General features: G+C 41.0%; 1 protein-coding gene across 2 annotated transcripts; it reads left to right on the top strand.

Annotated features, from left to right (window-relative positions):
- The first annotated feature begins 41,973 nt into the window (after positions 1 to 41,973).
- Positions 41,974 to 50,624, top strand: LOC122803466 (olfactory receptor 2AT4-like). 2 transcript variants are annotated; one of them, XM_044073084.1, is made up of 2 exons: positions 41,974 to 41,987; positions 49,703 to 50,624. In XM_044073084.1, exons 1-2 carry the CDS (start codon positions 41,974 to 41,976, stop codon positions 50,622 to 50,624), a joined length of 936 nt encoding a protein of 311 aa, XP_043929019.1. The 2 variants fall into 2 exon arrangements, with proteins under 2 accessions (XP_043929019.1, XP_043929018.1); XM_044073083.1 differs by lacking the exon at positions 41,974 to 41,987 and having other exon boundaries at positions 49,683 to 50,624.
- The last annotated feature ends 21,465 nt before the right edge of the window (positions 50,625 to 72,089 follow it).

Here is a 72,089-nt window from a genome sequence, read left to right as displayed (position 1 = left end):
CTATGAAAGTGGGGGGGGTTTCACCCCATCAACTAAATATACCAACTCTGACATCGCTCTACAGTGGAGAAAAGGGCAAATTCCCTAGGATGGACAACCGATTTTTTCTCTTGGGAAAAACTCACTTTTGTTATTCAATCTTTATGTGTCGATGTTGTGGTATTCAGGTATTTGGAGTTTCAATTTGTTAATATTGACCCTTTTTAATATACTTAAAATTAAAAGCTGGTCTTCTTGTGATAGAGGAGAATTAAATACAGAGTACATATATATATATATACATATATAAACGTGTGTGCATTTTGGGCTTAAGCAGGAATGCAATTGGTAGGTCTGGACTTGTTATGCACCATGTATTCTTTACTACGTGATATTTTCCTGCCCCGGCAGGCAGCAATTGAGGTATCAGCAGGATGTTGAATACACCAGTTTGTGCTTTTGAAGGAGTTGTTATTTTTTTCAAGGTAGTTTGTTAACCAAATTCAGAATAAAGTCTATCACCCTTTGAGATGACCAAAGTGGGACAGAATCCATGGGCAAAATGGCATGCATGTCTAGTGACATCACAGTGGAGGCATCATGACAAATTATGCAAGAAAACATCATGAACTTTCAAAAACATGCCCACTGGTTGGACTGACCAGTCAACACGCCCATTTTAAACTGAGTATTTCTTGCAGGAAGAAATCAGCCTACTAACCACAGCCTAGACTGTAAATGTATTCACAGACTCTGTGTTTACTGTTATTTACTGTAGTGTGAATTTGTAAGTGATGGTACTGTTTCTGTAGCACACATAAAAAATATTCACATTACCAGATTTTTTTTTTCACTTTCACATGATAAACATGAAAAATGAGACAATGACAGTATGAAAGACACAATTCACTGATTCAGTAAAGAAAGGGCTCATTAGCAAAAGAGGAAAAAGCAGTCAGCAAGTTTAAGTGATGTGCTGTAAAAGTTTATGAGAACTGTCTTCTTCAAATGGCTGCATTTGTGTGTCTTTCCAACTTTAATTTCTGGTTAATGTTAATTTAACCGTGTTCCTATCTGACCAGCCTGTATTACATAGTGCTGTTCATTACTCAATCTACACATTCAGGGCCTTGTGCCTTATGGATTTAGCAGAAAAAAATGTCTTCAATTATTTATAACTCAGTATCCTTCTTTTGTTAAGTACTGTCATCATATAAAGTTCAAATACAGATGTAATCATTTAAGGGTTTTTTTTTTCTTAAGCACAATGGAGGAACACACATCTAAATAAATAAATGCAACTATACAATTGCACATAAAAGCAATGCAATTGTATAACACCAATAATCCATGGCTGGGTGTGGATAATGATTGTCTTATCCATGGTTACCTTTGTTTTCATCAGATGGCTTTTGCCTCATGACCTAAACCTTGTCACCACAATAAACAGAACATGCTGGAGGGATAAATTCCTGTCCCAGAGACTTCCCATACTCTGGAACAAACTACCTATCTATATCAAACAAAGCTCCTCATTAGCACTCTTCAAGAAAAATCTTGATGATTGGATGGGAGATTGGAAATTCACCCCGGGGATCACTTCTGTGGCTCTGTTTGACAGGGGCACAGGAAAATAATTTTCTTGGGTGCCAAAAGCCAGGGTACCATTTGGATAGGCTTATATAGGCCATAGGGCCAATAGCCTAGTACCTACCTATGAACCTATGAACCAAACCATTCCATGTTTGGGTAAACCAAAGCATTACCCACACCAATCTATGTTAGGAGTGTGGCCATTGAACATTGATTGGAATCACAGTGCATAAAATTAAAATGTACATGTGTTCTCTCTACTTCAGCTCTTTCACATTTATTCAATTTGAGTTTTATGAGGTGTTCTTTAAATGTTATTTCTTAGAAAACTGAGCTACACATCAAGTCAGACAGACTGAACAACTGATATAACAGAATTTTTTGAAGACGGTGGTAATGGTAATACTTAAAGTGGGTAAAGATTGATTGGATCCAGCTTCCTACAGGCCCATTTCAATAATAACCATGATTATAAAGTATTTATCTCTAAAATGGCTAAAAGAATAATAAAAGTGATACCAAAATTGATAGGTATGGATCAGTGTGGTTTTGTGGGGGGAAGGCAAACATTTGACAATATTAACAGAACACTGATGATCCAGAGGGAAGCAGAATCCAAGAAAGTACCACTTTTATTGGTGAGTCTTGATGCAGAGAAAGTATTTGACAGAATAGACAGGGACTTCATGAGCAGGGCAATGGAAGCATTTGCTTTCCATGATACAATTATAAGGTTGGTTAGAAGAATATATGAGGGATCTGAGGTGGGAATTAAAGTGGGTGGGGTCCTCTCCAATAATTTCTGCTTGAGCAGAGGAACCAGGCAGGGTTGTCTGCTTCCCCCTTTGTTGTTTGCATTATATTTAGAAGCACTGGCAAAAAAAATAAGGAACTCAGAAATTCAAGGATATAATTGGTATGGTAGTAGGGGAAAAGCTGGCTGTATTTGCAGATGATATTATTTTATACATGACATAAAATTAAAAAAACAGAAAGGGACATTACAGTATTGTGGACATTTTAAGACAGTTTCAAATCTTCTCGGGATACAAAATTAATGAAGCTAAAACAAAGGCAGTAGTGGTAAATTGTGTACCCACACAGGAATTGGTCCAACAATATCCATATTTATGGGGACATGATAAAATTAAGTATTTAGGAGTATGGATGAGAAATGACTCTGTGGTGGCAGCTAAGGATATGCGGGAAGAGACTAAACAGAAGATAATACAAAAATTGAGAAACTGGAAGGTTTGTTAAATGGATATGGATAATAAGATGCAAGCCATTAAATGTTTTTAGCCCTTTAGTCTTATACACAGTTCAGGCATACTTTTATCAACTGGAGGAGAAATTGTGGACAGCAATTAAAAAAGAGTTGAAAGATTTTATCTGGGAAGGCAAGACAGCAAGGGTCAATTGGGATAAGCTGATTCTACCAATAGAACAAGGTGTACTAGGATTACCTAATTTGAGAGGTATTTTAGAGCAACACTGTTAAGGCACTTATACATAGCACAGGCAGAAAACTATAATTCAAAATTGAAAGGGATGATGCTGACGCAGGAAAGAAGCTCAAGAAATAAGGAGAGATTGGGATTTTGGATGCAGTCTCTTAAGGAAAACAACAGAATTTTTTTCATCAGAAGAAAAAAGTCCCATCCAGGCAACAAAGTAACCTTTTTATATCAGGTTTTGCACAATTGTATAGTATGTTTAAATTACTACTTTTGTTCTGGTCACTGTCAAGTCCCCGCAGACCACTGAGTGCAGAAATACACATGCTGCTTAGTTCTTTCAGGCCAACTGCCCAGTGCTCTTTAATCTATTCAGATCCTACCATTATGTCTTCTGAACAACATACTATCACAGACAAGTTGCTGTATGGCATTCCTCGGAGTTAATGGCAGTCGGTGCCCTTTTTCATGGCATAAACAGTTTGCACTTGATTCAAAATGATATCTCACACCTTCTACAGTACTGCAGGGACTAACTTGAACTGAAATTAGATCACATACTCCACTGGGCATAAAATAGTGTAGAAGACTACAGAGTACTACAGAAATGTGGAGATACTCATATCCTTGGATACTTATTCATACAAAGATGAAATTGTTTTAACTTAGGAGTCAGACAGTTCACAGCAACAAAATATGATCTCTATAAATTATGTTTTGTAAATGTGTTGTTCTTCTGGTGAACATTGAAGTCACTGCCTTCTACATACTAAAGCCAGGATCAGCAATCTCCACCAGAATGAGGCATCATATAATCTCTCAAATGTAATTATGCTATCAGCACATACATATGCCGCTTTTACTTCTTTAATGGACTTTTATTAAATGTGGAAAGGTATGGTTCTGATAGAACTAAACAGTTAACAACTGCAAGATATGCCTTACCATGACAGATAGCCATTCACCACTGCCTCCATACAGTAAGATCTTTAAACCACTCTGCTGAATTGCACTTCATTTCCCTCTCTAGCAGATCATTACAGGGCCATACAACCCTTTCCTGAAAACAACAGTTCCCATCAGTAACCTTAAATCCCCATTTCTTCCTGTTATCCTTGCATTCAAAGTCCTCCTCCTTCAGTTCTGCAAAGACAACTGTCAATTGGTGGTGCTCTGTATCTATATCATATTCCTCTTCCAAATACACATACGGCTTGAAGTCTTTTCTCTTACAGAATGCTCACTGCCTATTTTCCATACCTTGTTAGTAACCTTCAGTAGATTTGTACAGGTCAGCTGATCAGTGGATCATTTGCTGCCCAGCCTAATAATCCCACATTGAATTTACCAAGACATGAAATTAATACCCAGCCCCAGACAGGATGAATTACTTTGGCTAGAGGTGCATCCTCAGTCCATGATGCTTCAGCAGCCTGACTGGGAGTGTACTTATAATTGCCCATCCAGTCATCATGGTTGTGCTTATAAAGGGCTAGGGAGGTACTGAGATTTACATCCATGGCAAGTCGATTTCATAAGAGGTATACTCTGTGGCGGATATCTATAATAATAGCAGGTCCGATTCATATTGCAGTGGAAGTTCAGCTATTTTAAGCTGGTTCTGAACTAGTTCATAATGATGTTATTAGTTTTGTAGATGTGAATGAGGTTACATAGGACAAGGTCAGTCGAGTCTCTATAGGCATGGCAGTGTCCCCGCTCAGAAGTAAATAGAAAACAGCAAAAAGTGAGAGTGAATTACGGCAATCAGGTTAGATCCAGGTTGACACACCACTGCTTATGTAAATAAGGAAACACTGTGGTCTCCAAAGCTGGATTATGTGTTTGGATAGGTATGTACCAAAGGTGGAATTATAATTTCTAACTGGTCTGATAAGGAAGAATAGAGGGAAGTTATACCATTCCTGAAGCTAGTATAGAAACTTGATGGTCAGTCTGACCATATAAAAGGACGTGTAAACATGATGGTCAAAGAAAGTGTCCAAGTCTCTAACAACAGTATTAGTTTTTAGGGGGAGGAGGTGTTACCTATGTGATAGGAATATGGGTGCCCATGTTTCCCAAAGGATGCACTTCTTAATATTTAGTTTCAGGCCACGCTTTAGTCACCACTTGTGAGTGACTGTTAATCCATTCTGGAGAATCTGGTGAGCAGCTGGGGTGCTTATGTCAGCTCCCAGTTTGCAATCATCAGCAAACGTCACTGTGCATGGGTCGTTGGTGTCGAACTTACCATGAGAGAGATAGATGCCAAAGATAAGTGGTCCCAGTACAGATCCCTGGGGTACATCACTGGTTACTATTCTTTTTGTTGAGAGTTTGCTTTCAACACTAATAGAGTGTGTTCTATCTTTGAGTCCACTTGCAATCCAATAAACAGCATAAGGGTTACATTTAATTTGATAAGCTTATCAGTGATACCAGAATATGGAATGGTGGAATGGTATCAAGGGCTTTGGCAATGTCCATATATGCAGGGTAAACTGATTTGCTTGAGTTCAGTGCCTTGCTCAAAAAAGACCAATAAGTTTAGGAGGCTGAATCTGCCTTTACCTAACCCAAACTGGTTTGAGTCCAGGGTTTAAAGACTGCCTATATCTTTGTTAATGAGTTAAATAATGATCTGCTCCTTTATCTTACAGATAAAGCTAGTGAGGCTTATGGGCCTTTTATTTTCATGCATCAGTAATGGATCTACCCTTGTGAAGTGTGAGGACTACAGCAATTCTCAATGTCCAGGTATTAATCCACTGGGGGGGGGCTGAGAATGAATAGACTTGATAATGAAAAAGACAATACTTGGTATTTATAATCGGATAGCATGACACATTATCCATGCCCATGGAGCTAGTGTTCTTACCCTTGGAGAGTGCATTTCTTCTTAAAACTTCTTTCTACAGGGGGGCAAGCCCCCATGCACTGCCCCCAATGTTGGGGTAAACCTCCCACACATGCAAAACTTATACATACCAACTCAAAGATTGACATACCTCAGAGGAACGATAATATTCCAAGAAATGGCATTTTGGACTTGATATTTGCAGGCCGGATCTTTCTGCCATTCAGTCTCTGCATTTCAGGACTTGCTCTAGTGGGTCCCAGCATTTCAAATGGATACCCAGAAGGCTATACTAAGGGTGGTGTAGATATATAAAACTCTTAAAATAGACCAACATCAACAAATAAAATAATTGTTACTTAACTAAGTTAATTATATGACTAGAACATTGTAAACTTTGAAAAGATGAGGCTAAACCACAATGGAAGAAAAAAAGAGCTTTAAAATGATTTCCTAATAAAGAAGTCTCAGTTGCCATTCCAGAAAGTGCATGATATTGAAAGCAGATTCTAGAACAACAGGTAAAGGAAAGTGATGGTGCCACATAGTAGCAAAGGCAACATCACAGTGCACTTCTTGTAAATCTTGCTCACAGTGCTGTTACAAAGTGACTTGGCCATATCCATAGTGAGAGTGAACACAGATCTTTGTTCTCAAAGTATGAATCTAATGAGTGACCATGACCCATAATAATTACATTCTTGTCTTATTTACAGTAGTAAAATAAAAAAAAATTATGGTGGTCATAGCAAATACAACCCTCCATCACATCGATTCCAAACCTCAGTGGGCAATCATTATTCAGTGTTGGATGGAAGCAATGATAAGAGTTCCTACTGCAGTAAGGAACAGACAGGTAAATTCTGTGCAGACACTACACGCCTTTGCAGATCTTGATTTGGTCTTGGAAACTTTCCAAGGCAGAAAGTATAATAACCACTATCTGCTTATATAGAAATGTTCTGTTGTGATACCAGCAGTGACCGGAAGAGACCAGTTACTACCTTCTTCTTTAAAAAAAAAAACAGACAAAGTAGACTAGAAACACAATTGGTAGAAGATCAACTTATTGCAGAACAAACAAAAAGATGGGAAACACAGTAGAATAGATGAGTTTATTAACACTCTGCAGGTAAAGCTAAATCCAGTAGCCATTAGGACTCAAGCTTTAGTTTAAACACTTGAAAGCTCAAGTATTGTTACATGCATGACACGTTTAGTGGGAGAGAATCCTTTTAATGTATGGAACATACATATTTTTACAAACAATCACACCACTTGGGAGATAGGCTGGTCTCTACTGAAGAAGGTAATAGGATAGTCCTTGCATATGGTAAAACTATAAAAAAAGAAAGTATGAACATAGGTACAGTGTATGTTCGGGGTTTGAGAAAACATTGTTTTATGTATCTACTGTGGGCAGATTACATTGTGGACCTTTTGGGTTAACAGATATTACATGAACTCTACATTAAACTAACTGTTGCAGTCTAAAACATCACTACTAAGCTTATCATATGATAGTGCTTTAGGATATGTTGCTAATATGCTTCAGGAACTTCAGCATGCTGGCATTCGAGCTACAATTCTGTATGGGGGAATCTGAAGTGAATGGATTACTTCAGTATAAAAGGGGGTTATTGTTTATGAGGAGGCTTGGAATGAAACACGAGGAGTGTCACAATGTGAAGGAGTAAACTATTGCATATCTTCTCATCATTCAACAAAAGTAGATAAAGAACATATTTAACATATTTTCATGGAAATAGATAACTGTAACAAAATTTGAGGCAGTGCTCTTGTTCAGAGATATATTTTGAAAAGGAGTGACTGTTATTAGGGGATGTCACTGATGGTGCCCAGCTGAGTCAGTAGGCTTAGAATCTGATAATCTTTCTCATCTCAGAGGTGAGTGGTTGTATATGGAGCTGGCTATATCCCCTTTGGCATCTTGGGAGGAAGCAGGTGGTTGGAGTATTATGTATGCTTTGACTGTTTAGTGTTTAGCTGGAGAAGGACATTATATGGCAGTTTCCCTGATGCATCTAATGATCTGCTCAGCTGCTGGTGTTTCTCAAGGCAGATATCATTATGTTGCTTTAGCTTGTTCATCAAGTTGCCAGCCTGGCACCCAACATTGAGAGAAGGCACACACACAAGTGCACACGCACCAACCTGCACGTCTTTAAAGATCATTCAGCTGCAGGGAGAACATGCAGACTCTGCACAGAAGGAACACCAGCTGAAAATCAAACCAAAGAACCTCTTGCTGTGAGATGACATCTCTAACCACTGCTAGATATTCCTGTAAAGTCTGATGAACTAGTGGACACCATCACTTATGTACAGTAACAATGATCTCTTGATGAAGTCATACCTACAGTGTCATTCGACAGCTTGTTGCCACCGTACTTGTCAATGGAAAAGGATGTAATAAATAATGTATTACTTATATGCTCTGTAATGAAATTTGGCTTTCAAAAACTGTGCAGAGAAGCAAGTCTTTGCATTACTTAACTCATGCATATCTGCATAGTCTTTTTGTATGATTCCAGTTAACATTTATACGTCTTTACGGCATCTTATATTTTGGTAGTTGATTTCCTTAAGTGAGTGAATTAGTATTTGTCAACATTAAAAAGGAAAGCTTTGAGTAGCAAAACTTCACTAAGACTGTTAATCAAGAATGTCCTGCAGTGAAGATACTAATCACTGTTTGTCATGTATTATTCATATGTTTATGCTTATTATATTTTCATAACTGAGACACCATGGCTGCCTATTGAAATGTCGGCATTCAAATGTCAGACAGCCGACAAGCTGAAACAAAAGACTGAAAACCCAGGACAAGAGTGATTTTTGAAAATCACTCTTCTCCTTTGAACGTCTTTTGCAGGAGGTGCAAACACCCTGCACCCCTCCATGTGGGGGGGGGGGCAAGCTCTCACCCCTTGAACTTATATATACCAAACCTGACACCACCATGCCTCAGAGAAAAGGGAATATTCTAAGATATGGCATATTCTCTTAGTAAATGTAAGTCCAATCTTTTGGCTATTCAGTATTCATATCTTGAGACCCGCTCTAATGGGTCCCAACATATCAAATGGTTACCACACAATACGTATTACCGATATGCATGGTAACAAATATCATGACGGGAGACAGAAAAATGCTTTGTTTCTGTTTACTGTACTGGAGATACTGATAGCTGTTTGCTAACTAATTTTGAAGCTATGCATTATTTTCTTATGTACATTAACAGTTTCAAAGCAAAGTGATTTAAAACATTGCATGGTAACAACTGAAACCACTGAGGATTTTGAAGAAAATTGTCACTGATATTTGGAATGTAAATTGTACATCTTGAAAGATATTCAGCATTATTTATGTTATTAATTATGTAAATAAAAATATTTCTTTAAATGTCTAACAAAAGATTGTGATAGTAACACACACACACATGCACACAATACTCATGCACACACACAGATATCTAGACAGCTGCAAACATGCCCCTACAGTCATGCGCACATATAGAAAGGCAGGCACACACACACACACACACACACACACACACACACACACACACACACACACACACACACACACACACACACACACACACATGCTCACACGCACACAGGCATACACACACACACACACCATTCTCAGTATTTACCTATAATGATGCTGTTAGCACAATCCTCCTGTTAAAGTGAATGCTACACTGTCAAAAGATATCATATTTTTTTCTGCTTAACACCACAAATAGTGCAGTGGGGCTATTTTCTGAATCACCACATTGTGCTTTTCAGATGCTGGCAGTTTTACCTGGAGAGAACCAATGGATAAATAGCATTAGCCATGGTCCCAGGATGCTATACTTGCATGTAGTTTTGCAAGCAAGATCACTATCTATACTGCAGACCAATAATTTCTTACCTCTTTAGTGGTACATTGGTCTCTGGATTGCTCAGAAATATCCTCTTCAAAAACCTGCAGAGGGTGGGTTTATGCACACTTTAATATAGTGTAATATTCATGCAAAAACTGTGAGCGCACTGATTGGTATAGGTTCATAGGTGGTTACTGGGCTATTGACCTGAAGGTCTTTATAATCCTAGACTTGTATATGCAATATAATACTAGAGAATCCCAGTAGAAGGATCGTGGCTAAAATCAAGATCTTAGTTAGCAACAACTGCCCATATCTAGGAGGTTCATAGCTGCAATCCCTGGCAGGAGTTTACAGTTTTCCATCCAGTCATCCAGGCTATGCCTAAACAGGGTCATAGAGGGGTTTTGTTTGATGTGAATTGGTAGCCTATTCCAGAGGAGTGTCAATCTCTGAGTGACATATCTGTGTCGTCACAGGTCATATTTATCTGATAGGCCAGGTTAAGGTCCCTGGAGTGGAGGACTCTTGTCCCATTTGACTTGTGGATGTACAGAATTTCCATTTGGTTTGAATCTAAGATTGCTCTGTAGGCCAGGCACAAGTCTCCTCTGAGTAGTTTATATGATTCGGAGTACAATAACAGTGACATCAGTCTGTCAATGTATGACGTGCTGGAGACCCAAAATTTTCTTGGTTATAAATCTCTAAGGTCTCTCAATTTGCTGAAGGTGACTGGTAAGGTACATATCAAAGGGAGCATTGTAATCAGTTATTGGCCTTATGAGGGTCGAGTACAGGGGTGTCCTGACCTTTTTTGCTCTTGACGCAATGACTTTGCTAATTAGATGTATGACGTACAATACCTTCATTACCACAGTAGACATGTAGTGGTCAAAGTTTAGGCTACAGTCAACTTGCATTCCCAAGTCACTCACTACTGAGTTGTTACTTAGGTTATTATTATTTATATGATAGTCTGTAGGGATATCATTTCTACTAAAGGGGATGATAATGCATTTCTTAGCACTGAGTTTGAGTCCACGGCTTTTGCACCAATCATTGGTTTGTGTAAGCCCCTCTTGAAGGATATTGACATTGTTTGGGGATTCGATGATTGCACCGAATTTGCAGTCATCAACAAACTTAGTCAGCAACAGACCCTCTGTTTTGGCCTGAACTTCTGAGAAGTATATTCCAAACAATAGGGGAGCCAGCACTGACACCTGTGGAATCTCATTGGTGATAAGTCTACTGGTTGAGGTAAAGTCTCCAATTTTGACTGAGTGTGATCTGTCAGTGATCCAGTTAGCAACCCAACTGATAACATAAGGGTTGATATTCAACTGAGTTTATCAATGATTCCCGAATGTGGGATTGTGTCAAAGGCATCAGCTAAGTGAAGGTCGGCTGTATGCACAGATTTGCCTTCGTCTATGGATCTCATGACATTTTCAAAGAAGTCCACTGGGTTTATAATGTTAGATGTCCAACACAGAGGCTTGTTTTCTCTTGAGGCTTTTGTTGTGATCCTGTCAGGTACAGCTGTGTCAGTACATTTCTATAAGAGTTTGTACAGGGCATTTGTCTATACCTTAGTATAGTTGTCAATGCTGTCTGTGGGAAAAGGAGCTTGGAAATTATTTATGCCATCCCTTAGGAGGGTATACTTAGCTTTAGTGAAATATTTTAGCCTAATTTCACCAAAGGGGATGTTATAGCTACTTCAAATTCAAATTTAATCAGTGAGGATCCTATACTTGTGGTAGTGCAATGATCTGTCACGTTGGTGAAGACCAGGTCAAGAATATTTGAGCTCCTTTTGGTGTTGCATACTATTTGTTCCAGGGCATTAGTGTAACAAACTCCAGTAACCTTTGTGCAAGCTTGTTGGCACTAGTATCATTTTTCCACTCAATGGAGGGATAGTTAAAAATGCCCATGACTAGAGTGGTAACTTGTAATTTGATTGACTCAAGTAGGTCTAAATAAGTAGTGTGGGTATCTTGGTTCATTGAAGGGGGTCTATAGCTAACAATGAATTGAAGGGAATGTCTTACCCACAATTAGTTGAACTTGGAGTAACTCCATGGCGTTTTTCTGTCTAACCAGTCTAGATTGGTATTTACCTGTGATGAAGATAGATACTCCTTCTTTGGTTCTTACACGTTCATTTTGCAGTCTGAAAGTGTGGAAGACATTTTAGTCTTGCAAGGCTGGGGTACTTTGTGCAACCCTGAACCAAGTTTCTGTGACTGCACAGATGTGAACATTCTCCAGTAGCTGAGTGCTTCCAGAGAGTGCATTTTCTGATTAAAACTCCTAGCGTTTAGCAGTATAACCTTTAATTTATTTGTGAGTTTTATTTTCACATCATAAATTTTGTTCTAGAGATCTTGCCTAAAAAGGCTTGTATGTTAAGCAGAGATTGCCTCTGAGTAGACGATATGCAACAGAGCATAGGTGGAGTTTTTTTAGATGGTCAGCATAGGGCATCTGCTTTAGGCCTGTGATTCTTTTAGTGAGGTATTTCTGTGGTCTTTCCAGTTGTTGCAGATGTCTTGAGAGGTACATACCATGTTAGGGCTTCTTGGCTGGATCACAGGAATCTACTAAGTGAAAATTTATCTGCTGAAGTTTTTGCATCTCTAACCACCACTGAGCAGTAGTGCGTGATGAACATAAACAGATGAATACAGCAGAGTAGTGGCTGGTCACCTAACTCTGTGGAGCTGTGTTAAAACAGTAGTTACCATAAAGAAGACTTTTTACTAACATTAACATACCTTTATACAAGCACTCATTATTCACTCAGTATTTTTGTTTGGCTTAGGCTTTTTATCTTGATTTTTCAGAATACGCATTGTAATGTGAAGATGTGAGTAGGCTGTTAATGGTATAACATTCTGCAGCTCATTTCACACACTCACCAGCATACGGCATTTCTTGCATCAAGGAAGACACAAGACAAGCACAGGACAACTTATTGATGCCTGTCCATTTTTCAAGGTTCCCCTTAAAGGTGAGGAGAAATATCCAATGTTTAAAAAGAAGAGTCAGTTTATTCCAGAGGTGAGCTATGCACTGGAAGCTGAAACGACCATACCATCATATCCTGTTTTCTTTGTGGTGAAGAGTTAAATCCTTAGTATGGGTATCTGTGGCACTGTAAGTTTTATGAATGTGTGGTTGATAATGTAGGGCAGGGTCTTTTGGCAATAAATGCTAAAAGCAAAACCCCAGGAAAGGTATCTACAAAATATGTGTTATATGGATTCTAGGAATGAGGATTCAAATCTGTATTTATAACTAAGAGTTTCCTTCAGGCTTGTCTTCTTATTAGTAAGTGACCTTTGGAGTCTTTTATTTCTGCATTATGTTTTGCCCAAATATATAACCATGTAGCTGAAAATGTATAAGGTAGTAATATACCACTAAAGCAGTATCAGATTTTGCAAGCATCATAGTGAGGGATATCAATAAAAAATGAAGATGAAAAAGAAAAGAAATTGCATTTTATTGTAAGAGAGTTGAAAGCAAAAAGAACCTGTCATGTCTACAGAACTGAAATTAGTATAATGTAAGTGCTGCAAAAGGTCAGTGGTTAAGGTGTATTTTAATTAAGTTGCCTATTATCTTAATGGTTAAGGTATGCTTTCTTAACTTTGCGGATACCTTAATGAACTAGTAACAAACAATGTATAAAGTGTGCTGATACCTCAATGCCTTAGCAGTAAAAAACAATGTATAAGATGTGTGATTGCAAGTATCAATAATAAGAAAAAAATAAATGTATAAGGCATGCTGATACCTTAATGTACTAGTAGTAAAAAATGCATAAGGTTAGAAGAAAAGAGAGATCTCAGTTCATTTAGGTCCCAGAAATGAAAAAAGCCCATGATATCATATTATAATGTGTGCACATTTAAGCAGGAATACAGTAATAATACTGCCAAAAGTGAAAATTGTTGTGTTTTAAACCATTAACTTCAAGAATAATACATCACTATATTAAGAATCAGTTAAACATAAGGCATAAATGGCACTCTGTAGATTTCCAAGAGGAAATTGGTTTAAATGCCACTCAATATTGACATCAAGAAGGTATAAAACCGTGGTGGTGCAGTGGTAGTGTTGTCACCTCACAGCAAGAGTTCTCCAGTTCGATTCTCAACTAGAGTGCCTTCTGTGTTGAGTCTACATGTCCTCCCCACAGTCAAGTGGCATTCAAAAGACATGTGTGAATGGGCGTGCCTTTGTTGAAGGTTGGATATCAGGCTGGCACCTCAGCACCATAAAAACCTACTGCCAATCCTGAGTGGACTGGAGTTCTCCTGTGGCGACCCCTAATCGGGAAAAGCTGAAAGAAGATTTACATCAAGGAGGTGATAGGCACAAATGTCAAACAATATTACATCTATACAATAGCATACACTGATGTCCCCATCAGTGCAATAATAATTAGTAAGGCAATATGGAAAATAAGTCTACAGTGGCAAGAAAATTATTATATATACATTGCAGGAGGGGGTGCACAGCTTGGGGCAGCACTGGTTCAGATAGATCCTCCTATAGTAAAAGTAATAGTGCAAGATTACTCGAATGATGGTCTTTTCAAAGGGATAGCTGTCTTGTGAAGCAGTAGCTTTGACTAGAACCATATGGACTAATGGACATCTCTACTACTATAACTAATCCAAACCACCTCCACTACTGTGCAATATGCTTCGAAATTTGGGAACACAAGACCACTTCCAGCTTTACGTGTAAAACATTTCTTATGACTGAATCTAGTTTTTTTTTTCCAGCCAAGAAATACCTCAACACCACTTTTATCTTTTTTTACTCACGAGGAAAAAGGGTCTATATTAGAAACTCGAAGTTACTGAACTTCGAATACCATATGGTCGACACCATATGATCGAAGTTCAGTAACATTGAATACGTAATAAAAAAATAAAAGGAAGAAGAAGTAATTGCTGTAATCAGGGGGAAAGCCCCCTTGCACTCCCCCATACCCCCGCTACTTAAATATATCAACTCTGAGATCGCACTTCAGTGCACTACATTGCGGAAACGGAAAATGTCCATTTCCTACACTGTAGCACGATGTCGGAGTTGGTATATTTAAGTAGCGGGGGTGTGGGGGGTGCAGGGGAGCTTGCCTTCCTACTTACAGCAAATAGTTTTCATTTCTTTAATTTTTTTTTATTACTTATTCGATGTTACTGAATTTTGATGATATGGTGTCGACCATATTGTATTCGAAGTTCAGTAACTTCAAGTTTGTAATATAGACCCGTGGAAAAACTATTCTGAGTAAGATGTCTAATAATATGCAATAAATTAGGGATTACAAACATTTTAATAGCCTGTAATTTGTTTAAGAAATACAGATAGACTACTTTCTGCTTAGTCAGCAGATTACAGCTTTTCTCATAGCAGTGATACATATTAATATCAACCCATATTTCCATATCTATGCATACTTTGATACCCAAATAGGAGATACCATTCGCTCATGCTACAGAAGAAGAAATTCTCTTTGTTGCTGAAACAAATTCCATCTTTGCATTGTGAAGATTACTGAGTGGGATTCCAAAAGAAAACTGCAAACAGTGCATCTTGCTGAAGAAAGATATTAATGTATTAGCAGTCGATGCAATTCCATAATGTGCACAATGATAAGAGCAAATAATAATTCATCCAGCATAATTGAGGACTCTACACATCCCCAGATTCAAAACCACATTGGAGGCAAATAAAGAAGATATAATGTTGACAGACTAGTGTGTCAACAATTTAATGAAAGCACTTGGCAGAGGCCATACATGCTTATTTTTATTTGCCAAAAAAACTGATAAAAATTATTTATTTATTTATTGATATTTGCTGACTGAGAAAGTCCACTGGGTCAGGATAACCCATTTTCAGTGTAAGCCCAGGGAGAAAAGCACCAGTAGCAAATCAAAGTTACTACAAACAAAATAAATAAATAAACAAAATTACTACCAATCATTAGCGGACCGGAGTTCCACTGTGGCGACCCCTAACCGGGAAAAGCCGAAAGACACAAACAAACATTATACAACAGGAAAAGATTTACAATAGTAAGAGCACAGTACAAGGATAAATAACATTTCTTAGAGATTAGAAATATACAGAATTCAATGTCATTATGCAGTCTGAATAAATGGCAATAGAACTGGTGCAATATAGAAATGGATAACTTGTTGTCACAAACCAATCTTGTGGAATCTGCAGTATATATTTTTTTAAAAAATGGAAGCTGTATTCAGTGCATTACAGCAGACTGGTGTACTATAACTCATACTAGATGTCAATCTGCAAATTTGTGTCACAAGGCAGCCAGCAAGGTGTTAAGCTACAGTTAAGCCAGCTCTCTGACAAGGAAATAATAGATATATGCATATTAAACAGAGAGCTGGTGTAGGCTGTCTGCAGGATGTGTAGATCCCATGTCTTCATGCAGTCTGTGGGTTATGCCTTTCCGAATTCTAGGGTGGGTTTGTGCACACTCTAATATAGTGTAATATTTATGCAAAAACTGTGAGCGCACTGATTGGTATAGATTCATAGGTGGTTACTGGGCTATTGACCTGAAGGTCTTTATAATCCTAGACTTGTGTATGCAATATAATACTAGAGAAACCCAATAGAAGGATCTTGGCTAAAATCAAGATCTTAGTTAGCAATGACTGCCTATATCTAGGAGGTTCATAGCTGCAATCCCTGGCAGGAGTTTACAGTTTTCCATCCAGTCATCCAGGCTATGCCTAAACAGGGTCATAGAGGATGTCAAAGAAAATACTTCAAAGACCAAAAGCATAAGGTTCAGTTCAGGTATCTTTATTCTTGCGCACGGAGACAAAAAATGCAGTTACAGAGTTTGTCTGACTAAAATCAGGAAGTGTCACAATTATTATACCTTTCTTTCAAGACATTGCCCACTACGCCTGACATAGTAGATCACCAGTTCACAATTCTGTTACTTTACAGATGTTTCTCACATTTCTAGCTGACTCTTCAAAATTTAAAAAAGATTTTTCAGTAAACAGGATGGCCTTAACGACCACCGGTCAATTATAACTTTCTTGCTATGTGATGCTACAAGTCTAGGTACTATGGCTAATTCAAGCACAATGCAAGTACAGATTTCTGAAGCAGTTCATTGTTTATAGTATCTAACTGTCTTGCAGCTTGTGCACTTTTTCATTTGCACGAACAGAGCTTATTGTCCATAATGAATGGATCTACAGAAATTATTATTATTCTCCTTTTAATTTCCTGACCTAGCAGAAAATCACCTGCTTTCCAGTACATTTCCAAAGCATAAACATGTATTTTGCTGTGCTAGCAAACTAGGTCAGAGTGCATCTTGCAGTGTCAGGAAAGCACAATTTCAGAAAAGCATGTTTTCAAATTCAAATACAACTAATGCTGCATATAGAATAAAAACGTGTTAATCTTCCCTTATTTAAAATAAGCATTACACACATATGTTAATACATATTTTTCTAACATTTAGGCTTTGTTTGATGTGAATTGGTAGCCTATTCCAGAGGAGTGTCAATCTCTGAGTGACATATATGTTTCGTCACAGGTCGTATTTATCTGATAGGCCAGGTTAAGGTCCCTGGAGTGGGGGACTATTGTCCCATTTGACTTGCGGATGCACAGAATTTCCATTAGGTTTGGATCTGAGATTGCTCTGTAGGCCAGGCACAAGTCTCCTCTGAGTAGTTTATATGCTTCTGAATACAATAACAGTGACATCAGTCTGTCAATGTATGATGTGCTGGAGACCCAGAATTTTCTTGGTTATAAATCTCTGAGGTCTCTCAATTTGCTGAAGGTGACTGGTAAGGTACATATCAAAGGGAGCATTGTAATCAGTTATTGGCCTTATGAGAGTCAAGTACAGGAGTGTCCTGACCTTTTTTGCTCTTGAGGCAATGACTTTGCTAATTAAATGTATGACGTACAATACCTTCATTACTACAGTAGACACGTGGTGGTCAAAGTGTAGGCTACAGTTAACTTGCATTCCAAAGTCTCTCACTACTGAGTTGTTACTTAGGTTATTATTATTTATATGATAGTCTGTAGGGATATCATTTCTACTAAAGGGGATGATAATGCATTTTTAGCATTAAGTTTGAGTCCACGACTTTTGCACAAATAATTGGTTTGTGTAATTCCCTCTTGAAGGATATTGACATTGTTTGGGGATTCGATGATTGCACCGAATTTGCAGTCATCAACAAACTTAGTCAGCAATGGCCCCCCTGTATTGGCCTGAAAGTCTGAGAAGTATATTACAAACAATAGGAGAGCCAGCACTGACCCCTGTGGAATCTCATTGGTGATAAGTCTACTGGTTGAGGTAAAGTCCCCAACTTTGACTGAGTGTGATCTGTCAGTGATCCAGTTAGCAACACAACTGATAACATAAGGGTTGATATTCAACTGAGTTTATCAATGATTCCCAAATGTGGGATTGTGTCAAAGGCATCAGCTAAGTGAAGGTCGGCTGTATGCACAGATTTGTCTTCATCTATGGATCTCATGACATTTTCAAAGAAGTCCACTGGGTTTATAATGTTAGATATCCAACACAGAGGCTTGTTTACTTTTGAGGCTACTGTTGTGATCCTGTCAGGTACAGCAGTGTCAGTACATTTCTATAAGAGTTTTTACAGGGCATTTGTCTATACCTTAGTATAGTTGTTAATGCCGTCTGTGGGAAAAGGAGCTTGGGAATGATTTATGCCATCCCTTAGGAGGGTATACTTAGCTTTAGTGAAATATTTTAGCCTAATTTCACCAAAGGGGGTGTTATAGCTACTTCAAATTCAAATTTAATCAGTGAGGATCCTATGCTTGTGGTAGTGCAATGGTCTGTCATGTTGGTGAAGACTAGGTCAAGAATATTTGAGCTCCTTTTGGTGTTGCATACTATTTGTTCCAGTGCATTAGTGTTAACAAACTCCAGTAACCTTTGTGCAAGCATGTTGGCACTAGTATAATTTTCCCACTCAATGGAGGGATAGTTAAAATTGCCCATGACTAGAGTGGTAACTTGTAATTTGATTGACTCAAGTAGGTCTAAATAAGTAGTGTGGGTATCTTGGTTCATTGAAGGGGGTCTATAGCTAACAATGAATTGAAGGGAAGGTCTTACCCACAATTAGTTGAACTTGGAGTAACTCCATGGAGTTTTACTGTCTAACCAGTCTAGATTGGTATTTACCTGTTATGAAGATAGATACTCCTCCTTTGGCTCTTACACGTTCATTTTGCAGTCTGAAAGTGTAGAAGACATTTTAGTCTTGCAAGGCTGGGGTACTGTGTGCGACCCTGACCCAAGTTTCTATGACTGCACAGATGTGAACATTCTCAAGGAGCTGAGTGCTTCCAGAGAGTGCATTTTCTGATTAAAACTCCTAGCGTTTAGCAGTATAACCTTTAATTTATTTGTGAGTGTTATTTTCACATCAGAAATTTTGTTCTTGAGATCTTGCCTAAAAAGGCATTATGGGGGAGATAAGTGCCTTAGCCAGTAACCGAAAGCCTAGAGGGGACATGTGAATGCCATCTCTGACAAAGCAACGTGGTCTATCAACCATGTCATCCCAGGCTGACAGGAACTTGACCTCTTAGATTGACACCAGAAGATAATTCAGTTGTTGAAATCAATAATTTTTGTTTATATTGTGGTATCATCATACATGAGGTTAGGATGCTGCTCATGGCTAGGGACATACCTGCCTGGGGCACATATTCATAGAGCTCAATCATGTCTCTTTGTCAACTTATCTAAGAGTAATCTTCAGAAATCCCCCTTCTCCCTTTCCTTTCCCCACTCCCCCACCTTACCCCTACCCCTCCTACTTACCTTTACTTTCTTAACTTTTAACTTAATTAGATATTATTAATCCTATACAATTACCTCTATTAAACTTCTTCCACCACTTTTTTTCTTCCTTCCTTTTTTTCTCCCTTAAGTTTCTACCTCTCCTTCTCTTTACCTTCTTTCTTCTACCTTTTTCCCTTACTACTACCTTTTTTTTTTTTTACACTCCTCTCTCACTCTCTCCTCCTGATCAATGATTAATTTTTTACTACAGATATCTACTACTTACACTCAACTTCTGCTGTTTTCTTGTTTCTCTCTATCTCTCCTCAACCACATTGAACTTAATCTCTAATCTTACTGTAACTGTAACTTACTTAAGTTAGTTTATTCTGTATTTGGGTTGGACATTTTGTTTGTTTTGTTGTTTGTTCTCTAAAAAAAAGTGATTCTACTTAGTAGTAGTCTTCATGTATTATGTGTCGTCTATTGTGGAGCTTTTCTCCTCGGGCCTCTGCTGAAAATGGACATAAATATAGGCCAGTGAAGTACATCTCAATTCATTCATACCAACATGAACTATGACAGAGTCATAATGATACTTGTTTTTGTGAAACTTGAGTGCATGACAGATTCTGGACCCAATAGACAGCTGACTGTAACCTTCTCCTTGTGCAGCCTAATGAGTGGGACATCTGTGTATCTCACAGTGGAGTCACCTATGACTGAAAATGTGACTTGAATGTGCTTTACCTTGGGGGCTTAATGGGTGAGACACCGATGCTTGTGTTTTTATGTGTAATGAATGGTGTAGGTACTGTATTACATGTAGCATGTGTGTATTTGGAAGGTCTCTGGTGTTTAGTTAGGTTTCTGGTGAGTACCTCCACATAGGACGGTTTATGAGTTGAGTGCATGGTTTGCATAGGAGGTGTAGCTGACAACCTGTTCAGTATTACTGCTCTGTCCATGAGAGAGCAATGAGTCCAGATTCTTAGTGTAGATGCATCGCTCACAAGCTGTACTTGGGTGAGTTAGGAGTAAAGGATTGTCGGTGTATGTGACACAGTTGCTACACTGTCTCAGGATACACATGTCAATCAGGCAGGTAGGAGAAATGAAGGGAAACAGACCATCCATGAGTGTCTCAGACTGCTGCCAATTACATTCTAGGACATTTCCTAGCAGTAATGTGCAGGAAAGTGGATGAGTTCTTCAGCTTCCCAACAGCAGCCACGGAGAGCAGAACTGCAATGGAATACTTCTATGGCATTGCAAACTTCCCATTTCTGTGGTTTAATTGACTGTGCCCATGACCCAATCAAAACCACAGTTGTACCTGATGCTGCACATTGCATCAAATTAATGTGGCGGACATCACTCAGTTGTCAGGCTGTGTGCTCTGCAGATGTCCTCATTACAAATATCATGGCAACACACTCTGGTATTGTGAATGATGCCACAATATGGAAGGGAAGTGGTAGCAGCACCACTTTTCAACATGATGAAATTCCGGAGGGGCTCCTACTCAGTAAGTGTAGCATCACAGCTATGATGTAATCAGAATCCAGACCTGTTAACAGTGAGCATCAAAACTAAATATGTGTTTTCTCCATCCTGCAAACAGATGACTGTGGGTATCCACTAGAGCCTTGGCTAATGACCACATACAGAGATCCATCAATGCCTACTGATTTTAATGCAGCAGAGTGTAGAGTGTAACATGGAGCACCATTGAGCATGTGTCTGGCATGCTGAAAGAAAGATTCAGATGTCTAAACACATCCAGAGGTGGACTCCAAATATATATAGATCAAAAAAGGCATGACAAATGCTCATTGGCTACAACTTTATCCATCCCCTTACAGTGTTTTTAGGCAATGTCAAATATGACAAAACTACCAACATAGCAAAAAATTAAAAAAAATAGAAATCAATGGAGCCTTAAGATGTTAACTAGTCAATGCTAGGAGCCTAAACAAGAAACTCTACACTCTACAAGCTCTCCTCACTTTGGAGAATGAAGAAATATGTGCTGTTACTGAGACTTAATTTACAGCCACTGAAAGTACTCCAGCAGCGGAAGGCTACTGTATCTTCCACACATTTAGACCTACAGCAACACATACACTGGCTAAAGGCAGAGGTGTCTCAATCTATGTTAGCAGCATATATAGCTTTATGTTGATTAAACAGGCTGATGCCCTGTAGTTTATCCATGTCCAATTATCCATAGACAAGGTTCCCCACCATGTATTGGCCAGATACAGGTCATTCTCTATGACTCCTGAAGCTCACAACTCTTACCTAGACCTACTACAGGCACTCACCTTGCAACCAAATACCCTATTCATGGATAACTTTAACTACCCCCTCTACAGATTGGAAAACGTACACAGACTCTATCTCAAAGGCACAAAATATTTCCTGTACTTTACCAGCACAAACACCTTGGACCAGATAGTTCACTTTCCATCCAGGCAATCAAACATATTTGACATACTCACCTACATGGAAGAGCATTGCAACTCCCTACCATATTTAATTCTGTTTGGTGAAGTCAGGTCAGATCAGATAAGATTCCTTTATTGTAACTGCACAAGTACAATAAACTTTGTAGCAATCCTCGGTAGACAGAATATACCATATAGTGCAAATAGCCACTATCTGTACTCAATATGAGTATTTAGCATATGGCTCTGGGTAAAATTGTTCTTAAGTCTGTTTGTCCAAGACGGAATGGACCTGAACTGTCTGCCAGAAGGCAGCAGCTCAAACAGATGGTGTTCAGGGTGAGAAGGTTCCTTCAAGATGTTGATTGCCCTGCTAAGACAGTGAGAGCTAAAGAGTTCCTCCAAAGATAGCAGTGAGCAGCCAATGATTTTCTGGGCCGAATTAATAATCTATTGAAAGTCCTTCTTGTCTGCATACCACATGAAAATGCAATGTTTCAGCACACTGTCAATAAAGCAGTGGTAAAAAGACACCAGAAGCTTCTCCTGCAGATTGTTTTTCCTGAGGATCCTCAGGAAATGGGATCTTCAGGAAATGATATCTCTACTGTGCCTTCTTGACTGCCTCCATGGGGTTTAAGCACCAAGAGAAAGGGCTGTCTCCTTTGAAATAAAAATCAACCTGGAAAAACCTAACTAAATCCATAACAGTTAGGAATTATACTGAAGCAAACTACATCCAATTAAGAAATGGTTTGTCAAAATGTATGGCTCCACCAAACCCCAAGAACACAGCTACCTATGCAGAATTATTTACAGAAACCCTGTACAAACATGTAAATGGTTGCATTGAGGTTTCTGTACCTACCAGAAGCAAACCCAGATCTAACACCATAAAACAAACCATACTGGTGGAATCCTTACCTTAACTGGCTGTAGAAGAAAATTGAAAAAGTCATGGCCAAAATCAGAAAGAACAACTCTCATAGAGACAAGAGCTCTCTGATTCAACTAAGAGGTTTAATAAAGCCCATTAAGGCCAATTACAAGATCAAATAGTCTCCCAGTTAAAGAACTATCACAAGGCCTTCTTCAGCTATTTCAGGACTCTGTGAAATCCCTCCTAGCATATTCCCCACCGATTATTAACAGGGAGCAGGTCTTGGAAGTGTTCATTAAGGCCAATAACACTGCTTCAGTGAGCTCAGACAATATCCTAAGTTGCCTGCTAAACAACCTAGAGCATGACCTTGAAGAACCACTTGAGGAAATCTTGAATTACAGCCCCAAAACAGGTTACTTGCCAGGTGAATGGAGGACCACAATGGCTATCCCTCTTCATAAAGTTGGACCATCAGTCTTACTAGTCTAATAGGCAAAGCCATGGACTGAATTACCATGGAAATAATCAACAAAGACATTGACAACCTACAGACACTGGACCCGTCCCAGTTTGGTTTTGTTAAGGGAATGTCTTGCCCTACTTAACCTGGTAGATTTCTTCAAGAGGGCTACTGTGATTATGGATGAAGGGAAAACAGTGCATTCTGCCAACTTGACCTGACCATAGTGCTCATTACAATATCTCACTCAGATATTGTTGACAAACTCTCAGACATAGGCATAAATCCCTACATAACTCACTGGATTGCCAGCTGGCTCATAGATAGCACCCAAGAAGTCTGGAATGATGAGAACACCTCAACCAAGAGACCAGTCACCAGTGGAGTACCCCAGGGCTCTGTGTTGGTCCTGGTCCTGTTTGGCATCTATTTCTCAAAGTTCAAGGCTAAGTGAAAGGCCTCTGGCTTATCACATTTTGTAGATGACTGTAAATTGGGAACTATCATAGATTTTCCCTATGACAACAGTATCCTACAAGTGGGTCAGATACAAACGATTGACTGATGCGGAAGCTATGAATTAAAACTCAGTTTAGAACCATACGTCTAGCCTTCCAACTTTTCATATTAGATATACTAATCAACTTAGTGTTTTAGAAGCTGCCAAAGATTTCAGACATTGAAATCTAACTGCTTTTATGCCATTCAAGCCATCTTGCAACTGTGCAAACTATTCACCTGTATGTAAATGAAATGACAATGTTACCTACACCTGTCAAATGTTTTACTTTGTAATTCTCAACTGAAAATGCTGAAGAAATGTTTTACTTTCTATTTTTAAGTCAAAAATATTTACTTTGCATTTCTCTAATGCAAATGTAAATCAAATGACCATTGTGCCGATGATTTCTCAAATGTTTTATATGTTGTTAACTGTACTAGTTTGTGGAGCTTTTCTCCCTGGGCCTTTGCTGAAAATGGGTTCCTGACCCAGTCGGACTTTCTCAGTCAACAATTGCCAAACAAACAAATAAATAAATTCCAAGAAATGCATTATAGTGCCCTTTGTGAAAGCGTCCTCCAAGATAATTACTTCATCTATAAACACCACTAAGTGTTGACCCAATAGTTAGGGATCTGAGAACATATGTAGACATTAATCTGGCATACAACCAACATGTAGCCAAGACAGTAATGAAATCATTTTAAAACCACTAACTCATAAGCAGGGGCATGGCATACAGGTCAGAGGAATTAACAGTACCACAATACTCAGCCCTTTGCAGACCAGGCATTGCATGTAATGCCCCCTTTGTTCATGTACCTAGCCATGCAACTGCAACATTTGGAATGTCATCAAAGGTTTCTCAACATAAGAATCCAGGGTATGAAGACCCTGTCTTATACAGATCACCTTAAGGTCCTATCTCTTTACTCAGTTTTCTACAGGTTACTGACAAGCGATCTATGCCTAGCGTATAAGATGTCATTGGAGCCATTTCTGATGGATCTCTTGAACATCTGTAAGACAAACAACACCATAAACACTAGATTCAAGGACCATAATTTTGTTGGCAACATAAACAGAACCTGCTAGGAGGACTGATATATGTCTCAAAGGATCTCTGAGCTATGGAATAAGCTCTGCATCTATGTCAACCAGAGTTCAACCCTGATCCTTTTCAAAAGAAACCTTAATCATTGGATGGGAAATAACAAATTCATTCCCATCCTGGCCCTCATGTCTATAATGGACAATGATTAACAGTAAGTAATTTAATCTCTAACTAACACACCACCCACACATAACCTTTAGCTACCTCTTTACTAACATACCCTCACCATATAGGTATCGAGGGAATGCTAGTACAAAACTGAGTTGGATTATAAGACTAGGTTTGTAAACACTCCAGTGGTCATTAGCCTAGTATGAACCTATAACTGTATGTGTCATGCTGCATAATATGTTAATATCAGAGCCCCATGGTCTACCGACTTCAGATGAGGGTGACCTACCCCAAGGACCTCAGATGTCTGATGATGTGGAACTATCAGAACTGTCACAGGCATGATCAGAAGGACACAATGGTAAGAAGAAATAGGCATGGCTGATGCATGCTGTGACTGCATGTCCTAGTTCAGGCAACACAACAGTGTCTAGCACACAACTGTGGGTCATGACAAGCTACATGTACAGAAATACACAGACAAAGCAGTTATATTCACACAATACTGTCCCACTACATCAGAACAGAATGCAAGTACTGAAAAAAAGGTCATTAGAAGTTCAGATTGAAGATCATACCCACCATAATCATAATATTTCCCTGCAAAACCTTATACATCTATATGTGCTATAGAAATTAATACATCTGGATGGATACAGAAAAACATTCACCACAGGACCACATTATTCAAGGTACATGACCAAAGGATACCATACTGGCATATGTGTGGCATGCCTGAGGTGTACACAACAGAAGGTATTGGCCAGGAGGGATGTCATCATATATATAATTAGTGTGTGAAATTAACAGTATAACTGTCATTATCACAATAAATATAGAATATTGCACTGGGGGGAATGTACAATGATCAAATGCAACCTAGATGTAGGTGTTGTATGACGATAACACTGAGAAGCATTACACATGGCAAAGGAATGTGTAACACAGTAGTACACCCACTTATGAGCAGACAGCAGTTGCAATAGTGATAACATGGCAAGGATTGACAACACAACCACATACATGACATGACATATACAAGTATTGTGACAACAACATATATAAAACAACATAAGGCAACATTATAAGCCACAGGTGGTTGCAACATTACAAGTCAGCCAGATAAATGTGCAATTCAACAAAATATCAATGACTGGTATTACACATCAACCATTGAGCATGCGTCACTGTATGGGATAAGGTATCATAGCTAGAAATGTGTGTATGTAAGCAGTTAGTTATGAAAGAGACACATGGGAAGTACACTTCAGCAAAAGGATAGCAAAGGTGAATGTGTAAACAAAGGTGCACATTGTGCTGAGGGAGAGGCATGTGCAGTGCAACAATAAAATGACACAAGGATCACTGGTATGCACAATGAAGTATACCTATGCATGCAGTAATATAAGAATAAGGTAATATGCTTACCAATAAGAGAAATGATTGCTGTGTCAACTAGCAAGAGCTGCTGAATGGAAACATAGTGATTGTTACATATAGCAGTGCAGTTGTTATATCCACCCATCCATCCATCCATCCATCCATCCATCAACACCCCTTTTCCAACTGTTTGCACTTGCAGTCAGGGTTTCACTTCAGCAGTGATAATCATGTAGAGTCAAGATTTACAATGCACAACAGCACACTAAATGTCACACCTATGGCCAATTTAATGTGTCCAATCTACCTATTACATGCCTTGGGAATGTGGGAGGAAACTGTAACACCTGGAGGAAACTAATGCGAACACAGAGAGGACATGCAGGCTTCACACAGATGGCACACCAGCCAAGAATAACACCAGAGAGCCTCTTGCTTTGAGGTGACAAAACTATCCACTGTGTCACTGTGCTGCTTAGTCCTGTTGCTATATATCTAAAATATCATGGTTCAACATAACACTGCATAAATGTAGTGTATAATGGCTAATAAATGAGCAGAAAAGGACTGTGGCATCAGACATTTTGGGAACCACTTATATGCATAGCAGACAGTGGTCAGCACAGTAGTTATTATTGCCACACAGTAGCATGGGAAGTACATACAGGTTATTGCAGTGATGTCACTGTGAATGTTTATTTGCTGTAGCAGTAACTGTATAGCTTCATTATCCACATGCATCAGCTACATTCCCATTTGCCATTTGACGGATACTATCAGTCTGTTGTGAGAGCTGAGTCACCTTCATTCCCAGATTTAACTTGCAAAGGAGGGTTATAATCATTTTTATGTCCAATACCAAAAGCCCTATTATCAGACCAGCTGGCCATGCTACCCTCCTGATTGGTGACTAAACCATTAATCACATGGTATAGTCACCAATCAGGAGGATAGTGTGACTATACCATGAACCACATAACTATCCCCTTCCATGCCAAACAATGTTTAACCCAATGCAGTGTCCTGTGTGCCAGTGGCTGAACTATCATACTGAGGCACATCACATCCGACCTCAGGATTAGTGGATGGGTTTGTATCTGCATTTCAAGATGTCAGCTACATCTCATTGTGCAGTCCTTTTGATCTGAGTGATACTAATGACTTGACACTACATGTTGTGTATTTCTGTTACATACATAAAGCTTAACATGGTCATGTATTTTGAAAGCACAGTGTGTAAACATTTGATCCATACATTTCACTCCAATTGCAGTCTAAGGATTCTGTGATATTATTTGTTACTCATATTGCAATGTTAATTTTTTTTTTTTGCATAAACACCACAATAATTTATATGAATGTATATATGTGTATGATATACATATTTGAAGGGCAAAATAAAAAAAATGTAATTACTTAGATTATTTGTACTTAATTTAGGTTCTAATAGTGTTCAAATTAGTCAGTTTGTAGTCAGGACTCATGGGCTGCTTTAAGGTGATGCTTACCTGTCATGCCCAGTGTGGGGAAAAAAACACACTAAGATTTGAATTCTGAAATATAAATTACAAGATTTATCTGAGTAGCTGAAGGTCAATTAAAACTTTAAATATGAAAGGGTAGATGTGGACTCAGATAAATGGTTAGTCTTAAAAATCTTTTTTGGTAAATGGTGGTGTGTGGGTCTGGGAGACGGATGTGCTTACCAGGTATCAAAACCAAAAAGAGAAGTGGTCCTTTTATTTCTAAGGGGGAACCATCATGTTAAGCAAAAAACTAAATTTGGTGGGGTGAAATAACTAAATATATAATTATGCAGACTTTTATACATCTTAGGTTCAAAAAAGGGATCAGATTGTTATGTTAATGTATGTGGGTTAGTTGGTTTCTTGTTGGGGCACTTGGACTGCTTCGTTATGGATCCTGGGTGCAGTGGTATGGGAAAACAAAAAAATTAAATCTTAATTATGCATTGTAAATTTGTCTGAGGAGTTGAGGTTCGATTAAAATCTTTGAATACAAATTTGGAGTTGGATAAAGGGTAGACTTCACAAAATTGTTATTTTGGTGCATGTTTGGGGAACAAATGGGTACAATATAAATATAAAAAGTAACAAGTATGAACATCATGCAACACATGCCACTCAGGTCAGGTAAGGTTATAGCCACACTCTAAAAAAATCAATGAATTAGTGTAAACCAAAAACAATCATAATGAAAGCAGAAAAATAAAAAGTTAAAATAAAAAAGTAAGCACATTCAACAAAATCAGGAAAAATCTATGATGTATACATAAATATAACATAAGCAAAGTAAACAAATACAGGATAGACATACTGACAAGCTCATATATATATATATGTGTGTGTGTGTGTGTGTGTGTGTGTGTGTGTGTATATATATATATATATATATATATATATATATATATATATATATATATATATATATATATATATATATATATATATATATATATATATATATATATATATATATATATATATGTATATATATATATATATATATATATATATATATATATATATATATATATATATATATATATATATATATATATATATATATATATATATATATATATATATATATATATATATATATATTGGGCAGGATTCACGATGGCTTGCATGGAGTCTAAGAGTAGTGTAAGACTCCATGCAGCCATCATGTCCGACGAGCGATCCACGAACAGCCTGTAGGGGCGTGTAAGAGAGCTCCTAAAACGGCTCTTACATGGACAGGGCTTGGATGTGCAAATTACCTCACTTGCAGCCGAAAGGCATGCAAATGAGGTAATTTTGCGATCCAGGAAGCACAAACCTGTCCCTGTAAGAGCCGTGTTATCTGCAGAAATGTACTCAGCTGACAACTGAGTACCGTTCTGCAAATAGTACAATGGAGACTTGTTAGCTGCAAATAAAGGTTGCATATGTTCCAGGAAGCATGCCAATGGCCAAATATGTGGCCACTGGCAACGTGCCCCCATGGAAATTTTTTTTTTTCGGAGATCAAACATAGCGCAGCACCGCACAAACGGGCTGCGCTGTAAAAAAACAGAAAAATAAAAACCATGAATTTGCAATGTAAGGGAATAGCAGGCTGAAAACAACAAGGCCACCGACTAGGGGTTGCTAAGGGGGGAAGCTCAGTGTAAGACATGTAACTAAGCATTAGTAGGCAATTCGATGTAAATGAGTGTTAGGATAGTGAATCGCACTTTTACATAGCAAATGAGCGCAATCCCTGGAGTGTAGGAGTAGGATAAGGGGGAGTAACAGAGTAAGAGATAGGTGACATCACAGGGGGGTATGTATGAAAGAAATGCAGCTCAGTGGAGCAGAGTGGCATGTGAAAGCTGTCAGTCACACATCATCGAAAGAGGTGTGTCAAAAAGTAGACATAGGAAAACCAAGAAATGGAAGGTGTACACTGTGGATAACACCAAAGTTTCTTGCTGGCCGTGCATGCGCATGTGTGCGCACTCGAAGGCCCGAGTAAGATAGGGTGCATGCGTGTAAGTTTGAGTGCGTGCGTTTAAGCTGGAGTAAGCATGTAGAAGCTTGTTTAAAGACCTGTTAGCTCATTTGCACTGGTGTGCATGCGTTTAAACCCAAATAAGCAAGTTTTAGTCCGTCTAAGCATGTGTGCGTGCGTGTTACGCTGTGAGCGTGTTTGTGCTTGTTTGCGCGTTGCCCCCCCTGAGGAAATAGAAAGGAAAGAGGAAGCAGAAGAAATTGTAGGAAGCTACCAGGGAATACTAGCAGAGGTAACAGGTGAAAACAATCAGAAGCAGGCAATTACACAGGCAGAACAGTAGCCCAGCCCAGCACTTAAATCCCTGCAAACAACAGTGCAGTATGTTTCTCTCAAGAGACACTGCAACACTGGAGTAAGCTATTACAAGTGAAAACTGAAAAAGCCTCACTCAGACAAAAAATGCTAGGGACTGCCATAGCTGTTATAAGGCGACATATGCAACATGCTGAGGGTGGTGACAATGCAAATGCTGCCAGACAACCCACAGTGAGGAGACGGAAAAGAGTGTACAGGCCCAGGGTCACCTACCAGGGGTTACATGAGCTGGAGATAGTGGAGCGCTATAGAGTGGACCGAGAACTCCTACAGCAAATTGTTGAGCTGTGCAGGCCATGCCTCACACACAGATCCAACAGAGGGGAACCCATCCCAGTGGAAACCAAGATATGTGTTGGCCTAAGAATACTAGCAACAGGTACCTTCCAGAGACCAACTGGTGATATGATGGGAATATCACAGTCATCAGCATCCAGGGCACTGCACCAGTTCCTGGATGCCATGTCAGCACATGTCAGTGATCATGTATATTTCCCCAATTCCTGTGAGGTATTGGCCAGCAATATGCGTCTCTTCCAGCAAATAGCGGAATACCCTGAGGTAGTGGGTGCAATAGACTGCACGCACATACACATCAAATCACCAGCCGGTGAGTGGGGTAAGGTGTACTTCAATGGCAAGGGCTTCCCCTCCATCAACTGCCAGGTTGTGTGTGATTCACAGGGCATAATACTGAATGTGTGTGCTGGCTGCCCTAGAAGCTACCATGATTCCCATATCTGGCATCTGACGCAGCTGTACCAGGCATTTGCCAATGGGGACATCCCACATGGTCACCTACTGGGGGATGCTGGCTATGCACTGGAGCCGTGGCTGATGACACCCATCAGAAATGCACACACACCTGAACAGGAACGCCATAATGAGGCACATGCACAAGCACGTAATGTAATAGAGCGTGTGTTTGGGCTGCTCAAGTCACTGTTCCGGTGCCTGGACACATCTGGTGGAGCCTTGCAGTACTCACCAACTACATGTACCCAAATTGTCATTGTATGTGCTATGCTACATAATATGATTCTGCAAAAACAACTGCAGCAGGACCAGCATAGGCCCGGGCCAAACAGCCTCCCACCATTGCCAAGGCCATCACAGGCAGAGCGTGACTCGGAGGAGGTACAACCTGAGCCTGCCCCAGTAGGCAGAAGGAGGTGTGCCCAGTATGTCTTGGCCTTGGCAAAGAGGCAACACATAGCACATACACTGGCTCAGTAGGAACCCTGGAAATGATACCTCTTTCTGACTCACACATATAGTAAAAGGGATGCCTAAGTTGACACAACCTGCTTTCAAACATGTACAGGGAGTGTAGTATGTGCATCCAATATAGGCAACCCTGCAGCACCCCCTGAGGCATGATTGCCATGTGTTAAGCAATGTAACATCATGTAGTATATGCAAACTTGATGACCCTGACTAACATACTACCCTCACCAAGCAAGATGCCACAATATGAAGACAAGATGATCAATTACAACAATTGGCTTAAGTATTGCTGTTAGTCAAAGAGGATCCAATGCCTGTCAGCCTGGGATGACATGCTGAGCAAGACATGATGCTCCACCTGCTAGGGATGGCATGCACCTATCACCCCTGGCCTTTTGGATACTGGCAAAACCTGTTGTCGCCCCCATAGTGCCTTAAATAGGTAAGGCTCAAAACACAAGCCCACCTCCATAGGTATCACAAGGGATAAGAAACTAGAAGTAATGCTACCCAATGCCAGAAGTCTAAACTGCAAGATGCATGCAGTCCAAACTCTCCACAGCATGGAGAATGTTGATATCTGTGCAGTAACAGAAACCTGGTTCAAGGCTCACAAGATCACCCTAACACTACCAGGTACACCTCATAACATGCTTTGCAGCCCCAAAACATGGAACAAACTACAAAAGGAGGGCGCCTATCAATAATTATGAAGGATAACCACACCCCCAGGTTGGTGCCACAGCAAGAAGCAGCACGGACTATCCACTGGCAAGTAACAGTGGCTAAAACTGCCTCCCAGTTTGTAGCCTGCTACAGACCACCCTCCTAAATCCAGGAACCGCACTTGGCCTACATGAGAACACATGAAAATATGAAGGTCTCTCCAAACAACATTATATTGGGTGACTGCAACTACCAAAACATAGACTGGGAGCATTATTCTAGCTCCAACACCCTAGGGCAAAGGTTCCTAGAATTCATAAACCAAAATGCTATGGAACAACTTACCACTCCCACAAGAGGGGTAAGCATACTGGACGTGATAATCACCAACATGGGGAATCTATGCACAAGACGAGAAGTGTATCCCTCACTGGTAAGATCAGAACATAGAGTAATCTCACTGGATATTCACATCCCGACCCCAGTCCCTGGCCAAAAAGCCACAGTGAAAAACATGTGTAAGGCAAATTTTGCACTCCTCCAAACTGAGGTGGAATCCATTAAAGCCCTTGTGCCTGTGGAAAATATGTCCCAGACCTCAGAACCCTTTATAAATGCATTCTATGAACACCTTCAGGAATGCATGGATTATGCAATCCCAAATAAAACCAAAACCCAATCCTCCAAACACAGGCATCCGGCCTGGTGGACCCCAGCCATTACCAAACCATGCAAGAGAAGGAGGAAGCTACTACATGACAGAGCAAAACCCAAAAAGGGAAGTCATCTCTGATCAGTATTATGACAAAAAACTATAGCCACACATAGAATCCTCTAAGGACAGCTACAAGATAAAAATTGCACAGGACACTAAGGATAATCACAAGGCTTTCTTAACTGATGGTAGGAACCTGGGTGGGAATTCACAGATATGCTCAGAATTAGTCCAAAATGACAAACAATACACCAAACCCACACACATTGCCAACATCCAACCTGACAGGTTCAGGGCAAAATTCCTCCCCCCCACCAAAAGGCAAAATATCTATCCCAGCAGAGTGCTGGCACCCTGACATTGCAGATGCTCAGGTAACAGCCAGCATCTCCAAAGCAAAATGCACAGCATCAATGGGACCAGATGGTGTCCTGGGCTGTGTCTAACATGAACTCCAAGAAGAATTGAACACCAAATAAAACTACTGCTCAGTCTCAGCCTTACCACAGGATATGTACCCAAAGAGCAGTGTACAGCAACAGTGGTCCCTCTCCACAAAGGTGGTGACTGAATGGATACTGCAAACTATCACCCCAGAATCCTGACTAGCTTGGTCTGCAAAGCTATGGAACGGATCATCATGGACCTCAGAAATAAAGATATTGGGGACCTACAGACACTGGACCCTACTCAGTGTGGCTTTCTTAAGGGCAGATCCTGCCCCTTAAACCTGGTTGAGTCATTTTAAACAGTCACCAAGGCCATTGATGAGGGGAAGGTGGTCCACACAGCCTATCTGGACCTTGCAAAAGCCTTCCATACAATACCCCATTTGTTCATTATAGATAAGCTCACCAGCTTAAATATAAACCCCTATGTCAGTAGATGGGTTGCAAACCAGCTCAAGGACAGAACTGACTTGGTCAGAAATGCTGCAGCCATGTCAGACTCCAAACCAGCTACAACTAGCATCCCACAAGGCTCAGTCCTGAGACCTCCCATGTGTGGTATATATTTCTCAGAGGTACAGGCCAACATGGAAGGACTGTGTCTGAACAAGTTTGCAGATGACTACAAACTGGGTGCCATATCTGACCCTCCAGCTGACACAAGCATCCTACAAAAGGGGCTCATAGAAACAGACAACTGGTTCCAGAGCCATGTCATCAAGCTAAATGCAGAAAAGTGTATAGTCATCCCCTTTGGCAAAACAGTAAGTGCCCACCAATTAGCACATAGGTGTTAACCCATTAAGTACTTTAGAAGTAATAAGAGACTTGGGGACACAAGTTGATAGAAATCTTGCATTTGACAACCATGTGGCCATAGTGGTTAGAGAAACATTTCATATATCCACCTAATAATGAAGGTATTCACATCTAGATCAGGGGAGGTCATCGTGCCTCTTCAGTCATCCTTCATCAGGCTCACAATTGAGTGCAATGGCCCTTGTGGGATGTACCTTAGCAGACACCTCCAGCAACTGGAAAGACCCAAAAGTATCTCACCAGGAGGATCAAAGGGCTGTAACAGATGCCATGTGTTGCCTGATTAAACAAACTGCAGCTCCACACAGTGGCATACTGCCTGCCCAGACGTGATCTGTGCCTGATGTATAAAGCCATGTCCAAGCTGGAATCAATGCACATGCTGCACCTTGTAAAATCTGAATGCCAGTGAGCTATGCACATGAGAGACCTGAACCTCATCACTTACATAAATAGGACATGCTGTGGTGATTGATCCATAACCCAGAAGCTCCCTCCACTCTTGAGTAAACTCCAAGTCCAGGTTAGCCAGAGAGTCCCTCACTTGACTCTCTTCAGGAGGAATCTTGCTGAGTGGATGGGAGATTGTAGGTTTACCCTGGGTATCACTTTTATGTCACGGTTAGACAGAGGCACAGTATACAAACCTTGAAAAATGTCATGGCAAACTCCAGTTAAAATGTGTGTTGAAGGACAAACACACTCTCTGACTAGGATTAGAAATGGCCTAGGGCACATAGCCAAGTGTTTCTCAATGTCCACTCCAGTTGCGGAATACACTACTAATGTTGGACAAGCCTAGTTTAAGTAGGTTATAGCTGAACAAAATGCAACATGGTCATATTTGCACAACTGGCCCTTAACCAGTCTGGTGTGCTCAGTATGAATATGTAAAGCAGTGATAGGACTAAAACCCAGGATACTGTCCACCACAGTGAAAGGACTGAACCAGTACACTATACAATATTACAGTGTTTGGTCAATATGAAAGAATGTTGACAAGTGTATGCAAACTATCCCATGGAAACCCTGCAGGCACAGCATAATCCCTGTTGGGTTCAGACACAAAGCAGTTGGGCAGTAAGAACACAACATGACCTCCAACACACAGCTATAAATGTAAAATATTGTTCAAGTTCACACACAACCACAAATATGGTGGACCTCAGATCTCAACATATGGAAAGGTCACACTGGGCATGCTCAGATAAATGAGACATATATCAGGCAACAAACCATGGAAAGCCTGAACTGGGCATGCTCACACACTTAGGCCATGTCTCAGTATAGCAGTTGGCCACACATATCTGGCATTTGTATGTGTTAAGCCAGGAACCTACCACAATACAGCAATACGCCCAGTGCACACAGTTAAATGACAACAGAGACATAAGTAATATAGTGGAACCCTCTCATATTCAAACATCTTCCACAGATACACAAGTTGTTCATAGAAACAGGGAAAGCTATGGCAATAAATACCTGCAAACAGTTTCTCTGCAACAAATATTGTGCATCTGAAACATAAACATATGGGTGTAGAGGTCAATACTAGGCTGTTTGCCCTAGGGAATACATAAGCCTAGCTAGAGTGTATTTGGCATCTGCCTCCCCAGTACAGTAGCCTACTGTACCTCTGTAAAGTAGGTCACAGAAGGCACCGTTTAAGGCTAGTGTGCTGTGCCTCCATCAAGCAGGGACACAGTAGAGATCCCAGAGGTTGAATTTGCAATGTCACATCCATGTGGCTGGAGTTTGCTGGAAGAGGGTTGGCAAGGGGCTATCTAACATTAACTGGGATTCAATTCCAGACTGAGGGGAGCCTTATCTGCAGTGTCTGGACAATTTCACTGTCAAAACTTGCAAGTGATGATTGTGAGGGATTGAAGTGTCTTGCCAATACTGTTCAGAGATGTCCTCCCTGTGTGGGATATTGCTCTGTAATGTAGTAGCTCCCTCCTTCTGTTGTACAGCTTATATATGGCTGGTATAAACCAGACAGGTCTCCTGTTGTGGAGGAGTCTTGGTTTTATTTGGGATAGCATGATCAATGCAAACCTTCTGGATGCTCATAGAATGTATTTGTAAAGGATTCTGCAGATTGGGCTGTATAATCCTCCAGCATGGGGCCTTTGAAGTATTCCACCCCAGTCTTCACAAGTGCAAAGTCTGCTTTTGAGAAATACTTTGTTTGCAGTGATTTCCTTGCCTGGGGGTGGGGATGGGATATGGACATCCAGGGAAGGTTGGTTATTGTCAGATATTAACAATGGTGGTCTACCTCTGGTGTGGAACATAGAGTCCCCATGTTGCTGATGGTCAGGTCCAATATGTATTCCCCCTTGTGGCTGTGGTGACTGGTTCTGACATAGCACATGGATTCACAAATTGTACTGGCTGTAGGGTGATGTTGTTGAGGCCTGAGTAGTTCCCCCACTCAATATTCCTGTACCTGAAGTTAACCACTGTAATGGTGTATGTGAACAACTTCATATCCTACACTGTTCCCAGGGAAGCCAAGCGTGGTTCCTGGATATGGGAGGGGTGGTCTGAACTACACACAAACCAAAAGTCAGTTTTGCACAATGCTAGTTGTATATGTATGGCCTGTCATGCTTAGTGCAGTGGTAACAACCGAGAGGTGTGTGTATCTGTGATGTATATGGATACACCCCCTGGTTGTGTTGTGTGTTACAAGTCCTGTGGTCATGAAGCATGGTATAAAACATAACCTGGCAGTGCTGATGTGCATATGTGACCCTGAAGTAGGCATCTGTTAATGCATATATATTCTATCCCCCATACTGAGGGATAGTAATAGATGTACATACCTCTTTCTAAATAATGATGTCAGCACCCTATAAATACTGCAGGAGAAGAAAAGCCACCCAGTAATTCGAATATCTCACTTTGCTAATGTGTCTCTCTCAAGTGTCATAACATAGTTAGGTAGGGTTTGAATCCTGCAAATGCTCAGGTTGTGTGCAATTTTCTTTGAAAGACATGGACCTTTTGGCAACTGGAATAACACACTACATGATGTACATTCCTCTTTGTAAAGACTGATGATGTCAGCACCCTATAAGTATAGCAGGAGAAGGAAAGCCACCCAATAATTTGAATAACACGCTCTGCTAATGCGTCTCTCTCAAGTGTCATAACATAGTCAGGTAGGGGTTTGAATCCAGCAAATGCTCAGTGTGTGTTTGGGGACATGGGGCAGGGTGTCTGCTATTCTCTTTGAAAGAAACAGACCTTTTGGCAACTGGAATAACACACTACATGATGTACATTCCTCTTTGTAAAGACTGATGATGTCAGCACCCTATAAGTATAGCAGGAGAAGAAGAAACACCCTGTAATGTGAATAGTGTGCTCTGCTAATGCATCTATTTCCAGTGTCATGAAACAGTTAGGTAGGGGTTTGAATCCTACAAATGCCATGTATGTTTTTTGTCACACAGTTTGTCAATGTGCGGTGGGTGTTGCTTTTATTATGGTATGACATATAATTACAACAGTAATTTCAATGCACACATCAGGTATGTGTGTGCCACATAGAGATATGTACCTGTGACCTTCAATAGTTCCTATGTGTAAAGCCTGCCTCATGTGAATACAGTTGTTACCTGCGCCAGCATATCCTGCAGATTCCCAGACTGTACGCCATACATGTGTGTTGTTTATAATGCAGGCTACTGCAGTGATCTGTGTCCCAGACCAACTGGATGACACACACTCATGAAAGCTGTGATATATTAATGTGGGTGAGGGTGCATGTCTGGAGTATATGTCACACATGTTATAATACAGCAAAGTCTGTGAGTAATGGACATCCAGTGTAGGTGTATGGTGACTGTTGCTGATATGCATAAAGACACCTTCTTGCTTAGGCGATATACCAAGGGACTGCACAATACCTTTGGAAATGGGAATATCACAGGATAGACAAGAAAACACTTGTCCATATGTACACACCATTACCCATTCTACATGATGGGTGCTGCCACCTACATGGTACTACTGGAATACTATGTTAAGTACATGCTGATGACAAAGTTACAGTTGCGTTACAGTAAAAGAGCATGGCTTGGACAACAGGTATCCATCTGTATGATACCCATGTGTTGGTCATGTGTGTCATGTGCAGAATGCATTGTAGGCCACTGTATACACTTCCAGTCATGGATTAACATACCGCTAGTGTGTTGGCATGTACATGAGACTGCTATATGCCAAACAGCATTCTTCACAGGGATGTGTGTGGCTCAGTAAGAATGGCTACTGGTATAGTGCAGTACTGCAGGGATATCACTGACACTGGATTTCCTACATCTGTGTATCAGTTGAGGATACATCATGTAATAGGTTCATAGGTTCATACTAGGCTATCTGCCCTAGGGTAGTTATAAGCCTATCCAGACTGTGTTTGTCTTTTGACACCCATGTTAAATGAATTTTGATATGGCCTTTTTCCAGGTTAGTATACTCAGCCTCTGTGTAACAGTGACACAGAAGTGATACCCGGGGTAAACCTCCAATCTCCCATCCAGTCAGCAACATTCCTCTTGCAGAGAGTCATTAAGGGACTCTGCCTAACCTGGACTGCGATTTTATTCCAGAGTGAAGGGAGCCTCTGGGTTATGAATCTGTCCCTCCAGCATGTCCTATTTATGTAAGTGCTGAGGTGCAAGTGTCACGAGCACATACCTCCATGGAATTTGGATTTTCTGAGGTGCAGCATGTCCATTAATTCCAGGTTGGACATGGTTCTATATGTCAGGCATCTGTTTGAGCCCTTTGATCCCCTTGGTGATGTACTTTTGTGGTCTTTCCAGTGCTGCAGGCCAGGTGTCTGGTAAGGTACACCACAAAAGGGGCATTGTACTCAATTATGGGCCTGATGAGGGATGACTAAAGAGGCACGATGACCTCCTGTGATCTAGCTGTGAATCTCTTCATGATTAGGTGGCCTATATAAACTGTCTGTGTAACCACTACAACCATGTGGTTGTCAAATGACAGTTTGCTATTAACTCAGGTCCCCAGGTCCCTAATCATGTGTACAGTACTTAATGGCTTACCACCTATGTGTTAAGTTGTGGTCACTTGGTTTTTGCCAAAGGGGATGACTATACAGGTTTTGGCGTTTAGCTTGAGGCCATGGCTCTGGCATCAGCTGTCTGTTTCTATGAGGCCCTATTGGAGGATGCTTATATTGGTTGCTGAGTTGATTATGGTGCACAGTTTGCAGTCATCTGTGAACCTGCTTAGCCACAGTCCTTCTGTGTTGGCCTGTACCTCCGAGAAATATACCTGAGTGGGGTATTGTATCGAAGGCTTTTGCAAGGTCCAGGTAGGCTGTGTTGAACACCTTCCCTACGTCACTGGCCTGGGTGACTGTTTTAAAGACATCAACCAGGTTTAAGAGGCAGGATGTGCCCTCAACAAAGCCAAACTGGATAGGATCCAGTGTCTGTAGGTCCCCAATAACTTCATTTATGAGGTCTATGATGATCCTTTCCATAGCTTTGCAGACCAAGCTAGTCAGGTGTACAGGGCAATAGTTTCCAGGATCCGTTGAGGCACCACCTTTGTGGAGAGGGGTCACTTTTGCTGTACGCCACTCCTTGGCTACATATCCTGTAGTAAGGCTGGGATTGAACAGTACTTTTATGTTTGTGTTTAGTTCTTCTTGGAGTTCATGTAGGATGCAGCCTGGGGCACTGTCTGCTCCCATTGATGTTGTGTTTCTGCTTTGGAGAGGGCGACTGAGCATCTCAGATGTCAGGGGGGCATCACTCTGCTGGGATATATATTTGCCATTTTGGTGGGGAGGGGGGTGAGATGTTTGTGCTGAACCTGTCAGCAATGATGTTGGCAATGTATGTGGCTTAGGTGTATTCTGTGTCATTTAGGACAAATTCTGAGCATATGTGGGTGGGAATTCCCACCCAGATTCCTAACATAAGTAAAGAAAGCCTTGTGATTATCCTTTGTGCCTTGTGCAATATTTCTTTTGAAGCTGGCCTTAGACGATTTTATGAGTGCCCGTAATTTTTGTCCAAATACTGATCAGAGATGCCTTCCCTTTGTGGGATATTGGTCGATAATGTAGTAGCTTCCTCCTTCTATTGTTTTCTGTTATGTGGCTGGGGTCCACCAGAAAGGACGCTTGTCTTTGGAGGATTGGGTCTTGGTTATATTTGGAATTGCATGATCTGTGCATTCCTGGAGGTGTTCATAGAATGCGTTTATAAAGGATTCAGCAGTGTGGGCTGTATTTCCCACAGGCCCAGGGGCTTTGAAGGATTCCACCTCTGTCTCGGTTTTGAGCTGTGTGTAATTTGCTTTACACAACTTTTTCACTGTGGTTTTCTGTGCAGGGGCTGCGGTTGGTATGTGAATATACAGTGAGATTACTCTATGATGCCATCTTACCAGTGAGGGATACGCTTCTGGTCTGGAGCATAGAGTCCCCATGTTGGTGATGATCAGGTGCAGTATGTTTTCCCCTCTTGTGGGAGTGGTAACAAGTTGTTCCATAGCATTTGAGTTTATGAATTCTAGGAACCTTTGGCCTAGGGTGTTGGAGCTACAGTAATGCTCTCAGTCTATGTGTGGGTAGATGAAGTTGCCCAATATAATGTTGTTTGGAGACACCTTCATATATTCATGTGTTCTTAAGTAGGCCAAGTGGGTTTCCTGGGTTTAGGAGGGTGGTCTGTAGCAGGCTATGAACTGGAAGGCAGTTTTACCCACTGTTAGTTGCACGTGGATAGTCTGTGATGCGTCATGGTGTGGCACCAACCTGGGCGTGTGGGTATCCTTGACATTTATTGATACTCACCCTCCTTTCATAGTTAGTTCCATGTTTTGGGGCTGTAAAGCATGGTATGAGGTGTAACCTGGTAGTGCTAAGGTGCTCTTGGGAGCCTTGAACCAGGTTTCTGTCACTGCACAGATATCAACATTCTCCATGCTGAGTAGAGTTTGGACTGCATGCATCTTGCGGTTTACATGTCTGGCATTGAGTATCATTACTTCCATTTTCTTATCCCATGTGCTACCTATGTAGGTGGGTTTGTGTTTTCAGCCTTACCACCAGAATGCCAAGATGTGCAGACATTACACTGTTGGAATTAACACTGGTGTATAAAAAACTACAATAACAATCATACTGTTAATGCATCAGGCATGCTGGGATATACCCACAATTATATTATTACACTGTATTGTTAACAACATGATAATATTACTACAGTTCTATGTAGTCACCCTGTGCATCAGCACCATGCTATCCTGTTCCTGCATCAATATTACAGATTGCAGGAGGTGGAACAGTTTCATCATATGCACAGGGTGTGTACTTGGTATGCCAGAGTCTGCCATTGACACATCCAATTGACATGTATGTGTGTGTGTGTGTGTTAGTGAGGGACAACAGTACAACATGGGGCAATGTTGATGCAGTGTGTGTGTGTATGTGTTAGCCCTAGGTGTTAGCATTATGCATGTGTGTATGCATGCACACAGTTCCGCCTCATGGCTGCCATATACGGGTGTTTGTGGACAGCCACAGACTGTACCTGCCAGGTCATACAGATCACTGTCTCTGGCCATGGACACAGTACCTGTGCCTGGCAGGGGTGCTATGGACAGTATCAGGTACTAAGCCAGACTGGGTACTGTCATCAGAAGCAGTTGGTTGATGACTGGACACATGTCCCTGCTGGGACTGTCCAGAGCCATGTGCACGTGGTCTTTTAGGGCGGTCTGATGATAGCACAGACCCAGCATTGCTGGGGCTGGTACTGGCACTATGGGAGTGGCTGCAAGTTTGTTGTCATCCCCGATGACTGCCAGCTGCTGATGTTGCTGGCATACGTCCACATCGACGCCTCAACCATCCTGCATTGCCCTGGCTCATGGACATGTAGTTGTGGAACAGATCTAATGTGTCCCCCCAACGTCTGTCAATGACCTCGCTGACAGTATGGATGGCAGCCGCTACGTCACGCATAGTTTCATTCATAGCAGTGCGATGTGCTCTAAGCTCCCTCAGACCCTGTCTGGTGTACCGTTCCATACGTGCCTGTGCCTGCATTACAGCTGGGAACATAGCTGAGGTTGAAAGACCTCTGTGGGCACGTCTTACATGGGCAGTATGACCACGGATGCTCCCACGAGAACCCCTGGACATCTGCCTGTGTGTTACTATGTCTGGACTCTGGCCATGGCTGCTGTGAGCGGGTGCATGCACCACTGATACCACATTACCCTGGTCAATGCCCACTGTATGCTGTCCCTCAGCTAAGGACATTGGAGACAATGGATGTATCGGCAGGATGACTGTGCGCATTGATGGGGTTGACTGCTGTGTACTGTTGATTGGCTGACCAACAACAGACCCTGTCACATCTCCCTGTGCCATTGCACATGTATCATCATTATCACTATCCCCAGCAGTGGCTTCAGGTTCCCTGCTGCACGCCAACAGAGCAACATCAAAACCTGTGAGAGGAAGACAGGAAACACATTTTACAATGTGTACACAATGTTACCACAGATGCACACAGGCACATGCACACATGCACATGGGCACATGCACACATGCACACGGGCACATGCACACATGCACATGGGCACATGCACACATGCACATGCACACTTGGGCACATGCACACGGGCACATGGGCACATGCACACGGGCACATGCACACATGCACACATGCACACTCCTCAGTACATGAGATACAAACACACACACACCTGCAATCCAACACATACACAATACTGTTTGAAGGTATTATTACTATTATTATCATTAGTATTAATAGCATTGTTATTACACACTTACCAGCATGGATTGGCTGCCTTGCTGTTACTCCAGAGGGACCTGCACAAATAAGACAGTTCTCAGTACAACTGTCATGGCTTAGTGGTTTAGTACTTTGACTATGGTGCACAGTATCCTGGGTTCGTGCCTGGACATTGCTTTTTTTTTATTTTACTACTGTCTAGACAGGCTAGGAGGTGTGTCTGTGTAAAGGCGGTTTTGATACAGCTTGCTCAATGTTGCCCACCGGTAAGCCAGTTGGAGCGCTGCACAGCTCTGCGCAAACGGCTTATGCTGGGTAACACATTATTTGGCTGTGAGCACGCATATTATGCTGTGTGAAGTGTTGCTCAGATATGGGCACCCATTTTAAGTGTGTTAAAGCACTGCTCAACTCCGGGCACTCATATTACACCTGTTAAACCGCTGCTCACCTGCAAGCAGTCATACTCAGCTTGTTAGAGCGCAGCTCAGCTATGGGCACTTATAAAATTTTTTTTTATTTTATTGTCTCGGATTTCTTCAAAAATACATGGCCCATTTCATTACATTTTACTTAAATTATAGTTATACATATATACATATATGTCAGGGGATTGTTTCATGCTTATTTAACTAAATATAGAAAATGATGTTGTGGGGGCTCGAACCATGACTACCTCCTCTTTGGCCAACGTCTCTACCGCTACGCTATTGCTACTTGGTTTAATTTGCATATTTAGATCTTATATGCTTTTCAATGACTGCTAACTGTGGCTGAGCGGAGGGCATACCCGCGCAACCGAGCGCAACTACAGGCAAACATTTTTGAAATTATAAAAAAAAATTAAACTGTTATTTTTACGTTTTACATTACAGTTGGGTTTATAGTCTGTGGGGGTGTTGTGTTTCTTGACATTTCCACGTACTCGCTCGTGGGAGGTTACTTTCAGGACTCTGACTCTTCTGGGGGCGTGTCCCTTTGCAGAACTTGCCATTCTGACACGCCCCTACTTTCCTACATGGACCGTGTTAGCCTAGGGTGTGATTCAGCATGCCCTCATGCATATGCATGGCATGCTGACGTCATACCGTTTAACTGCAGCCTCCGTGTAAGACACGTTAACTCTTACATGGAGGCTTTGTGAATCCTGCCCATTATATATATATGTATATACAGAAGATATAGATATATGTGTGTATATATATATATATATATATATATATATATATATATATATATGGGTCTTCTTCTAAATTTCAAAGTTTCAAAACATTGAACTTCTTATGGTCGAGACAAAGTTTGCAGTCTGCTGGTGGCACACACGGTCTATTGACAGTGCTCACAGAACTAAATGCATGATGATGCCATAAGATGGTATGTTACACTTACTGGGTTTTATGTCACTCCACACATGTAATGTGATACTCTCCTGTTAATATGTGCACTTGGTTGATATAGGTGCATACTTTGCAAATATTGCTATAGCAGTGTTTCAGTGTTGTATTTCTTTTGGCATAAATGCCGTATCAGGGTATTTCCTATGCGTGTGACATTTTTGGTTCACAAACTCCCTTTGACACTCTGCCCTTTTTAATTTCTCCAAGTCTTTTGGGTTTCTGATACTATGACAGGAATGGACCCCATTCCTATGTCAAAGTATGATTAAAGTTCATGAAATTAGTATTGTTTCACTCTTTGATGTTAGTCAAAAGTGCTCTTCGCAGCATCCGCAATGTGCACAGTAATGACTCCTTCTGCAATTCATATGGTGTTACATGAATTGGTAACATATCTAAAGATGATTGTAAATTCTTTTTTATAAGACCAGTTGCTCCTACTACTATTGAAACTGTCTGGGTATCTTTCTTCCACATGGCTCTCATTTCTGCCTTCAGATTAAGGTATTTTATGGCTTTCTGTCTCTCTGTACACAAGACACTGTAGTCACTGGATGTGGCAATTTCAATGGTCAATGCTACTTTTGTCTTCTTTTCTTGGACCACTATATCAGGTTTTCTAGTATTTATCTTTTGAATTGTTGGTATTGGGTGATTCCATGTGATATATACTTCATCATTTTCTATGATTCTTTGTGGCTCATGTTTCCAGTGTTTTTCAGCCACTTCAGTACTATAATGTTTGCACAATCTCCAGTGTAACAGTCTCGCCACATTATTAGGCCTTTCAGTATACAGTCCCTTTGCCCTTGTGTATGGAATTTTATGATACTTTATGTCCCTTGTGTTACCCAGTTGTCTTAACATTCCTATAATTTATGCTTCTTGTGTTCACCTCTGTGTAGCCTGTCTCCTTGTTATATCTCATTAGCTGCAAGGACTGATGTTCAATATGTTGATTCTGTCATTGTATTGCGGTATCATATCAATGGCACATGTAATGCATTACTGTATTTTTCAGCCTTGCAACTTTATTATGACACTAATGTATTGTGCCTATCCTTGTCTTCGAACATATGTACATCTTCACTGTCTATTAAACATTTATATTTCTGACCTATTTTCCTTCTGCATAAACTGCCTGCATTGCTTTGCATAGCTGTATGTTTGTTTGCCCCAAAAAGAGACAACACACAGATCAACCATAGCCTGTAATAATATAAATGATTACTGCTCCAGCAAACATGTATACATGACTGTCCTTTGAGCAGTCATACACATTTACATGTACTATTGTCATTTCTTTTTTTGAGTGTGGAACCTGGTCTCTTCTCTTTGCATGGCATTATATGGGTGAGTGATATTTTCCCCTTATTTTTTATATACCTATGCTAATTTCTGTTTGCATATTGTGCAGTACTGTGTTGATTGTGTCTTTTGAACACAGACATGTTAATGGCCATTGCAGATGCATGAAACACAAGTGTCAGACATTAGTCCTTTGTAGTATGCACCTTGCAGGGAATTTTCAGCCCATCTTGTGCTGGAGACAAAAGCACATGCAATGTTTTTACAAAAAACATGCCTCTGCTGTGTTTTTATGAGACTGCTATTTCAGTCATGCATTTCTTTACTACTGTGAACATATTCAGTCCATTTCCTTTCATCCTTATAGCTTTTTGGTATTTATCAAACATTTACATGGCATATGTCTATGTTTTTATGCATGTCTGTGTACTCTGTCTTTGTTGGCCTGTAGGTATACTCTTCTATTTGGGAGTTGTGGCATCGTGACAGGCTGTTATACACATGTAGTTCATTTACAAAGAGCATGGTGATCATTGTGTTGTTTCCGCCTATGTTCATGTCTAACGTGTACTGCAGTTCTGCTAATCCCCAGTTAATATTCTATGTCATATGCCTACTGTCAGTCATACTCCTTTTTATATGACAGAACAACAGTTTGCAACATCTCAGCACTGCTTTGTGCATTGGCCAGTAATGTATTATTGAGATGCACCATGTCAGGTCTATATCCCTATCCTGTTAGCCATCCTTCTTTCGCCTGTGTTCTGTAGTCCATGTGTGCTGCTTGTAGAGCTCAACTATCCTTTCAATATATTCTCATTTTTTGCACTCTTATATTTTGCTACGTGAAAAAGGTATGTACCTGACATTTTCTCCACTTCCTCTTTATCTGTTTTTTTTCCATACCCTCCATTCCTCAAAAAAATAAAAAAATGGGGCCTATTCCCAAAAAAACAAGAATTGCTCATGGCTCTCTGACTCTCCCTTTGACCTCCCTATGTAGTCATCCAGTTTATTAGCCACTCTTCTTCACTCTTACACCATATCTGCTTTACTATCACCCTGTCTCTTGGGTGTAGGCATAACGTATTCCCCATACATGTCTCGTTCCCACAGTTTGCTGTAATTATTTTTTGTTTTTATTTAATTTTTTGCAGACTATGACAGATTCTGCAAATAAAATAAGTATGGTGTTTGTGTGTGTGTGTGTGTGTGTGTGTGTGTGTGTGTGTGTGTGTGTGTGTGTGTGTGTGTGTGTGTGTGTAAATACCACTCTCTTAGGTCTTCTCTAATATGATCTTTTAAAAGTATGAATGGGTCCAATCTCCATAGGCATGAGAGAGCATTGTACTGCAAGAGATACCCATATTCACGTTCTAGGTTTCAGTACTTTCCAATTATCTATTCTGGGCACATTATCATTGCTCAGACAAGTTGTTATGCTGTTTTAGTTTTTATTAATATATAAATCTGAAAAGATGTATGTTAAAAGAAAAAAATAGGTTTCTGTGTCACAATAAACACTACAGAGTATTTTGACTGCTTTGTATTTATGCATCCTGTTTGGAGTAAAAGAATAAATAAATTGACACATATTACTCAAAAATGTTATTTCTATCATGTCACAGCAGAAACATGATTAATAGTTGTATCAAGCATGAATAAACTGAATGAGTCATTGAATTAATGCATTAATACAAGTAGAAATAAAAGAAAGAAATATAACCAGATATCCTGAAGTACATTTGTTTTTTTTTTTTGCAGCCAAATATATCTGGAAGGCTAGCTGTAAAAGAATTATAAGGTCGTCTAAGAATTATGGAAGTGTTAAAAAAGACCAGTTTGCACTGTAAGCATTTTAAGTCTGGCAATGGTCACTTTTTCAGCTGATTTTTCTTTCAGTTATCCAATGTGTAACCTGGAGAATACCTTAAAGGCATTGATTACACTATAATTGATATAAACTGTATTTGCTCAGAGCTGTTGCTTTCTTTCCATTTACTCCATAGGGAATTTAATAGAGTATAAAATAATTTCTCTTAGCAGTGATAAGATCACAGAGTTATTCCTAGAAGAACATAAGGACTCTTGTAACCCTCACAGAACATGAGTAAACAGGTATGTTTTTTAGCACAGTGCCAATGTACGATTAAAATATAGATGTATAACATAATAGTGAGTGCTTTCTTTTGCACATAATGAAACACTGACATTCTGGAAATTAACCTCTTTATTCATCTAACTTACTAGTTGCAAATGTCATTGTACAAGACATATAAATGCAAAAGCTATTGTGTAAAAAAGGAAATAATCTTCATCATGTATCTGTTTGCACTTATCTATAATAGGTAGAGGGATAAGATACAGGGTATTTTTACTTAACAAAAAGTTCTGTGTTAATCATACTTAAAATACTAGGGCCAATATACTTCAGGGAAATGCATGTCTAGCCTTCTGAATATCCTCAAGGTTCACAAGCCTACTGGTACTTATGACCCTGTTGGTTGCAGTCTAGGGGAAACGGCCATGTTCGCTAACCCTGTGTCTGTGGTCTGTTCTGTCTTGTATGTTTAGTGACTGCAAAAGTATAAAATGAGATTCTTGAAAAACAACAGACTAAAACAAACAAAAAAAAAATCCAAGAATGAAGTTTCTGTGCTGTTTTATCTTTTTATTCTGCTGCTTCTGAAATGATTAATGACATAAAATGTAAAATGTCATGCACACTTACGTCTAAAGATTCAGAAGGCTACCTACCATTGTATTCTACAAACCTGAAATGTAGATGAATAAATTATATACACTCCTAGAAAAATTAGAAAATATTGACAAGCCAGAAATTAACACTTCTAGAATGTTAACATATGCATATTTACTGATAATAGTGGTTATCTCAGTAACAGATCAATGGCTTACATAATTATGAACTGCACTGTCTTTGTAGGTGTAATGTTTTGCCAGTTTTATAAACACATGGTTACCTTTAGGCAAAGTGAAGTGGCTAAAAATGTGTGTATACTGCACATTAAAATGACATAATATGATCCCATTACTGCAATATGAGTAGATGGCATAGCTGATTTTAATAACTACTCTACATGCACTATTAACAACTGCTGTCATAACATGAAAGAAATATTGATATTACTTTATGTTTTTAACACACATGCACACAAATACTGTAGACAAAACTTTGTTCAGGTAGCAGATGGTGTTGAACAATAAATCTTAAAATCAAAAACAAAAAATAATTGTATGTTAAATGTTGGAATTATATTGTTTACCAAACAGAAAACCAACTAAATGAAAGTGCAACACTTTGAAAATCTAAAAATCACCTCAAAGCTGCAATTGTCTTTAATAACTGACAGACCACTAGATGATGCTGATGTAATAGGGGACCCATTTTTAAACTTGGATAAGTGGCTGATATTACTACATATCCTGTTAATGAGCCATCTGCTACATTAATCCCTGACTCCACTACTGCGCTTTGAGATCTTTTATGTATATTGTTAAAGTAATACATTTACATATATCTGGATTATTAGTTCTGTAACAAAGTGCAAGTAAGATCTTAGATAATGCCTTATAGAAAGCCTGTGCAAGCAGATTTCCTGAACTGTACCCAGTTTGTTTCCTTAAGCCAAGGATTTATTTTGGTTTACAGATCATCATAAACCAGCATGGTACACATAACACTGAATACTACCTGATTCATTATTATGATCTGTTTCTGTAAATTCAGCAGATTTTATTACATTGCAAAGGCAAAAATCTGTGTTTTATGGTTAGACTGTTTTTTTTTCCTTCTAGGTTGCCGATCAGAACTCGCAATGACACCTGAGAATAACAGTACTTCCCGTGTGACAGAATTTATACTACTTGGATTTCCATATCTTCAGGACTACTCACTTGCATTGTTCTTCATGTTTCTGCTAATCTATATAATTATCATCACGGGAAATACTGCCATCCTTGTTGCAGTGACAAGAGCTCAGAGGCTGCATACACCTATGTATTTTTTCCTCAGCAACTTGGCTATAGTTGATATATTACTTACAAATACAACTATTCCAAAGATGCTTTCCCTGTTTCTGCACAATGCCAATACAATTTCATTTAGTGCATGCTTCATTCAAGTGTATATTTTACATTCATTAGGTGTGACAGAAGGCTTGCTTCTTGTGGTTATGGCATATGATCGCTATGTAGCCATATGCAATCCATTACGATATACTGTAATCATGTCCAACAAAGTTAACATTTTGATGACAGCAACAAGCTGGATTATATCTTTCATTATTATAGCAGGACCAATAATCAAAGCACTAGAATTACCTTTCTGTGGGCCTAACAGTATAAATCATTGCTTCTGTGATCACTTGTTTGTTATAAGATTAGCATGTGCAGACATATCACTTCACACATATATTGGTTTCTCTATTGCAATGGCAGTTGCTATAGTTCCCCTCACTTTAGTTGGATACTCATACATTAAAATTATCAAGTCTGTATTAAATATATGTTCTTCTGAGGATCGCTGGAAGGTGTTTTCCACTTGCAGCTCTCACTTGATGGTTGTAGTTATATATTATTTATCCATTGGTGTTACATATATATCTTATAGAGTTGAAGGGAGTAGTGATGAATTCCATGCTATTGGTACAGTGTTTTTCACAATTCTGACTCCTATGTTAAACCCTATTATTTATACTTTAAGAAATAAAGATGTTAAGGACACTCTTATGAAAATGTTTATAGTAAAACTAAGTTAGAATTAAAGTATGTGTACCCTCATGTTTTTTTAGAAAGAGCAAAAATCATTAACATAATTGCCTTGTGATTCTTCAGTGTTAAACATACACAACAGTATTTTTTTATTTATTGGAATTTGATAACTGGGTAAGAGGGCTAATAGACTGACTCTTTTCATTCACCACCCAAGCTCCAAGGTAGCAGCAAACAGAAGTGACTTCCTAATGTACATTTCAGAAGTAAAGTAGCATTAAACAAAATAATATTCAGACTTTTAGATAACCCAGTGCTATAATCATAGTAGAAGTAGCATTTGAACAATGTATATCATTTTTAGTAAAAGGAATCTTTTTCAGCAAAAACTATTTGCAATGTTTAAGACAATTTTGCCCCATATTAATATTTACAATATTCATAACAGAAATTTTGATGAAGACGAGGCTATAGAGGTTATAGCTGTGCCGGTGTTGTGATTCCTTGTTGCTTAACCTGTGCTGCTGAAACAGTTGAGAATATCCCAAAATGGCATCAGTACTGAGTCAATATGAAACAAATGTACGATTTTGCTTTTCCTGCAGACATTGGTGCATATGTATATAACTGAGCTTCCTATTAAAAAAAAAAAAAAAAAAAAACAGGGAGTCATTGCTTCTAGTCTATGAGAAGTTGAGTCTAGGATAAGAGATGAGACTATGCTTTAAGTCAATAAATTGTTAAATGATGCAACTTAATCTGGCTCTTCTGATCTTTTAACATTGTTCCTAACTGAGTCTTTAATACAATAGACCTAATGGACAAGGAGGGAATTTTCTACATCTTTTGTCTCTATTATCCTTTTCCTTTAACTCTCGCATGATTTACTCCCTTCCTTGATAGAATAAGTAGTTGGTTAACATAATGCCATTTTAGTAGTGGCATTAAACATGACTGGCTAAGCCTTTTACAGGATATAATAAATGTAAGTATATTTTTTATCACTTCATATTACTATATTTCTAAATTCAACCAGTCATTGGAGTCCCTTGTCATCTTCATATTCCATTTCTGACATCTTAATCACAAATACTCCATAAAACTGCATTAACATAAATTTATTCCTAATTATTTTTCTGAACACTGCTCCTTTTCTACTGGGCCTTCAACATGTCCAGTGTTTAATTAATTTACACTATTTGATGTATATTTATATTTATATCTATATATATATATCCTATATATAGGATCTGCTCTTTATCAAGCTCACACTCTTCATTAACTCGTGTTAATCTCTAGCGATTCCCTCCCTGTCACCAGGTTTCTCATTATAAAGCATTTCTTTTTGTTTTTTTAAGTGAATGATCACTTATTATACATGTTACTGTTGTCCACAGTTAATTTCTTCTAGACATTAGAAACACTCCTATAATAGCCTTGTCTAGAAAAATTTCCCTTATACATTTTTAATAGACAATTGCAATTTATTTAGCCAATAATTCAACAACTTTTTGAACTATTAATCACTTTTAGAGAAAGACAAAAGCACAGATACCAGATGAAGAGCTCGGTCTTCAGCTCAGAGCCAATAGAATGCATAAAAAGTTGAACTGCCACAATAGAAGGAAAATTCTTTATTACAAGGACAAAGTGAACGCTTTCATGACCTTCCAGGTTGCTTCATCAGACTTAATAAAACATCCCATGCCTTCCTTGATATATATATATATATATATATATATATATATATATATATATATATATATATATATATATGTATATATACTTTCAAAGTGACCAAGCAGTTAAGACAAACAATTAAATATTTATATCAGACTCAATTAATTTAAAAATAATAGAAAAAACATAAATAGACATAAAACTGCTTAAAAACAGTATGCAAGTTCAAGTATGAATGCCTATAGGACCATGTAGAAGGGAATTAGTGCTTTAAGGCTCTTGTCTTTAAAAAATGGTTTCAAAGGAGTAGTTTCATTAATGCCTGGGGGTTTATCTGCATTTAGTTGCAGAAACCATTTTTGCTCAGCTTCTTCTGTTCTATTTCTAATGCCACCCCCTCTGAAATTTTCTTCAAGAACTAAAAACATGGTGCATCCTTTCAGCTGCGACATGTTTAGCTAGGGCACTATGTCTCTCATATGTTCTAAAATGCATTATTTCAGCATTCTATTAGTCTTGCCCACATAAAAAACTTTACAATATTGGCAAAAACTAAGATAGACTATATTTCTACTCCTGCAGTCTGAATAGAAATTACATTCAATTCTAAACTTTTGCTGTGGATGTACAAAAATGCTACAAGAGAAAATGTGCTTACAAGCTCTGCAGTTCCTGCACATATATGTCCCTATCCTATCTGATGTGTTCAGGGACTTAAATGTTTGGGTTTTATATCATAGCTGCCTTTTAAGTGATTTTTTTGTTTGCAAATGAAAAGTGGGGTCCAGAGTCTATAATGCCTTCAAGTTCTTTAGTGACTAACAATATGTTCCACTTCTTCCTAAATATGTCACAAAATTGACTGACATCACTTGCATATGTGATGGGGAACCTGAGTTTCACATCCCTAGAGTCAGTTTCAGGGTTATCTCTTATAGTTTGGATACTTACACATTATCGCAACCAGATTTTTACGGAGGCGTTAGCGTGACTGTTCTCGGGCAGCAAATGCATGCAATACTGAGAAGGGTTTTTAAAGTGCAAGTACTATTGTTTCATAATTCCTGCAAAATTCCTGTTCCTGTTTACCGCGCATTACCAACCTTAACTGTCAGTGAAGTGAAATGAAAATAAGTGGTACTATAATAATGTCCTTACAGCTAGTCCAGACAAGTCATCATTCATCAGAATTACATATACCAAGAGACCACGGCTCATACTTGTTGGACTGTGACTTTCAGGTCTGTTAGGGTTTCCTTACTTTTGTGTTGAGACTTTCCACAGCTCAGCATATATTTCAGGTCAACATAGTTCTTCAGTGGTCATGGTGCATTTCTGCAGTTATTCTTCTGCCGTGACTTGTCTGTATCAGTGTACAATGCTATCCGTGAAAAGGGAAGTTTCCCACACTCCACAGATGTTACCTCTCTTGTCCATCATAAAATGTTTTTGCCCTAAATCACTTGGCATTGCAGTCAGTAATTGAAAACAATGAACATTGCAGGTAGTCAGCAGAGCCATGTGTTACCATTTCATACCACCTGAAAAGTGCGATTGCAGACCAACGTTTTTAGCAATACACATAACTTTACATTGTATACTTGCTCGGGTTGTCTCAACTCCCATTTCCAGGACAGTACAATATAGCATGCAGGTTGAAATAATTGCATATCACGTTTTTTTTACAGCATGTGCTGCCCCAAGAAAGAACCGCGCAGCAGCTGGGCTTGAATGTAGATAAATGCTGCCTGTGAAGTGCAGAAAGAAAGATAAGCACTATGCTTTTTTTTCAATTTTATTGGCATCACTACAGAGAATACAGTGTTGCAGTATATGGATACATTACTCCACGTCAACATTAATGACAATATTTCAAGATCATTATGCGCTTTTCGCAAGCACGAATATCTGTTTGCGATAATTCGTAACTACCATAGTTTTCTCTGAGAAGTAAGGTCTACCCTTCCTTTGACATTCTTGATATACCCATTCTATGGTGGTGTCTTGTTCTATCTGGTTATATCTTCTATCAAGTAGTTCTCCTTTTAACACTTCCACAGACCTCTCCAACTCATCGTTTTTACTATGTAATCTTGAGGCTCTCAGGAACTGCCCTTTCATAACGTTTTTGGTAACATGTCTTGGATGCATGTTATTTTTATGTAATATGTAATTCTTTCTACTTGGTTTTCTATACAGGCTGGTAGACATCTGCCCCATTTCTGATTTTAATGGTGTCATTGTGTGTAGGTACTCTAAGAATCTACCCAGCATCTCTATTGAGTTTTCCCATAGAAAAAACATCATCCACAAAACGTGCATACCACAGAATATATTTGCTAAATTAATTTCCCTGTAGTAAAAATGTTTCTTCCCATTGGACTAAAGTTAGGTTGGCATAGCTGTTTGCACAAGCTGTGCCCATAGCTCCGCCAGCCTTTTGTAGGTAAAAGTCTTCTTTAAAGACAAAAACATTATTGTTCAAAATTATTTAAAGCAGACTGCATAACAGATTCACTTTATCATTAGATGAATCACATTTAGAACATAGCAAGCTCCTAATATTCTCTATTCCCCACTGATTTGGAATCAGTGTGAAAAGCGATGTAATATCTAAGGTTACAAGCAGATACTCTTTGTTTATCAAATTTGTCTTTCTATACAATGTTTGGAAAAAAAGATTTTCCGCCGGATTCTCAAAAGCCTGCATGGAGTGCAAGATGAGTGCAGTAGCTAACGCAGGCAATATGTCTGCCGTGCGATCCAGGAACAGCCGGCAGGGGTGCGCATGAGAGCTCCAGCACTAATCGTGCATGGACTAAGCCCTGGTATGGAAATCACCTAATTTGCTGGAGAAATCCATGCAAATGAGGTGATATTGCAATCCAGGAAGCTTGCAATAGTCCGTGCAAGACAAGTGCAATCTGAAGAAATGTACTCTGTTAGTAACCGAGTACATTTCTGCAAATTCCAAAATGGAGCTATGACAACTCCAAATAAAGGCTGCATATTATTAAGGAAGCATGCCAATAGCCAAGTAGAAGGCCATTGGCATTGCAAACTGTTTAAAAAATAAATAAAACAACTTTTTTTTTTTTCACTGATCTCGGCTGTTTAAGCATAGGGCAGTGGCGCGCAAATGGGATCGGGGGGAAAATAAGAAAATAAACTGAAAATGAGGATTCTAACAAAAATCAGTATGCTGCCATGCAAGTCAATGGCAGGCAAAAGACAACCTGGTTAGTGAGTAGTGGTTGCTAAGTGGGGAGGCTCAGTGTGGGACATGTAATTATGCATTAGAAGGCAATCATATGCAAATCAGGGAAAGGTTAGTGAATCACAGATTTTCCCTGGGTGTGTCTCAAGAGAAAAGAGTATAAATAGCTGGGTGCAAGACTAGGATATAGGTGACATCATGGGAGGGGGTGTCAGGCATACTGTAAGCAGATTTGGAGACCTGTGGCTCAGGATTGCTCCTAGGTTAGCACAGCTAAGCTAGGGGTGTGTCTAAACCTGCCTAGCATACTTTACAAAGTGTAAACGGGTGTGCGTGCCGTGCACCAGGTTTTACAGGAATAAAAAGGAAGTTAAACCAGGAAAAAGCAGCTCTGTGTACATATGAGCACTCCATTTGTGTGGCATGCCCATGGGTTTAAACAGGTAGGCAACAGGAAGGGAAAACAGCAGTAGGAAGGTAATCAAGGAGAACTAGCTTAGCTGACAGGTGAAATGTATCAGAAACAGCAAATTACACAGGCAGCAGATCAGCCCAGCCCAGCACACCACTATAAACTATGCAAACACCTTCCCCCCTTGTTTTTCCCAAAAACTCTGCACCACCAGTGTATACAGACGGGGAAATTTTATAAAATGAAAGCAAGAGAAAAAATGTTAGGGGCTGCCTCTGCTATCATAAATCAGAATGTGCAAGAGGCTGAGGGTGGCAAGGATGTGAATGCTGCTGAGCAACCCACAGTGAGGAGACGGAGAAGAGTGTACAGACCCAGGGTAACCTACCAAGGGCTACATGAGCTGGAGATAGTGGAGCACTTTAGGGTGGACAGGGACATTCTACAGCAAACTGTTGAGCTGTGCCAGCCACGCCTCACACACAGAACTAACAGAGGGTGAACCCATCTCAATGGTATGTGTAGGCCTAAGAATGCTAGCTACAGGTACCTTCCAAAGGCCAACTGGGGATATGATGGGGATTTCACAGGCATCAGCATCTAGGGTACTCCACCAGTTCCTGGATGCCATGTCAGCACATGTCAGTGAGCATGTATATTTCCCCATCACCCATGAGGCGTTGGCCAGCAATATATGTCTCTTCCACCAAATAGCAGAATACTCAGAGATAGTGGGTGCAATAGACTGCAGGTACATATGCATTAAAGCACCACCAGGTGAGCAGGGTAGGATCTACAGCAACCGCACGGGCTTCCCCTCCATCAACTGCCAGGTCGTGTGCAATGGCCAGGGCATAATAATGAATGTGTGTGCTGGCTGCCCTGGACGCTACCACGATTCACACATCTGGCATCTGATACAGCTGTACCAGACATTTGCCAATGGGGACATCTCACATGGTAACCTAGTGGGGGATGCTGGATATGCACTGGAGCCATTTCTGATGACACCCATCAGAAATGCACACACACCCGAACAAGAACTCCATAATGACGGACACGCACAGACACGAATCATAATAGAGTGTGTGTTTGGGATGCTCAAGTCATGGTTCCAGTGCCTGGACACATCTGGTGGAGCCTTGCAGTACTCACCAATTACATGTACCCAAATTGTCCTTGTATATGCCATAATACACAATATGATCCTGTGGAAACAGCTGTAGCAGGAACAGCATGGGGCAGGGCCACACAGCCCCCAACCAGTGCCAAGGCTGCACAGGTGCAGAGTGACTCAGAGGAGGAACAACCTGAGCCTGCCCCAGTAGGCAGAAGGAGGTGTGCCCAGTATGCCCTGGCCTTGGCAAAGAGACAATGCGTAGCACATGCACTGACACAGTAGGGACCTAGGGAATGACATCTCTCTCCAACTCGCACATACAGTAAAAGGGATGCCAAACATGACACTACCTGTGTTCAACCATGTATTGAGAGTGCACTATGTGTATCCCACATAGGCAGCCCTGCATCACCACCCTCAATACTGGGACACCCACAAGGTAAGTGACCCACACATGCCAGTCGTGAGGGCACATACCCAACAACAGTCACAGCCAGCAGGATAGGTGTAGACAAACACAAACAAATGCTCTACTATGGCCTCTGAATGAGCCCCATGGGCAACCCCTACCCCAGCCCTACACAGACAGACTACAGCAGGCCAGCCAGTTGGATGTAAGTTGTGAAGGCTAGGAAGTCAGAAACTAATATGTAGGTAGTGAATGCAACGATCTGTAGTACACTGGTATGCCTCTAGCCAGTACGATAGGTAAGACTACAGACTGGAATGGTGTACCTGACATACCAGTACAGTCCTAGCAACTGTGTAAAAGTGTAAGGTGTGCCCCACCATCCTATGTACACTTATAGTAACAGTCAGGTGTGCCCCCCCACCCCTGTGTAGAAATGTAGAAACAGTTTGGTGTCCCCCTGCTATGCAAAAATGTAGCAACAGTCAATGCCAAATGACTGATGTATACCCTGCAGACACAGCATGCTACCTGTCAGTGTACAACACAAAGGTCTGCACTGCACTACAAACCATCTGGACTTGATCCACACATGCAATATAGATGGCCATACTGGGCATACTCACACAGTGAGAGGAATGAAGGCGATGTCAGTCAACAACATACTGAAAGCCCATACTGGGCATGCTCACACACAAGAAGGCCATGTCAGCAAGCAACAGTGGACCAGATATATCTGGCAGTTGCAGTTCTCAGTGCAGACACATCAGTATGCACCACTCCTGCTATGCACATACAGTGGATAGGAATACAGACATATATGTAAGGACAAAACACTATAATAAGCCAAAGGTAGATGGATATAGATGTGTTGAAGAGGGTGACCATGACAAGGCCCCATCTGGGCCTGTCCCACACAGCACACAGCCAAAGGGCCCCAAACACATGAGGTGCAGGGTTCACTCACTGCAGCTACTAGCCACCAGTATCTGTCAGCATGAGGTCGTGTTGCACATGCCAGCTGTGCAACATGACTGTACAAGGAAGCTGTCACCTAGTAGCTGTAAACACGTATCTGTGGCATATGACCACGTGTGTACCCGCATGTGGCATGTCAACCTCTACATGAATGGGTTATGGCCCATGCACAGACCGCCCTTCCCATAACAGTATCATGACAAGCCTGCTGAGGTCATCCTATGTGAAATACACCTTTGGGGGAGCTGTAGCTTAGTAATCCCCATAGCGCGGCCCATAACTGTGTACTGCTGTACTGATAAACTAGTTAGGAAGTAGTCCTAACTCCAGACTTGGCAACTGTGTGAGTGTGTGCATGTGTGCGTGTCTCGGTCTTTGCCTGTGTAGAGAGAAATGCTTTCTAGGCTACTCACACTCAGTACAGTTCATATACAGAACATTGGCAAGGTTGCAGATGTCATGCACCGAGAAATACACCTTTGGGGAAATCATAACCCAGTAATCTCCGTAGTGCTTCTTGTGACTGCGTACTGCTGTAGTGCACTAAAGTAGTTAGGTAGGTGTTCTAACCCCAGACCTTACAACTGTGTGAATGTGTGTGTGTCTGACTGCGTAGAGAGCAATGCTTTTTAGGCCACTCACACCCTGCACAATACACATGCTTGACTTTGGCAAGGCTGCTGATGTCACTCACCTAAAAATACACCTCTGGGAAAATTATAGCCCAGTAAACTCCCTAGTGTGTCTTGTAACTGCATACTACTGTAGTGTGATGCAATAGTGGAAGGAGGTGTTCTAACCCCAGACCTGACAACTGTGTGTGTTGATGTGTGAATTTGTGTGTGTCTAACTGAGTAGAGAGCAATGCTTTTTAGGCCACTCACACCCCGTACAATACACATACTTGACTTTGGCAAGGCTGCTGATGTCACTCACCTAGAAATACACTTCTGGGGAAATAGCAGCCCAGTAATCTCCATAGTGTGTCTTGTAAATGCGTACTGTTGTAGTGTGATAAAGTAGAGAGGTAGGTGTTCTACCCCAGACCTAGCAACTGTGTGTTGGTGTGTAAATCTGTCTGTGTGTGTGTCTGACTGATTAGAGAGCAATGCTTTTTAGGCCACTCACAGCCCATACAATACACATACTCAACTTTGGCAAGGCTGCTGATGTCACTCACTTGGAAATACAACTCTGGGAAAAAAATAACCCAGCAGTTCCTGTAGTTCGTCCTGTAACTGCATACTGCAGTAGTGTGCTAACATAGTTAGGTAGGTGTTCTAACCCCAGACTTGGCAATTGTGTGTGTAAATCTGTGTGGTTTTGTGTGTCTGTCTTTGTGTGAGTGAACAATGCTTTTTAGGTTACTCACACTTCTTAGAATTCATATACTCAACTTTGGCAAGGCTGCTGATGTTACTCACCTAGAAATACACCTGTGGGAAAATCATAGCCCAGTAATCTCTGTAGGGTGTCCTGTAACTACATACTGCTGTAGTGTGATTTAGGACTGTGGTAGGGTTCCATCTCCACCCATGATAGTTCTGGATGTTTTGTGTGTGTTGCAATGTCTGTGTATGGAGCAATGCATCATAGGCTACTCACTCGCAGTACATTTCAAATGCGCTACATTGCCAATCCTGCTGATGTCATTCATTGTGAAGTAAAACTTTGGGGAGAAAGTTCATTAGTAATCCCTGTGGTGTGGCCTATAAACAGCACTATGCTGTAGTATGATATAGACCTCTGTCAGGGGTTCTATACTCACACATGTCAGTTATGGATGTTTTGCGTGTGTCTCACTGTCTGTGTAGGGAGCAATGCATTTTAGGCTAGTCACTTGCAGTACAGTTGAAATGCCCTACTTTGGTAATCCTGCTGATGTCACTCACTGTGAAATACACCTTTGGGGAAATAGCACTCCAGTGATGTCCGTGGTGTGTACTACAACTGCATACTGCTGTAGTGTAGTTAAGTAAGGGTTCTACTCCCAGACATGACAGGTGTGTTTGTAACTCGTATCCTGTGTAGAAGTGAGTGTGGACAATGTGGAGGGTGTTTTGCTAATTTCATTTATGGTGGCCCTACTATATATCACAATGTCAACCATACAGGGATAACAGATGTAAATTAGCTGGGAGGCTGGGGTGCAAAGCCATACCCATACATCTGACATCAAGGCCAGCCAATCCAAGTTAGCAACCCCACTATTACCTACAGCACACACTCAATCCATGTGTCATATGAACACACATGCCTAGGCAGCAGCCAATATGTGGGTAGTACACTGCATATTGGCCACTGATAGTAGCTATGCAGTGATAGCAGTGAGCTACAGAGGGCATGTCACCCTGACCAGCTGTCCAATATGCACGTACATGCAGACAGTGCACCTCTACCATGTTCCTCAATGGACACCTGTACCACCTGTGGTGCCTTCAAATGTGGCATGCCATCAATGTAGGTGAAGGGTAAACCTGCTACCCATTACCAGTTCCTGCCACAGGTGGGCAAGACTGGAACATCTGATGATAATCTGTGTTCTCAACATGGGCCAGACACCCCAGGTACAGTTCCACATGTCACTTTACATGCATGTGGGAGGTGTGCACATCCCAGACACCATCCATGCCATGGACTAAGGAACACATACATGGCATGTGGTGTACAGCATTGGCCACACACAATAGTCACCCAGTTGACTGGACGGGGGATGCAAGACACACTTGCTTGGGCAAATGCAGTAACGACAGGCCTGAGCCACAATGCAGACCATTGTCATGTGGCCTGATGCCAAGGTATACCCATCGCCTACCCTTGTACAGCCTGCTGGCACAGTTGACAACCACACACCTGTGTAGACATGCACCCATGCATGTCAGAACTGGAACCCTGTGTGTTTGTGTGTGTGTTGTATAGTGTGTATGTCCACATCCACACTCACTACAACCCCCCAGGGCATACTGAAGCATGCTGTCTGATGTCTGATATCTCCTCATACTCTTTGACCATACGGCCTCTGTATAACCCATTTGGTGCATGTGATACCCGCACATTGATGTGTTGTGGCAATCCCACTAGTGATGAGTTGCACTCCTGGCCCTGCCAAGTGTGTCAATGTGTGTGTGTCCCTGTGTGAGTGTGTCTGTGTTGTCACTGGCACCATTTCATGCAGACAGGCATGTGTATGACACCTACCGTATATCTACTGTATTCCTGTTGCAGATGTCACTCTCCCTCACATATATGTTCTGAGTGCACTACATCAGGTAACCCATGTGGTGCATCCAATAACTGCATCCATCTGTGATAGCACTACATAGTTGTCTGGGGTTTAATACCTGTGCTGGTAGATGTTTGACACAAACATGCTTCAGTTTTACACTCCCACCCCTCGCTGACATGTATTTGCCTCTGTCTGCCTCTCCCACTCCCTCTCTGGTGGATGTGGAGACCCACACCTGCCTTGCTTAGGCAGCAGCATGTGTATTTTACGTGATGCTCATGATCAGCTGATGGGCTCTGCATGAATTGCAGCCCTCCCCTAGCTGATTGCATGTGGAACAGCTGTGGTAACAATCCCATAGCCAATTACATGGAAACACACTCCAATACCTAGGAACATCATGGTGGTATTGGGCTTTTTCAGTCACTGTGAGCAGGAACTAGATCTGTTGTTTGGCAAACAGCATATCAGATGGATTCGGGTTTACCTCTAACAACATGCACTGTAAAAAGAGGGCAACAAACAGGAGGAGGATGTGCCTGACCTGACTACAGACAGTAAGTGCTGCTATACTGCATTTGGAGTAATGTTGGTTTAACAGTGTTTGTCTGGATATGCCTGTCGTACATGTAGTAATACCTGCCATGTCAGTTCCATGTATATGAGGAATCCCCATCTGCAGGGTCATCTGCAGACTAGGCAGTGTTGTGCCTATGGTTTCATGTGTTAGCCACAGTGCATCTCTCTGTGGAATGCAGATGGTAGTGTGAGGATTGCAGTCTGTAGATGTTGAAGGCCATGACAGTTACCGACTTCATATCCCTCATAGGACATATGTTGCAACAAACACCGTTAAAATGGAAAATATACAGGTTTATCACAGCAACATGTCTGTACTGCCCCTGTGTATGTGCTGTCAGCCACACCACTGTCAATGCTTGTACATATGGCATGCATGAAGTGATGCATATGTGCTGTACGCCATAAATAGTGTCACCATATCTGATAACAAGCCAGTGATATAACAGATTGCTACACATGTCATGTACAGTAGGGGTTATATTTCATGACATAAGCTGGACATTCTGTGGATGTTTATACAGTACTGAGGTCTGTGTAGTGATGGTGAATGTCGGCAGTGTGTGTATTGTTAATATGTACTTTAGCCTGTGTACAGACTGTAATAGATGTCATTGTCCTAGCTCCTCTTCTATCAGATGTTACATGCTGCCCCACTGTTTGGTACCATTTTGCCATACATGTTTGTAGGGCCATACACACATATATGTCCTATACCACAGACAGCCATCAGACCAAACTGTGTAGCAGCCCCGTATATGTATGGACATTCTGTGAGTGGCACATACGAGGATGGTGTATGACAGATAGTCCATATACTGTAATATTATGCTAGCTTGCCATATGTGGCTGTGGCTGTGTTCACATTGGTTGTGGTTATGCACTGTCACACAGGTGTATCTTACCCTGTGCTGTGACATGGCTGTTGAGCCTGCTATATATGCAGGTACATGTGCATTCTGCCATACGAGATGTAGACCAGTGTTGAGCCAGTCTGCCTGCAGCCTGCACAGTACATTGCTACATGCCTAGCAGCTTAGTGTACTTAACCAGTGGGATGTCATGTGCAGATACTTGCCAGATGTACTGCTGCCGGGCCTCCCTTAAATGTCATGTATGTCAGACAGAGCAGTGGGATGCTGTACAGATGTATGTCAATATCTAGTGGATAGTATGTGTCCATGGCACCCCTGTACCAGCAGTCATTATTTATCAGGCCAGACAGGAGTGTGTGAATCCAACACCTATGATGCCAAATGTATACCAGTCGTTATGTGTTATACCCATCTACATGGCTGTCTAAATCCATATTGTCAAGCCTGGTACACATGTGGTGCACTAATGGAAAATGTGTATATCTCTGGACTGTACAGGGTGTGTCCGAAGATACATATATCATGGTCAATATCTCTGCTGCACTCCACAAGGGCATTACATGCAAGCAACGGTACTTTACAATGATTTCCTTAGGATGTCTGTCAGTAGCCAATGGCACACATGTTATAAGCGAATTTCATCATCCACACACACCATGTCTGTGAAGACAATCCCAATGACAGTAGCAACAGTCTAGTAATATACCTGCTATACATACCTGACATCCCCATGCACTATGACATTGGGACTGTAGGGGTTGGGTATGGCTACACTCTATGTCCAGGACATATGGTGGAAATATATGTAGATATAGCTATCCAGATAGCTATATATATATATATATATATCTATCTATATATATATATATATATATATATATATATGTATGTATATTATGTGTACTACATTGAATTACCATCATGGCAACCACCCACTATAAATCCCTACAACATGTGGCCGTGGTCCCTTTACATTTCCTGTGTGATGGACATCCGTCCTGTGTGTGTGGGCATCAGTGATACAGGCAGCAGGTAACAATACCTCTTACAGGAGAACTTGCACACTCAGAGCGGACACATATTTGTAGGAAGTTCAGAAACTACAGACAGACTGTGGATAGAGTTGTGTAATGCTTTGCATAGCACTGGTGTTACAGTGTGTGTGTGTGTGTGTGTGTGTGTGTGTGTGTGTGTGTGTGTGTGTGTGTGTGTGTGTGTGTGTGTATGTGTGTGTGTGTGTACATACTAGTGTACCTTGGAATGCAGTCTGTCTGCATAGCTCACTACAGTGGACCTAACCTCTTGCTGGGCAGATGTACGCCTATCATGTGTTGTCAGTCCACCACACAAGCCCTATGTCAGATATGACACTGGCAGTGTGTGTGTTGCATGCTACCAGTACATGGCTACATCCATGTCTATATCTAACCTCAATTCCCTGACTAAGGGTATGTTGCAGACTATCCTGTAACACCAGCAACTTGCTTAGTGTATGGCAACAGTGTTCCACATATATGCCTGTGTTCCAGCCTCTATCCCCCATCTACATACCAAGCTGTACACATTTGTCATGCTGTTGGGTGTTGTTCTGTAGTGGGCTGTGAGTATATCACACTGCCATTGCTGCCATTAGTACACTGCTGTTGTACCCCCCCACATGTACAGTGAGGCTGGGGCCATATATGTGTGGGCACCACCTACACAACACGTGTGCCCTTATGCACTGCAGAGGCCAGTGTATGTAACAGTGGTATATGGTCTTGTATTATAGAGTCCAGGTGGGGAGCACCATAAATGATCTAGGCTATTACAAATGTGGGGGTTTCAGGGGTGAGCTGCCACAAGGTATTTGGATGCACAGTACCATATACTCCACCTATATTGCAATTACTTACATGACCTGGGGTACTGCAAGCCTACTGCCTCCTGCAATACAGACTGTTCTGTACGTTATGCCTTGTTATGTTCCGGGTACAACCCATATGATCACAAAATGTCTTTACCTCCTACGGAGTTTGTACAGAGTGTAGATAGAGGCTGCTGAACTACACACCTGCAGTACATACTGTTGATTGTGTGGTACCCTGTGGCCCAGTCTGTCAGCACAATTGTATTTTCTGAAGGACTTGGCTTGGACTGCAACAGTTGTGAACCTTTCCAGTACGTGTAAATGTTTCACAATTGCAGTACTCCGTTTATATGGTTGTCAGTATTTGAACAGCTATATGATATGGCATATAGGATCATTATGGTACACAATTAAAGGAGTCCCATTTCTGCAAACCTGTGTGTGGTGTCTTTCCTACAACCGTTCTATGGGTATATGTTGCAGGCAATGATTGACATTAGTATGTTTAGCCCATACAGTGTCCAGTTTTTCAGGTGTTAACTGTAGGCATACTGGCTGTTTCATATTGTGTGCACCTCCTACATATGTAGCTTACTGTACATATATCTGCGTGTGTATGTGTAGTCACATGTATATGTGTGTGTATATATATATATATATATATATATATATATATATATATATATATATATATATATATATATATATATATATATATATATATATATATGTATATATATATATATATATATATATATTATCAACATATATGTGTATGTGTAGCTGTATCCTGGGGATGTTGACAGCTTCCACATATTACATGTCCTGTGGAAGGCAGACTGTACTTGGCAGTGTATTGCAGGGTGCAGGTGTTTGGCTGTGGGGGGATGCCTATTAGGTACAAGGCATTATAGTGTGTGGGGCCTCTCAACCCCATTAACGGTGCATGTGGACATAGGTGTAGTTGTTAATCTGCAACTGGTATCTACAAATGTATGGCCATATATACCTATATAGATATATTTATATGCTAACAGATAGATAGGAATATGTGTACAGATAGCGATATATATATATATATATATATATATATATATATATATATATATGTATATAGAGTTAGTAAAACAACCTATATATTTAAATACATGTGTATCTATACATATATGGGTATGTTGTATCTGTTAAGGTTGCACTATAGATACGCAAGCAGACCTAGATGTTGGTATACATTCTCTGCACTGTTGCATGACAGGACTGGCTAATATGTTTCTGAAACAGTGAATGTCTGTGTACCTGTCATGGCTTAGTGGTAAATCAGTTTGTCTGGGGTGTGCAGGGTCCTTGATCTGAGCCTTGCTAGAGTTGTTTAATTCGTTGCTGGCCAGAACACGGCCCGTTGGGTAGAGAGTGATTATTGCACCGTAAAGCAGTTGTAAGCAGGTTTGTGTGTTCTGCCCAGCAACAAAATAATCAGGTCCTGCAAGGCTCGTAACCAGGACCCTGCACATCATATACAAAGTGATTTACCACTAAGCCATGGCAGATAGGCATGATCATGTTTCCACATACATATCATCCAGTCCAGGTATACAACACTACAGGGAATGTATTCCACCATGTAGATGTTTTGTGTGTGTATATTTATTCATCATTGAATGGATATAACATATCTATATATGTAGATATAGGTATAGACATATATATACATATATATGTATATATATATATATATATATATATATATATATATATATATATATATATATATATATATAAATAACAATACATACATATATACACAGATATACATACAGCCATCGAGATATATATGTATTTACCCACATGTCCACATGCAGAAAGCACTAGGAATGCATATATGTCAGCATATATATGGCTCACCTTTCAAAGGGAGAAATCCATGTGTCCAGAAGCTGGTAGGCCTAAATTATGTTCTCAGCATTGCACAATCCTGCAATACATGCATAGAATGTGCAATGTGCGAATGTCAGTATGCATTTGCTCATTGCAGATTAGGCAATTTGGTTGCGGATGCCACTATAGTGGGGATGGGGAATAATTGCCTAACCCCACTGTAGTGCACACTAGGAGTTCATATATCACAGTAGGGGGGTTGTGGGGGGCCCAGCCCCCCAGAGGGGGTGCAGGGAGTCATGCCCCCACCATTATGATATGTATTCCAACTTGCAGTTCGAGTGTCAGCGAAGGTGCCTTTAGAACTGCAGTTCTCTTAACTGCGGTGCAGTAAGAAATGATGGGTTAGTCCTTTCAGTTTGCAGAAAGGGCCATTCGAAGGAATGATTGTCTCCCTGTCAAAGGTGAACACATATATATCAATATAGGCATATATGGACATACATCTGTAGATGGAACTGGGAATAAAACCACAACATATATGTCCACATGCACCATTGATGGGTTTGAGAAACCCAAACTACATACATCTGGCATGGATAGGTATCCCCTCCCAGCCAAATATGTCTGGCCTGCAATACAGTACCAACCTTAGCAGATCCCATAAGCAGGACCCTACATGACAAGGGCAGTACATATTAACAGTACTCCATCCAACCTGTAGGATGTAAGACTGGCATTACTAACATATTATGCAGTACGGTCAAGTGACGTGTCATGCTTGGGGGAAACCCCTGGGCAAGTGCAATAAGTAGCTTAGATCCCTCATACAATCCAATAGCCCTGCACCTGACAATGGTTTCACCAATATTGGCAAGGACATCCACAAACCCACCATGTCAGCTGGGAACTACCACCCGCTAGCCTGATGACCATGGTCTGCAGGGACATGGAACATACCAACAATGAACCCATGGCCAATGTCGCTGGTTATCTCAACACATGGGACCCCACCAATGTTGGACTTGTCAAAGGCAGAGAATACAATATGAACCTGGTATACCTCCTTAACCCAGTCATGACAGGTGTAAATGAGGGTTAGGAGGTGCACAATGCCTATGTAGATCATAGCAGGCTTTTGAACACCAACCCACTTGTAGGAATGTGTGTAGTTGTTACGGGATCTACCTCCGTTCACAGGATTTGTTTCCACCAGGACTGCTTGGCATATGCCAACATACCACAGGTGCCATCCCATGGGCATACAGTCCTTCACAGGTAATAGATGTGTCAATGCCTTCCTCCACACTGTTGAGGTGTGCAGCACTACTGGCATTGCTATAACAGGGTGTGGCTGTTGTGGACACGACTGCCATAATTGCAGTTACTGTTGCATCTGCCCCCCCACATAGCTGTCTGTAATACTGTGCAGTGTATGTAATCAGGTTGTTAGTTGTTGTCTACACCATTCACAGTAGTTGAGCACCTCACACCCTCCTAAGGGTAGGTCTATGCCATGGGCATTGGCACACACATGTTACTTAGGTGAGGGTCACAGTAGATTGGGGAGAGGGACATACACCCTGCTGTTAGCATGTTCAATGTCATCCACATTGCAGACTGCATATATAGCACTGTGTGGTTGTGCCTATCCTGTCTTGGTGGGATTACATGTGCAACAGATGTGTTAACTGCACGGGGACATACGTCCATGTGTACAGTCCTGTACCTGTACTGCAGCCTAACCAAAGGCACTGTGTGTTGTACCCAGCCCTGGCATGTGTACCACCAACTACACTTACTGGTATCCACTGTAGAAGGCATGCTGATACCACTACACCCATCAGCCATGTGGCACATGGACAAACACAAAACAATCTGAACAGATACTGGTGACAACAATAAAACATTGTTAATTAAAGCATCATGGCTGCACAGCTACACCTTCTAATATATTAGCATTTCACTTTACTGCTGACAACATGCTACACATCATTCCATTGCTACACTGTTGTACAGTCACTCTGTGCATCAGAACTATGTTAGCCTGTCCCTGCATCGATGTTACGGATGTCAGGTAGTGGCACAGGTATCATCATATGCACAGGGTGTGTTGTTGGTTTGCCAGAGGCCTAGGCTGAGCCATACAATTGACAACATGTGTGTGTGTGAGGGGGCTGAGTATTGCTATGGGCCACTGGTGATGTCATGTGTGCAGGTATGTAGTTGCACTAGGTTCATTGTTTATGTGTGTGTGTCTGCATGCACACAGTTCCTTTATTTGGCTGCCCTATACAGGGAATTGTGGGACAGCTGCAGACTGTACCTGAGAGGGTTTGCAGTTCACCATCTCCAGCCACGGACACGGGATCTGTGCCTGGCAGGGGTGCTACAGGCAGTATCAGGTACAGAGCCAGACTGAGTACTGTCTCCCAAGTTTGACAGACATCCACTGGATCCAGGTTCCCCCTGGGACTGGCCAGGGCCATGTGCACATGGTCTGCTATGATGGGTTGTGGACAGTCCCCCCCACAGTGCTGGGGCTGGTACTGCCACTATGGGAGCAGCTGTGACTGTTTGGATATCCACGGTGACCTCTAGCTGCTGGTGTTGCTGGCATATATCCACGTGGCCGTCGCAACCATCCTGCCCTGTCCTAATGCATGGACATGACATTTTGGATGAGTTCCAATGTCTCACCCCACCGTCTATCCATGACCTTGGTGTAATTACAGATGGCACCTACTAGGTCACGGATGCTGTCAGTTACAGAGGTGTGATGAGCCCTCTGTGCCCTTAGACCCTGCTTGGTGTACTGTTCCATTCATGCCTGTGCCTCCATGACAGGCTCGAACATGCGTGTGGTTGAAATAGATGTTGCACATCTGCCAGGTGCATGATGACCAGCATTGCTCCTATGAGCACCCCTGCACATCTGCCTATGTGATAACCTGCCAGACATCTGGCTATGGCTGCTGTGTCCTGACACATGTGCCATAGATACCACACTGTCCTGGCCCATGCCAACCATAGGCTTTCCCTCAGCTAGGGCCAATGTTGATGAGGTGTGTAGAGGCAGTGTGACTCTGTGCGTGGATGGTGTGGATACATGTGGGTTGTCAATTGGTGGCCCAGCTGCAGCTCCTGATGACCCTTCCTGTGCCTCAACACATCTATCTTCATGATCACTGTCTGTGTCAATGACATCAGATTCCCTGCAGGGGGAACCCAGCCCCTCCTCTCCACCTGTGAGGGGAAAACAAGGAACAGACTGTAATACCTATACAACACCACTAAACAGTAAATACACACACACACACACACACACACACACACACACACACACACACACACACACACACACACACACACACACGTGTGCAGATATGGCCACACATACACACATAGACACATGCAGTTGACATACATGGCAACCCATACACTACACCAGACAGCGCCTACAGACAGCTCCCTCAACCCCATAATACACACAATAGCAGGTGATGGTGCAGTACAGTATCACACATTTACCTTTAATTGCAAACATGTCAGCATGCAGGACATGTGGGGCTGAACAGCATGCAGTGCAACTGTAGTCAATCCCCGTTACCAACATTATACATGGCTGTGATGCATAGCTTCTGTTTGTAGGTTATGGCCCTCCCCCTGGAACCCACTGCACCCATGTCCAGAGCATTGCCATGCATCTTTTCATCACCCTGGCATGTACTGTGCACCATACCTCATGGGTGTACACACCAATGCAGGATGTGTCTCTGTGTGTCAGGTGTGTTTCTGCTGCTGCTCACAGCCTCTGTGTGTTCCTGGATCACATGTGTACATGTGTTTAGTGACTGCTTGATGTGTATTCACATATGTCATCATCAGTGGTGCATGTATGAGTGATAGATTACCATTAGACCAACTACAGAGACAGTGTACTGTAACTATGGTGAGTGTAGAGACCATTATTGACCATGATTGGGCCCTGGCTGATGTTGCCTGTGGTACACATAGATTCAAATATAAGTACTGGTCTATTGGTCCTAGGGCCTACATAAGCCTAGCCACAAGGGTTTCCTGCCATGCACCACTCATTAATGTTATTCCCCTGTGCCCCTGTCAGGCTGTGGCACACATGTGCTACCCAGGGTGTAGTCCCCATCCAAATTGCCAAGTGTTTCTGTCAAGAGAGCCAATGAATAGCATTGCCTGACATGTATGGGTAGTCCGTTCCGTCCCAGAGTGTGGTGATTCCCCAGGACAGGGCCCTATCCCTCCAGTGTTGATTAGGTTTAAGACCCTAGAGCATGTGTTTGCAGAGGGAGTGGGATGTCATTATATGTGGCATGTTCAACTGCTCTGTGTATGACATAGCTGTGTTTGTTGGGCAGATGTCAGCTGTGCCTGGGCAATGTGCACTGGAGTGTAGTCACAGTTGTCTGAGATGGACTGTGTATTGCATGTGTTTGAGGCTGGTAATCCCATTAGTGAGGTGTGTGCTGTGTCAGTGCACATGTACAGCATGCATTATGGGTAGGTGTGTTAGATGTGTACATGGCCTACACCTTAGCTATGACACGCACAGTGAATTGCCAAGCATAACCTTAAACCATACTCACCGGCATCCGGCCGCTGCCTTGCTGGTATCCCAGAGGTACCTACAGTGACATGGGATAGAGTTGATGTCAGTGGCCACAGCTGTGGCATTGCTACAGGGTTGCTGCAATATTACAGTATAACAACATCTGAAGTTAACAGTGCTACAGTTTATGCATTACTGCTTATCAGAACTACACAGCAACATACCCCATACCTCACACATGCATGATCTACCTGTACAGATGCATACACTACAGTAGTCTACTGATATGCCCTGGAACCTTAATGCATGCTAATGTGTGGTGTGTGAGTAGCACCCACCTCCATGACTGTATAGGTTTGGTGCTCTTGCAGGTGGGCAAGTGCTACCAGGCTGATGAGCAGCTCCTCCACTCTGGTGAGGGGGAGAGGATGTTATGGCCCCCCCCCCCCTGTTGCAAGGTGGTCATCTCGCACGGCAGTGGCATGACGTCAAAATTGATTGATGACTGATGATATAAAATGTTTGCTAGTTGGCTTGTAACTTTGTCTGAAGAAGGTGAGACACTGGGCTCGCCGAAACCGTGTTTTGTGCTTACAACATTATTTTCATTAAATCAGTGTTCCTGGGTTGTGCTCCGCTGCTTTTTTTCGTATTTCCTGAGTCTGTGCATTGGTTTGGTTATGTTGGTGTTCAAGTTTGTGATTACC

Source organism: Protopterus annectens, chromosome 5.part1, assembly GCF_019279795.1.
Source record: "Protopterus annectens isolate FY-2018-M chromosome 5.part1, PAN1.0, whole genome shotgun sequence".
Taxonomy (NCBI): domain Eukaryota; kingdom Metazoa; phylum Chordata; order Ceratodontiformes; family Protopteridae; genus Protopterus; species Protopterus annectens.
The sequence above is the reverse complement of the archived record's forward strand: the minus strand, read 5'-3'. Positions and strand labels throughout refer to the sequence as shown.

Coding starts and splice junctions, on each gene's coding strand:
- LOC122803466 (XM_044073083.1), top strand. CDS start 49,683: ATGACACCTGAGAATAACAGTACTTCCCGTGTGACAGAATTTATACTA.